The 72,089-nt window shown below is 37.1% G+C and overlaps 4 protein-coding genes across 4 annotated transcripts in view; all 4 read right to left on the bottom strand.

Moving 5' to 3' along the window:
• Positions 1-11,113, bottom strand: part of wdr90 (WD repeat domain 90) — a gene marked incomplete at its 3' end in the record, with an annotated part of 31,806 nt that extends 20,693 nt beyond the window's left edge. The window contains exons 1-23 of the mRNA XM_079260583.1: positions 10,980-11,113; positions 10,735-10,826; positions 10,297-10,473; positions 9,504-9,642; positions 9,215-9,385; positions 8,420-8,546; positions 7,997-8,064; positions 7,179-7,291; positions 6,807-7,037; positions 6,571-6,633; positions 6,418-6,486; positions 5,986-6,096; positions 5,719-5,864; positions 5,541-5,598; positions 5,296-5,414; positions 4,449-4,610; positions 4,061-4,191; positions 3,645-3,761; positions 1,932-2,167; positions 971-1,107; positions 693-823; positions 468-598; positions 146-307 (exon numbers count right to left, since the gene is read on the bottom strand). Coding sequence (XP_079116709.1) covers positions 146-307; positions 468-598; positions 693-823; positions 971-1,107; positions 1,932-2,167; positions 3,645-3,761; positions 4,061-4,191; positions 4,449-4,610; positions 5,296-5,414; positions 5,541-5,598; positions 5,719-5,864; positions 5,986-6,096; positions 6,418-6,486; positions 6,571-6,633; positions 6,807-7,037; positions 7,179-7,291; positions 7,997-8,064; positions 8,420-8,546; positions 9,215-9,385; positions 9,504-9,642; positions 10,297-10,473; positions 10,735-10,826; positions 10,980-10,992 — 2,904 coding nt within the window. The 5' untranslated portion in view covers positions 10,993-11,113. The remainder of the gene's footprint in view (positions 1-145; positions 308-467; positions 599-692; positions 824-970; positions 1,108-1,931; positions 2,168-3,644; positions 3,762-4,060; positions 4,192-4,448; positions 4,611-5,295; positions 5,415-5,540; positions 5,599-5,718; positions 5,865-5,985; positions 6,097-6,417; positions 6,487-6,570; positions 6,634-6,806; positions 7,038-7,178; positions 7,292-7,996; positions 8,065-8,419; positions 8,547-9,214; positions 9,386-9,503; positions 9,643-10,296; positions 10,474-10,734; positions 10,827-10,979) is intronic.
• Positions 11,114-12,026: 913 nt separating this feature from the next.
• LOC306771417 (glucagon receptor-like) lies at positions 12,027-18,406 on the bottom strand (the record flags this gene model as incomplete). The annotated part of the gene is made up of 12 exons (XM_079260582.1): positions 12,027-12,098; positions 12,523-12,564; positions 12,694-12,832; positions 12,955-13,046; positions 13,152-13,221; positions 13,307-13,367; positions 13,647-13,806; positions 13,935-14,091; positions 14,287-14,393; positions 17,079-17,200; positions 17,833-17,943; positions 18,259-18,406. The coding sequence occupies 12 exons, from the start codon at positions 18,404-18,406 to the stop codon at positions 12,027-12,029; spliced, it is 1,281 nt and encodes a 426-aa protein (XP_079116708.1).
• An 18,599-nt stretch (positions 18,407-37,005) lies between these two features.
• Positions 37,006-47,629, bottom strand: nlrc3 (NLR family, CARD domain containing 3; the record flags this gene model as incomplete). The annotated part of the gene is made up of 18 exons (XM_079261345.1): positions 47,503-47,629; positions 46,040-46,303; positions 44,060-45,806; positions 43,886-43,972; positions 43,522-43,605; positions 43,199-43,282; positions 43,022-43,105; positions 42,824-42,907; positions 41,139-41,222; positions 40,875-40,958; positions 40,673-40,756; positions 40,169-40,252; positions 39,471-39,554; positions 39,104-39,187; positions 38,848-38,931; positions 37,629-37,712; positions 37,329-37,412; positions 37,006-37,096 (listed from the first exon to the last, which is right to left on the bottom strand). The coding sequence occupies exons 1-18, from the start codon at positions 47,624-47,626 to the stop codon at positions 37,006-37,008; spliced, it is 3,405 nt and encodes a 1,134-aa protein (XP_079117471.1). The 5' UTR covers positions 47,627-47,629.
• A 3,189-nt stretch (positions 47,630-50,818) lies between these two features.
• LOC306771416 (uncharacterized protein) lies at positions 50,819-68,883 on the bottom strand (the record flags this gene model as incomplete). The annotated part of the gene is made up of 12 exons (XM_079260581.1): positions 50,819-51,999; positions 52,146-52,238; positions 54,086-54,179; positions 57,236-57,400; positions 57,875-57,970; positions 59,149-59,309; positions 60,942-61,137; positions 61,287-61,560; positions 61,826-62,391; positions 67,144-67,283; positions 68,021-68,201; positions 68,340-68,883. 11 exons carry the CDS (start codon positions 68,881-68,883, stop codon positions 52,175-52,177), a joined length of 2,481 nt encoding a protein of 826 aa, XP_079116707.1. The 3' UTR covers positions 50,819-51,999; positions 52,146-52,174.
• Positions 68,884-72,089: the final 3,206 nt, after the last annotated feature.

Genomic DNA, 72,089 nt, shown 5'->3' with positions numbered 1-72,089 from the left:
TGCTAGTCCCAAACACAAACACAGGGATGGACAGAAACTACATGATTTTACACTGATACCTAATAGGGATGCACACACTTGAACCACGAAAACAAATTAATTCTGAAATTAAAGATGTCACATAGTCACGTGTCGAAGCGGTTACCTGTCGCAGCAGACGACCCGTCTTTGTGCTGAGCCAGAGGATTTTGTTTGCAGATGTGGCAACCAGCAAGTGCTCAGTGAAGGCCGGAGAGAAGCAGACTTTGAGAGCAGAATCCAGTCGGGGGCTCTCTAAATCCAAAATACTCACATCTACATGCAGCAACTATGTAGAGGAGTCAAAGCTTAATTTGAACAGTCAGACATAAGAACCTGGAGCAATATGCTCAAAGTTACATTGATATGATAAAGATATTAACTGCCCACAATGGGACAATGAGAAAAAAAATACAACCCCTACTGAAAAGTCACAACAGGTGAAATACCTCATCCAGAGACTGTGCATCAGCAATGGTGACAATGTATTCAGAAGGACCAACAAAAGCCAGAAAGCGACTGTCACTGCTCACTGCCAGAGCATCAGGAGCACGCTCAGTCCCTCGGGCCACTACGTTACCTACAAAATTGTGTACAGTTAATAAAAATACATTTAGCTGTACATGACTGCCTCAGAAATTGACTTCAAGTGTATTTACGTTAAATTTACATACATGCAACTCTGACAACAGCGTGATCTTCTTCTGATGCGTTATAAAGTACCAGGGAGCCCTGAGAGTCTGCGCTGTACATGAACTCTCCATCTGAAGAGAAGGCAAGACCAACCACCTCGCCTCTATGCTGCCTAGGATAAAAACAAGAAAGGGAAATAAAAACCAAAACAAAAAACCCAAAGAAACAAGGAACAGTTTTTGTTCAATTAAATGCTATTTCTTCAGCCAATATGCTTTGTTCACGTGTCCACAGTGTTTTCGGTTGTGCTGGTACGTACTTATGTTCAGCCAGCAGCTTGGAACTGGAAATGTCGAAGACTCTGACAATACCGGAGCTGAAGCCACAAGAGAAGGTCTGTTCATGGGGATGGAAGGCCACAGAGGAGGGACTGTCCTCAGACGCGAAATCATACAGCTAAAAACATGGGAAAATAAAGTAAATAAGACTAAATAACCCAACCAGTGATAACTGGGAAATTGTTTGCTTCATCAGTTCAGACAAACTTATTAGCAAGTCACACTGCAGTTTCACATTACTAAATAACTCAATACAACACAGCAGCTTTCTATTTATTCGAGTCTTAACTAATTTATCAACAAGTGAAAACATCCATTATTGGAATGACTTGAAAGAAACTATTAACATTTAATTAGAAAGATGAAATATCAAAATCTTTACACTGCTGCAATGCTTTATAATTAGTTTATTATATATCAGTGTTATACCTTGCACATACAGTATGTGAGAACCCAAGTAGTGTCTACAAAAATGCTGTAAGAGTATATGTGTAAGGCTTTGTCCTAACATCCATGTAGGCAGCAAAATACTGTGATCACAAAATTAATTTATCGTGAGAAACTGCAGAATTCCACTTGTGATTAAAACCAGACGACCATGGCTCGAATGCAGATCTCAGTGTGGACTACGTGAATTCCAGGAAAAGAACAACATACCTTTTGTTAACAGTTTATGTGTGTATCTGCAACTAAGTGTAATGAAGGCCTGACAGATCAAACACGAAGCCTGGTAATTATTATTGTTAGACAACCTTAACAACCTGTACAACTTATCCAAAGCAGAGGTCTGACAGAAAGCAATAACCATCTGAACGTGGCTTTACTTTTACAAAGGAAGGTCGTCTGACACCTCAACAAACTAAAAACCATTTTCAAATTAATTAATCAAAAGATAGGTTTCTTTTGATTATGGCTTAAGTAATAGATATAACCCTGACTGACCTGATTTAATGAATCCATATTCCAAATGCGCACTGTTCCATCAGAGGAGGCTGTTGTGAGATACCGACGAATGCCATCCACACTGAAGCCAAGCACAGTGTCTGTATGTGACCTCATCAGTGTGTTGTATCCACGGCTGCTTACATCAAGGAAACCAAGATTGCCAGTAGAGGTAGCTGCCAGGACATGAAGGCTGTCAAATGATATTGACACCATGCTCACAGGTCCTTCGTGCTCTGGAATACAAATACATGCTTGTTATCTCTCTGTGTGGATGTGAGACTGCTCATACACCAGTGATGGAAAAAAAAAAAAGATTCTCAGATCAGTATCTTGTTATATATTAATAAACATGGCTATAGATGTCACTTCGCCATTTGCTGGTTCACAGAAAAGATGTTACAGCAGCTATCTGGTAAACCCATTGTTTACATTATTGCCAACTTAACAACTCTGTTGTCAGATTTATTGGGTTTTCAGACTCCCTCTAGCAACTAACAAAAATAAAAAGTGACAAATCTTGCAACTTTTTCTGGTGTTATTGGGGAGTGACGTGAAAGCACGTATTGTTTCTTCTTCTCAATGAGCAGCGAGCACTGTTGCAGGCCCTTCCCCAATACAAAAGCACACGCACAAGCTTTGCTCATTGTGAAGGATGAGCTGATACTTTACAAATTACCGTTGGAATTTAACAAAAACAAAATTGCTTCTGTCGTGAACTGATTTTATTGATGTTTTTCCCCATTCATCCATTTTCTTAACTGCTTAGTTGTAGGGAAGCTGGAGTCTATCCCAGCAATCATCAGGCAAGAGGCAGGGTATAACCTGGACAGGTTGCCATCCCATCACAGTGTTTTTAAATGATCTTATCTAGAGCTCCTAGATCATCTTAACTGTTTTATTTTATTATTTACTGCATCCGTCATAAGTACAGTAACTAGTGCTTCAAGTTTTCTTTAGTTTTGCATCCCCCTGTAAAGTTACAAAAATAGTATTGAGCAACCGATATTGTATAGTTATTTATTCCTTTCATCCAAAAACCTCACAATAATTAGGAATAACATTGTGTACAAAAGCAGCTCCTGCCGTTTGTGCTTAATTGCCAATCTAACAAATACATACAATTTCATATAAAGTTTCATACCATTTTAAATGATCTGAAAGTTTATTTAAAAAAAAAAAAAAAAAAAGCGTATAAAAAAATAGCGTACAAGTATTAATAACTGCTCACCATGTATGATAAATTTCTGACATCTGAAACTTGCGACTTTTTTTTTTTTTTTTTTTAACTGTATAAATTATTCTTTATTTCCATTCATTCCTGCTGTCTTTTTGGCAACGGATTGTCTGGCAAAGTGAATTTTTATTTCTGTTATTTTCACAATGGAAAGCAAACAGACTGAATTATTCAAAATCATGTATCTTCTTAAACAAAAGTGGAGCAACATAATAAATAAACGCTAAAAGAAAAGGTTGTTTTCGGTTTTGCACAAATGTTTTTAACACTTTATACAAAAGGCTTTACTTCAATGGATAATAGTTTATTTACTTTTATACTCAGTTTACTATAACATGCAAGATGATAAACATCCCACTTCAAATAAGAAAATGACAGTGAACACACTGATGGCCTAAGGATTAAAGCACTGCCTGCGGAGTGTGATTTGTTAGTCTACTGCAGGTAAATGTTATTCCACCCCTCACTGTGCCTACCAGCCTCAAGTAGGATGGCAGAAAAATCAAGGGGCCAGAGCCGTAGGAAGCCATCTTCAGAGCCGGTGGCGCAGAACGAAGAAGAAACGCTGATACTGTTGACGGCAATTCCTGGACCTGAGGAATACACAGATACATAACTGTATTATATTTCAATTCCTACATAGAATGTATCAGTAGAGTCCATTAAAGGCAGTGTCATTGCCTTTTGGGAACAGTTATGATATCATAAAGATGTAAATCCATATAGTTAAGGGTTAAGATTTGGCTTTAAGTTAGTGGTCAACTATGGCTAAGGTAAATTCAATTCATTTAAAGCCACATTTAACTTAGGACCAAAATGCCCCTAAATGACATCCCCAATTTCTAATCAAAAGTGCAGAATAATCAACACATTCCATCCAAGACTGGCCTACCTGTGTTAAAAGTCCATTTTTCCCGGCGCTCTGCATGCTGTGGCTGCGCTGGCAACAGCCTCCTCACATTCTTGATCGCAACTCTGCTGTACTCAATCTCAAAAATATGGCCAGTTCGACTGCTGGCAAATCTATGGGACAGTCACAGAGGAAAAGCAGTAGTTCAATACTTTCAATGGACTCATTTCAGTACCTGTGCTGGTTTCAGTGATTGTTTTCATGTTTTTTTTTTGTTGTTTTTTTTTAATGGGACACATTGCACACTAATGAAGAAAAAAGTACAAAATGTAAATGTGTGAAGAGTTAACATTACTGCTTACATAAAATAAAACAAAGTACAAAGTGATTGTAGTATTCATTGTATAAAGTGAATGGTGGATTTGCTCACAGTGTTCGATCGTCAATATGCTTTTCTGAGAAATTTCCCTCTTCAAAGGTCACATCGGTGAAATCCATTGAGTGGTATTCACCCAGGTTGACTGGACAGGACCGCAGCGTCCCATTTCGTACTCGCCAAAGACGTATATTGTCCCGACCACATGATACCATCCTAAAGTCAGTAAAGTCACAGATTAACCTAATCTCAAAAAGTCTATTAACTACTGATTAAGCAGCATGATGCTAAAACCTTGTCACCTGCTTCTTATACTGGTTTGAAACAAAAATGCCTGACAGAGAGGGTGAGTGAATGGACTAAAACATTTACTGATGCATATTTATGATTAATAGAATTCTTTCATTTCTTTCTCAATATGAAGTGGAAAATCTCACACCATATTAAGGAATCCTCATTCCTCAGTACCTTATTATAGCTCAGACTGCCTTGCTGTGACCAAGCTGCCAAGGGAAATACCCAAGAATCATATTATGTTAATGTAGCATTCACAAGTTATCATCGCATAAATAATGACATTCCTCACTTTAAAGAGGAAAAATACTTTCAGCTTTAAGTTGCTACTAGTATGAAGTGTTACTTTTCAGTTGATAAGAGAGTAAACCCCAAACCAGTTAACATCAGGCCAGTGCATCCCAATAATAACACAGTGAATGAAGATCTTTTATTTCAATCTTGCATCACTACATTAAAAAAAACAACACAACTTGTAAGGAATGTACAAAACTGCTTCCACATTAGCACACAGGTAGAGCAGCGGAACAACATATATGGTAAAAAAAAAAAAAAGTTTTTATTGTCTCTGTGTGTGTGTGTGTGTGTGTGTGTAGGGGAGGGGTACCTTGTATCATCAAAGAAGGCAACCTTCATGGTGTTAATGTCCACATCTGTGTGGGACTTGGCTAAGACGGTCACCTCTCCACCTTCACTAATATTGCGAGTGTTCCACACCACCACCATCTACAAAATTATGACAGAACCATCAGCTGCGAAACCTTTTCCTAATAAAGCTGGACAGCACAGCACATAATAATATAGTCAGCCATTGATTCTTCATGCAGGAAACCATAAATAAGAGGAGCTTACGGTTTTATTGTGGCTATCTTTACCCACTCCACAGAGAATACTGCCTCCATAAGAGAAGCTTAAAATTGCAAAGTTGGAGGAAAAAAGTAATAAAAAGAATATATTGAGTTAGTGTGAGCAATGAAATGCTTATTCTAAGCTTGGACTTCTAGAAAAATGTGTGCATGATGCTAGTTACCTGAGACAGGACAATGAGTGAGCATGAGTCCTGAACATTGTAAGACAGTTTCCTCTGTTGTAGTTCCAGACACGAACTACACTGTTGTTGCCACTTTGTGCTGAAGCTAGCTGCGTTGTGTTACCATTAAAAGCCAGTGCAGAAACCTACAGACAAGAAACAAGGACCGGTGTTGCAAAAATGAACTGAATCATTGCAAAACTTCTTTAGGATGTGGAAAGCATCACCTGTGTTTCCACAACTCACTGTGAGATGCATCAGAACTACCTTATCTGTGTGTCCGATGAAGAATCTTTGCTGATTTGAGGATATATGCATGGAGACAATAATCGCATGACATGGATAAACCACCGCATCACCTGATTTGGTCCAAAGCGCCTGCAGCATAAAAAATGTAGGGTTAAACCTTTCATCTATTAATTCTTAAAAAAAAAACAAAAAAAAAAACAAAGAGTGCTGCAATTTTTTCCACATACAATATTTTACAATATTCTAAAATATTATCAGACATGTATACTAGAGGTTTTTTTTAAAGTCCTGTTCTCATTTTTATTCATTTATTTTGATCTATTCCACAGAAATGTATAAAATCTGTTTTTCATATTTCTACATAGTGGCAAGATGAATTTGTGAAAATGAAAATATATTAAAAGTTATTTCAAGCAATTTCAATAAGGATTTCATTAAAACTTAACGTACATATTTTGTAGTTGCTCCTCCAAAGCCAATGATTCGACTGAGCCTGAGGATTGGGTCTGGAAGCAGCTTCTAATAAAGACAAGGTAATCATTACAATAAGCTTTACAAATACATCTTGAAAGCTTTCTATTTTATTGCATTTTCATTTCTCACCCGATGTTTGGCTTCCAAAGGGGATGGCAGGGTGTCAGGGTGTGAAACAGGAGTCCACACCAGCTAAAACAATAAATAGTCCACATTTATTTTAGTATTTTTATAGAGTTAAATAAAACTATTGAAGAGCCACTTAGTAGTGAAGGGCCAAGACAAAAAAAGACAGTGAGAAAAGATGTGGCTTCAAACTGATTTTCTTGTGCTTTTACTATTCATTAAAAGGTAGGAAGTGTCACCTCTTCATCATTTTCCTCTCCATGTGTGCTGGATTTATCGTCAGGATGCAAATACACATGGATCCCACGATAATCAGTGCCACAGGGTGGCTTGATAGTGAGCTGCTGTGAACTGGAGCGTGGGGACTCCCGCAGTTGGCAGTCATTACCACAAAGCCAATCCTTCTGTTGAGTTGAGACAACACCCAGGTCAGGTATACTTGATACCATGGGGGCAGGTTTCCTCGGGAGCTGAAAAGGGAAGGGGAAAATTAATTAATAAATGGTGTATACTCCTCCATACTATATCTCAATACAAAACAATAATCACACAACAATTCACACTGACTAATAATAAGGGATGGATATGACAGGTCTAATGATATGGCTTACTAATTTTGGGGTGGTGATCTGCTGGATAAGGGAAACACGGTCATGAACTGGTTTGCTGAGGTTGACGCAGCAAGACTCTTTTGTAACTGGGCTTCTTTGGTTTGAAGCATTTTCTGTAAAAAGAGATGTAGAAATGAGTCTATAATACATAACAACTAAGATTTCTTTTGAATTATGAATTAAATTAGAATAAATTTATCCCAGAGAAAAATTTAAATGTTGTAGTAGCTTTTTATTTATTTTCTATTAAACACAAATAATACTAATTAATTAGATTAAGAAGATAGTGACTTGTTTCTTTTACTAAGGCCATGAAAAGGTTTGGTTTCTATGTATGCAGATCAAAGATTCAGTTCTTCAAGACTTGCAAACAAAAGCTTGCCTTATATTTAGAAATTCTCAGCCAGGCAAAGAAACAGTAAAAAGGTTCTGCTAATAAATTTAGCAGGTAAAAACAGGTAAAAATGAAGTTATTTGAATAGAAGGCTGTGAATTTTGTTTGTGGAAAAAAACAGATGTAGAATTCTCAAAATTCTTTTTATGACAAGGCATCAAGATGGAAAATCTTTACTTCACCAACAAACCAGGCAACTTTGCATCATGACAAAAGGTTCTGTTGGAAAATACTGAGCACTCTAGCAGTAGCTTCACCTCTGACAGTACTGTATTGGCCAATAAAGCATTGATCAAAAACATAGTTTAGGTAAAGAAAATGTTAACAGATAATATCAAAATTTTAGTGTGCAAGCCAGAGTCCAGCTTGAGGGGGGAAAAAACCATGAATGTAAACGAGGTGCTTTGTATTTTTCACAACTTACCTATCTGTGAATGTGGATTGTCTTTTTGAATGGAGTCAAAGGGTAACTTTGTGCCATCTGATGGAAACCTAAAAAACATGAGGGGATTTGTAGAAATGAACTAAAATACATAGTTCATTTTCAGTCAATATCAGTGCTGTAGACCTTATTTCATTAATGTGAAATATATATATAAGACACTCATTGACATTTGAACATTTGATCTCAAAGTTGCATTTTCTTGTTCATTTCATTCTCAACAATGCACTTATCTTTAATGACAGCAAATCTGGCAAAAAAGAAATTCAGTTCCAATATTAATGCAGATTAATTTGCATCTAAACCTGATATTTTTTATTCTCTCAAAGAAAGTGGCTGTTTGGAGTGGATCTTTTCCTTCAAAATTAACACAGCCCTTTCTGTTCTGTGGTGTGGTAACTGTACTTTATATGATCATAGAGGTCATGCCAGGAGCCTCCCTTAGGCACAGGAAACGACATCTCTCTGGGAATGGGACCAGTTCCCTGAGAAGAGGCCAGACCCATTTGCTTAGCCTCACTGAAGGAAAGTCCTGTTGAAAGGAGAAAAGAAACATATACAACATATTATGGAAAACACTGACCTGAAAAGCTAAAAATATCTTAATTTTAAGAACAAAGTACGAAACATCACTAAGTAGGAAGTAGTGATCTATTGAAAAATAGTACAGAAAGAAGTCAGAGCACAAAACCTATTCGAACATAATAATGAGAAACAGGGACACAAAAATAAGGAATGCACAAAGGCATTCACCCAAAAAACATGGAAAATATGTTTGTTTTGGTGAAAAATATATTTTTATTCAAGGGCAATATCTGAATCTAGAGTTGAGCGGGTTTAGATGAGTTTTGACACTGAGAAATGTCTTTCAGGTTTCAATAATAGAGCCTTTGTTTTGTTTTTTTTACAGTGGCACTGAAAAGACTATTTTCTATTGTCTTTCAGACAATTGTCTTTCTTCCATAAATTTGGACCCTGATAAAAAAAACACTGCTTTTGATCAAACTTGCTTTTAATCCACTATTGATGACTGAATTAGTCATTAAGGATCACTATTCATTTGACTTGCTTGATTAATTCAAACTATACGGGACATCCATAAATTAGAAATAAAATAAAAAAATGATTGTGCTGATAAGCTGAAAGACAAGCATACACCATTTGTTAGAAAATCTCACTTTAGCAGTTGTGGTTTCTCACCAGGATCTAGCAGCAGATCACTTGTAAACGTGTTTTTTACTGCCATATTGGCACATAGCTTGATGCTCTTCAGGTGCATGTAGTGGCGACTAAGGTAGACAGAAAGTGTGTACTTCAGATCCATCATCAAACAGATCCAACGCACTGCAATAGGAGCTGGACCCACCAAACCTGCATTGCATAAACAGAAACACTCCCAGCACTGACACAAGACAACCAATATTTTCCAAGTTATATAGAGAAGAAACATGTAAACATGTGTATTGTGGAACATGTGCTTGTGTTTTACCATGCCTCGCAGATCTTGATGTGCTTTCATAAACCGAATCTTTTGCGGCTCCACACAAGAAAGGAAACTGAAGCCATGTAGGAGTGAACTTGAACTCTTTGAACATGTTGGAAAAAGAGATACGGACCATCTGGCCCTCCTACATATAAGAACACAGAAAAAGAGGAGGAAAATGGTGGTATTAGATTTCTGATGTTTAGTGTCTGGTAAGAAAAAAAATCTCTTTTACAATCAAGACACTCAGATAGCAAAAATGTTTCAACCAAGTTGATCAAATATGAGTATGGTTGCCAAAACACAACCTTATGGGCAATTGACATTAAGAAGGCTTCAGATATTAGGACCACTTCTGGCCTATTAAATACTTGTGGTGATCTACGTCCAGGTCAGCAACTGACATCTGGCCCACACAACACTTACCAGTGCTGTAATTGAGCCATGAATGTCAAGTAGCCCAAACTGGGCCCAAACATATCTGCTATCTGGGAGATGTTTTCCCTAAAACTGTATAAAAACTGTGTTTCACAGTGATAGAACTTATTAAATCACTGTGTGGCAAATTTACTGTAATCCTGCTTAATTTTAGACAAAAATTTTACACAAATCACAGCAATATGAGCAACTAGCCTGACACTTCCATACATTACCAAGATGTGCTTTAGGATATTGGTGAATTAAAGTGCTAACAAGGAGACCGAAAGACCATTGAAGGGCTTATAACATGTAATACAGAAATTATATATACTTTTTTTTTTTTTTTTTTAAATTGCACAGGAATCCTCATGTCTCATACTTCCACAATAACATCAAGATGGACCACAAAGTATTTTGCAGGAGTTGGCTTGAAGAGAAGGTAGAAGAAGCGGCCAGTCAGCCCCAGTGACTGTTTGGTGTTTTTGGGGATTAGGATGTAGCTGCTGGCAGGAATCGAACCCTTGATGCGAAAGACTTGACATTTCAGAGTTTTGTCCTGGGACAAAAAGTCAGATTGTTCAGAATACTTGTATAAAACAATACTATATTCTTATTCAGTCATTAAATAGATAAACACACAATGTATGAATAAAACGTATTATTACTGACATTATATTGAGCACGTGTCCTGCTGCAATTTGAATGATACATACTTCAGAACGACATTCAAAGCCCTAAAATGTTAAGTTTTTTTCAAGCCCAGGTTTGGGCGTCAATTTAACTTTAAACATATTATATGTAAAGTTTAAGAAGTTACCATATACACTGACACATCCCCCTCTTTTGCAGACCTCTTCCATTCCTCAACTCTGATGTGCTTGAATATGTTAACGTAAGGATGCTGCCAGCCTGCATGACCAAAACAGTGTTAAGAAACTGGATAGGCTTGTCATTAATAGGCTAAACGGCTTCAGGTCACGTTATTTTATAATGGTTTGAGTCTCTGGACACAACATAACTCTAACAAGCAGCTTTCATACAAAACTTGAAAGATCATTTTACCTTTGGAAGCCATCTGGAGATATTGCTATAAATAATCCACCTGTTGATATTTGTGTTTTTTAGCTAGCAAGGTAACAGTTAAATAAAAATGCGAGAAAGACAGTCTCTCCTCCGTTTTCCATAGTGAAACTCAATGAAACAGTTTTCTACTTTAAGATGAGTCAAAGGGTTTACGAGCTTTCCCAGTTCTTCGGATACCGTGTTCACATTAGAATTAACTTTCTTGCACTCAATATCTTCCCGCTTCAATCTCCGCCGTTGCCAATAACGCCGAGATCTGATGACGTCATGACGTAAGAAACGTAGTACTCCTGGGTAATGAAGTTTATAGAGCAAAAAAAGAACACAGCAAACTTAAAAAAAAACAAAAAACAAACAAACCCAAAAAAACTGATCATTCCATAGCCATGTTGCATACAGTTTTGTCACTTTTACATGAGCAACCTAATTATTGATTGTTCAAGTTAAAGTTTGGTTCTTTATTTGAACTCTCTATTTGAGAGTTTTTACAACTTATTTAAAAACATGGTATAGCTTAGAAATCATCCAATAAATGACTGACTTAGGCCATGGTTGAGCCATGTAATGATTTTGTTTATATCACACATTAAGATACTAAAACAAACAAACAAAGAAAAAAAACATCTTAATGCAATTCACAACAAACCAATAAGAACCTGTAATTTAGACAAAAACTTATCTCCTATACAGCATTTAGTCAGAGTCTGTGTTTACAACATTTGGGAGTAGTTCTACAGGGTCTTTTAGATGAATGAGGAAGGACACCTGCATTGCCACAGAAGATTGTCCAGCCTCATGTTGATCCCTTTGTTGTAGGTTGCCATCTTTATTTCCTGCAAATGAGGAATGCAATAAGCAAGCATCTGCTTGCAGAGAAATTGGCCTGACTAGTTGTCTGAAAATTTGTGAATTATCAGGGATGGGTGAATCCTCCGGTATTGCCCTGCTGGCTGACGCAGAGGATCTGTTGCGTTCTGGGACTGTGGCAATGGAGAAAGTGTCTCCTCTTGATTCAAGCACAGCTAGTCACTGTCCACAGCACACAATCTCAGTCTCTGTCCTCCAGCTGCGCATCTTCCTCTTCATCTCCGTCTGCACCTGCACCCAGAGTGGAGGTAAGTCATACAAGATCTAATATGCAGTTTCATTTAACTGTTTAACAGTAGTTTGTTTTTTGTATTTAATGCTTGAATACAATCTGATAAGTCACCCATCATGATGATGACAAGATTATTATTACTATTAAAAAAAACGTACCTCCCATCAGCAAACATTTTTTTGCATGATTATATCTTTATACATTAATACTTGAACAAAGATAACTGTTTTTGTTTCTTTACATTTGAAACTATTATTTGATCAGTCCCACCTACAAATCTTTATATGGCCTATTATGTTTAATATAGTATACTGAGTGTATCTTATTAACCTGTTTATGTTTTTCCATGATTATGATAAGCATATAAGTTATCAGCCTCTGCTTTCCTAAAAATAAATGTTATCATAAGTTTAGATTACAAACCTCTTTATTGGCATAGCAGTATAGTACAGCAACCAGGAAACCCTGTAGAAAAAAAACATTTTGTTTAATAAAAGTGAACTAAAAAAAATAGAATTAAATGTGTAAATTGTGATACTGTTTTAGATAGTGTCAACAATAACAGCAGTTGCTCCTCAAGCTAATTGTACCTACCTGAAATGAACTGATAAAGAGAGTGAAGAACACTTTCACATAGCGAAAAATGCCACTTGTCTGCTCATCTGTAGCAAAGATGAAAATCACCTCATGAATACCAAACAGAGGAATGAGCGTGAGAGTGGCCTTGGCAAGCCTACAAGGACAGATAAAACTGAACAGTAATTTGTCACATTGGCATAAACATTGTTTCATGTTGATCACTGATTATGGGAAATCTTGGAATTTAAACACTGAAAGAAATGTAGACTTACAAACCTAAGTTTGTAATCTGGGTATCGACTCTGATTGTTGGCTCGCAATTTGGAAAATATGACCCCAATTATCTTGATGAAAATCAGAAAGTTGATCTGTGGATCAGAGTGATTTAAATAATTATTGAATATTCTACATCTATATTTGTATTTTACTGCAACATATGAGTAAAACTTTCTCTATTTGCATTCATTTCTTACTATTGAAGCAAAAAGAATTGGGAAACGAATGATCCACCAGTAGTTCATGTTCTCATTGACAGCCCAACACCTGAAAAGAAAAGACAGTTTTTTTTGTGTCTGCTGCACAGTTGGCTACACATGAGGGTACTACACACATAGACATGCTTACTCACTCTTTGTTTTCTTTCAATATCTTCACCACCATCCAAGGAACCACAAATAAAAGAGGGGTTCCTGAAGTGTGAGCATAAAAGAAAATGCAGATTATAACTTCAGTTGCTTCCAAAGGCTAACTTAAGAAATAAACTAAATAGTTTTTGCAGAAATGTTTCCATGGCATTCATTCAAGAAAATTCTGCAGTCAATTGAGCCTAATTTAATGTGCTTTGTTTTTTAAGATGTGATGGAGGCAAGATTGTAAGTGGCAACTTCTAATACATTTAAATGATAGTAAAACCCCCTCCGATTGTGATTAATAAGTCAGCTAAAAGCTCCTTTCATGATGGAACTTACCCCAACCCAGACAGAGGTAAGGCAGGTATTTGTTGTTATCAATGAACACAGAGGAAATAAGTACAGAGTATAAATAAACAGCCTCTCCAAAGAACCAATAGTGATTGGCCAGGACACAGTACTGCATCACCACCTGTGCTATCCTGCAGCCAATAGCAGCCTAAAAGAAATGAAAACAGAAAGCATAGGAAATCCACAGAAAAGTATTTTAGTTAATACTGAGCCATTTTGTAGAACTTGATGCCAAATAAAAACACTGAACCATTGTTGGAAAATGTCAAGACCTACCTGGTGACTGAGCATCTCAGTCACATCAGTCTGTTTCATGATTTCTCTTCCCCAGTGGCGATCCAGCATTGTGTCTTTCACAATGACAGCCACAGCTCGCAAGATGAAAGACAAGAAAAGGTTGGCATGGAGGTAGTTTCTAGTACAATGCAGTTTCCTGTTAAGAGAATAACAACAAAATCCTAATTTTGTGAGGCAGCTGTGCAGAGGACTTTGTAATTTGGGTACAGCACAGTATCTTATCTGAATGTTTGCTTTTAAAACCATATTGTGACAATGGTGAAAGTTAAAGGGATAGGTAAAAGAAAAACTATTAAAAAAAAAGGTACTTTACATATGTGGGACAGCTTACCTGAAGCTCAGAAGAATAGTAAGAGCCATTGCGAGTGTGGACAGGGACAAAGAATATCCAACAGTGTACAACATCCTAAAGCTCACCAGCAACTGTTTGATCCATAGCTACAAAGTAAAATCCAAACTTTTTGTTAGTAAGTTCTTATAAAAATTACAGCTGACATAATAGACAAATAAAAATAATGATATAGAAATTGTTCAATTTAGCCAAAAATATTTTGTAAACATATATCGACACAATTTGTTGATCATTGAATACAAATGTGCAGTCAAAGTCTTTTCATATGTACTTTATGTTTACTTTTGTTTCTCTTAGAGGTATGTTTCATGCTTGAATAAATGATATGTCTTTAAAGTGGATCAGCTTTTATGGGTGAAACAGAGACAAAACTAATCACCATGCACAATCTTGCAGACAACATGATTTCCATTTGCCCTAGTTACCCTGAATTATGAGGCAACAACAAAATTGATGATGTATGGATGTACATAATAAAATGATAATAAAATGATTGTGCTGATTTGCAGTGCACATAGTAAGGAGACTGGCAATCATTTCATTCTGACATCGACGACAAAACATCTTTAAATCCAAGGCAGAAAACCATACAATAAAGCGTTTTTTTCTTTCCTTCTTTCTTTTCAGAAAGTATTAAATTGTTTCTCCAAAAAGCCTTGAAAGATATGTTAGTAGAACACTTCCTTCTTCAGGATTACACAAACCTGTGATTTTTATATATATATATATATATATATATATATATATATATATATATATATATATATATATATATATATATATATATATATATATATATATACATATATATATATACATATATATATATATATATATATATATATATATATATATATATATATATATATATATATATATATATATATATATATAAAATACAAGAAATAAAATGAAAAAAGATCACAAAATATAAGAAAAAGTCTGTTTAAACTACCATAATGTTTTAAGGAGCTTTTTAAAGCATTCCCAGAACACACATATCAGAAATGAAATGGAAGAGGTATATAAGTACAAGTAGAAAGTAGAAATCCTGTTTGGGAGATTTTTCCAACCAGTCACTAAAACAGGTGAATTTAATTAGCTCAGCTCCACTGCAAGGTAGATGAGGCTTTTAGTGAAAACAGCGGTTCTGAATGCATCGGTAGATCCAAAAACATCATAGGACTTCAACTTTATTTTTAATTCTACTTCTACTTTGTACACCTCTGCAACCAGCAAACCCTGATTAGAAGATCTCAGACTCTTGCTGTTCTGGTTAGTCTAAATGGGAGGAAATAAAGGCATTTAGGATTGTTTCCATCCCAAATGGCACAACAGCTTGTCTTAACTTGTCTTAATATTACTCCGCTGATAAAACCACTGGCGACTCAGGGTGTACCCTGCCTCTCACCCAGTGACTACTGGTATAGACTCCAGAGACCCGTAGTTGGACTAAGTGGTCAAAAAAATGGATGGGTGGTAAAAGCAGGACTGAAGTAAATTGCTTATATTTTGGTCCACACTCAAACCCTGACTCAAAGAGACGCAAAGATTACCTACAGTGGGTTTTACTGCAGAAGATTAAAAAAAAATGAAACAAGTCTCTATATTACACTTGGAGCAACAGCAGTTGTTCATGCAGTTGTTGATGGACTTTTTGCAGCTTAGAAGTATAGATAATTTGGAGGAGTCTGTTTAAAATAAACATATCATATATATGATCTGCTTAACACTGATCAGCTACATCTTCAAAATTTCTTGTCAAACCCAGAATAGCAGTGGGTAGAACAGGACCTTGATTTTACCCAAAGACATGTGTTCAGAGGATAATGTCAAACTACCAAAGCACTTTCAAGAGCTTTTCCTGATATTCTGACCCACTGGCTAAATTCTTATTTATCAACAAATGATATCACATGCAGAGCTGAGATCGAGTAACACCAGAGCAGAACAGCATCAATATGCATCCAAAGGTCATTATTATTTCTAAGTAGAGCTGTATTATTGATTGTAAATGAAGGAAACCAGACTGATATGTGCTAAAGACATTAATGCAACAATTAATGTTGATGGTGGTAAATAGAATTTTAGGTTCACGTAGACAATGAAATAATATCAGAAATACACTTTGCTCTGATATTCTTAATCATGCTAGTTGATTTAGTTAACAGTTCTTTAAATGGTCATAATGAACTTGTCAATCTGTCGATTGTCATAAATTTTCAGATTTACAAATGCATACTTCAAAGCATGAATACTATCATTAATCTGAGAGAGGAATTTACTGTGGAAATTGGTCAATTTCATTGGAAAACAACGGAATCTAGTCAGGAGGACGGTGATCACAGAAAGACAAGTGTCTGATGAAACACTGATAGTGCTCTTATGATAAGCAGCTGAGAACTTTCCTGCTAACTAATTGTTGAAGAATTGAGTGTTGATAATGCAGAAAGAGGCCAAAATCTCTAGCCATGATGACAATTAAAAACAAAAATATCTTCAGTGAAAAAGTTGTCTTGTCTTAAATCAAGACATAAATAAGATCTAACAGTTTAACAGAACATCTAACATAAAGTTTGACTTGGTGAAAATAGAAACATTGTTTTTGAGAATGCACCACAATTTTCTGTCTTTGACTGTCGATTTTGTCACATACTGCACCTTTACAGTCATAGCAGTGCATGCAGTAGTAATCACTTCAGTTTATTTTCTGTTTTTTGTTTTCATGATGATGTGGGTTTGAAAAAAAAATTTTAAATGTTGCTGCATACCTCCTGAGATGTCACTTCTTTTTCCTCTTCACACTGGCTCATGTCCCTCCACACCTCCCCATTTTCACCTCTCTCCCAGAGTCCATCATGTCCACATCGCCTACGCACGACGCCCTTAGATACTGGTAGAGAACAAAAAACATCTGTTTTCTTGTCGTTACACACATACTGTCAATTAGCATAACACGTTGAAACATGCAGAGGGCAGGTATATACATTAGCCTGCATACCTAGGTTATTCCTGTAGCTGAATTATTTTTATTTAAATTTGACCATTATTTCACCAGGCAAGTCAGACAAAGTCAAGTCAAGACAAAATTTTTCATTCGAATGATGGTCAGTTGGTGTCATTTTTGGAAGCATTTATTTATTCACTGCTCTCCAAAGTGCTTGAACAGCATGTTAGTAAATATAACATTACAGCCTTGTGCCCTTCTGTCCTAAAATCAAAGCTGAGTCAAATTTTATGAAATCTCCAACAAACTCTGGCTTTCTTTCTTTTTATGTGAGCTGTACCTGCCTGCACACACTGCACACTTTACTCTTGCATTAAGTCTCAGAAATGAGGATGAAAATAATAAGGGAAAGTGAAGCCAGCGTGAATATTTAGTTCAGTATGAACTATTATCTATCCACAACAGTACTATACTTTTTAAAAAAATCTATCCTGTCCAGTAATGCTATTTTTTAAATCTATACTAGAAAGGTTATAAAAAAAAAAAAGGAATGTGATTTACTCTATTGTTGATGATACCTTTGTCATACCAGGGTAGGAAGAAAGGGCATGAGATGTTGACCATAATGCCAGCAAGAGTATCTGGCCAGCAGGCGTATCTGTCGAATGTCCTGTTACAGAACAAGCCTCCTGGAATGGCACAGAAAAAGACACTGGAACAACATCTCCAGCAGGATCATGTTTTTTTTTTTACCTTGTTAACATGGCACCAAATGTTGGAAACCTGCAGCTGCTCATTTCTTAGCAGGTGAAGCATCTAAGGAGTTATATTTTTAAAATTATTGACAGGAAAATGACTTCATATGACATAACTGTTTAAAAAGAAGGCAACGAGAAGAAACCTGCAGTCATTACCAGTAGAGTACTTCAATTCTTTCATTTGACCATGACCATGTTTTCTTTTTCAAGATAAATCAATCTCAAATGAATTAAACTCGGCTGTACCTTGAGGCAGTGGCTCATTTTTTATCATTCTAACACAGTCTTCTTTATACTGGACCCACTTCCGATAAGTCTCCTCTAAAACTTTGCCGCTGACCGTCTCAAACTGTAAAATATATGCATAAAAACATGCCACAGGAAAAGGTAACATAACAGCAATTGCAAAATGATACAATTGAACAGATTTAGTATTTTTTAGAAGATTACATTATGCTGCAGTGTGTATTTTATTCTAACTAACCTTTAGTAACTCAACACACAGCAGGCAGAACAGAGCTGTGCTGTGCATCCTGTCCATGACTGCAAAATGGTCTTCAAAAGCCTCAAAGAGAAGAAAATAAAATCATTACTTTCATAAATATTGAACAGATATTTGTCAGGTAAAGAATGAAATTATCATATTTTGAATTGGAGGGGAGACCACACTCACTGATTGTTGATGCTGTTATTTATGAATCAGAAAAAAACATATTTTTCCATGGCTTTAAAAAGAAAAAAAAAGTGTCACAGTATCCAAAAGACTCAGCTGGAGTAGATTGTTAATAGAATTTCCTGTCGGTCCATCACAATGAAGTATATGAATCATATACTTAATGCACTACTCATCATGACTTGATGCATCAACTAATGCAGAACATATCATGAATTCCTGTTGCTCACCATGAGCTACAGAAAATCTCAGTGTGGATGTATGTCTTTACTTCACCCGTAACAGCAGTTCATTTCTACATTCATCAATGTGCTAAAACATTTGTAATTTTCTGTCAGAATATATGTTTGTTTCAGATTTATTTAAAAGAAGGACTCACCCCCTAAAATCTCTATTCGTCCCCAAACACCAAAGGCGATGCAATGTTTTGTCTCTCCGCTTAATCGGGTCGCTTTACTTGCACACTTTAATAAATGTTTTCTATTGCACAACTGAAAGAGCCTATTGTTCCATGAAATGTCAGTTTTTTACCTTTTCCCCACAATGACGTCTTATGAGATAATGAACTCTCACAACCACTGGTGATGGTCCTTGACTTTTTTCTTTTCTTTCTTTTAAAATTAAAAAATCTATGTATTTTTAATTCAAAGTAGTGTGTTCTCTTCACTACTTGCAAGTACTGCATAAAGCTTCAACCCTTTTTCAACCTTTTCTGAGCCAAGGTACATTATTTTCATTGAAAAGATCACTAGAGACACCACAAAATGTTGAAAAATTAAACTCAGTGGCCTATATTAACAATGAGAAATTGTTCATGACAAAATATCTTAAATAAGATAATTTCTAATGGCACACTTGACAATCTCTTGAAGGCATGCTAGTGTACCACAGCACAGTGATTGAAGGACACTGCTTTACACTGGTATATTGCTATAATGTTACTGCTGGGCTAGGCGCAAGTCTTGGCTGAGAATTAACCATCATGTATAAATAGCATTGTATGTGTGTGTGAAGTATAGAATTTTATATTGTGAGTATAGGTGAGTTTTATATCGGTTTTATAACGTATTATTGAATTTTAATGTAGTATAGAAAGGCCCAACCAGGGACAAGAGCTGAGAATTAGCTTTTGCTAAAAATCTATTTGCATGCATCAGCTACAAATTTGAGTAACTATATGTACAAATGCAATGTCCCTGTCAAATAAATAAAATAAATATACAAATAAAATACACATAATACATGCTTCTATTTTTGGTGGCTATGCCAAACATGTTACTAAACATTACTGTCCTGATTAGAGTCGCTGCCTGATTAGAGTCACTGCCACAAATAAAGGTTAAACAAAGAATCTGGGATTTTTTCAGACATGAATGCAAATGAACCAATTTTGCAGAATAAATATATTCAAATAAAATAATCTTTTAACAAAAACAAAAGAAAAGAAACAAGTCAGCATATTTTATTTTAATTACTTTGAAGGACTGAATTTATTTCCTCCATTAAAATAAGCCCCCGACAGTGCTTAGTTCGCTACAATCTAATGTGTTTCACTCTAAATCTATCATTTAGTAAATTAACGCCCTGCTGTAACAGTAAACACTTCAACGTGAAGTCTGAGACAATGAATTCTTTATGAAACTGTTTTCTAAGGTGATGAATAAGGTGACAAATCAAGTGATTTTCTCACCTTCATCCAACTTTTAGCAACTAGCAAAAAAAAAAATGCAGGTTTTAAGTTACATAACATTTAACTGAACCATGGAGAAACGCTGAACGGCTGCTCCTGTACCTGTTGCTATCCTACATGCTGAAAATGGTTTCACTGCATTAAAAAATTGACAAAGAACTCCAATACAATTAGCAAAAATAATAAAAATCCTATTTTACCAGTTGGTAGGTTTCTAAGTTTTACAGCCACTTAACTTATAGATCAAATCAAATTAAATCAAAATTTATTTATATAGCACGTTTTGCACAGATGCATTTCAAAGTGCTTGAAAACCTTAAAAACTTTAAAATGTTATTAAAAGGTTAGAGTAAACAAATTGATAATGTGGATAAAGGTGTACCTGAAGATTTGCATCATAGATAATTAAATAAATAGGTTGATATCCAATTATTAGTAAGCGTATTTTTGTAAATGAATAGTTTACATGATAGGATGTAATATGAATGGACATTACATGCATGCATTTACTTATGTAAAAATGGATGTAAACAGATGATTTTGAAGATGCAAATACCTTGTATTCCAGGATTGAACTAAAATGTTGATGTGCTGTTTAACTTTTTACAAGTTTTTGTTTTGATATTATACTTGTGCCGGACCCCAGGAAGAATAGCTGTAGGATCCTTAATAAACTAAACTAAACATAAAAAAAAAAAAAAAAAAAAAAAAAAAAATCATACTTATGCACACACACACACACACACACACACACACACACACACACACACACACACACACACACACACACACACACACACAACTCAAACACACAACCCGACCCTTCCTGTAACCCTCTTATCTGTGACCCTTTTTCTGATTCCTCCCCACTTCTTTTGGTTAAAGCAGTACATGCATTTCTTAACAATGATGTTCCAGACCACTTAGCCCAATTTTCATACTCCCATATCCCAGTTAGATTGCTGGTTACTGTATGTATTTTTCTCTACTTTGTTTATTTATTCACATTATTTTTACAAACGGTCATGCTTCCAAATCAAATGACATAAATGAGAAACTTGCTTTGTTTCACTGCTTAGGTGAAATAGTGCTGAACTCTCCCAACATCCTAAAGGTTTTAAAACTTCATCTATTGACATTCAGTTGGGCTCCATACGTTAATTATTTCCTTTGATTAAACTGAAATCTTGAAGCAGGGGATACTCACTTTCTGTTCACACATATTAAAATCCTACAGAACGCGAGATGAAATTGAGATGTCATTAATCACAGTAAGTCTTATTTTTCTATAAACCAAATTTCTAAATAATCAGAATGATTTGCATAATAATCGTGAACACAACAAAATAACTTAGTGTGAATGTTGCTATATGCTCCAATAATTTATGTATTTATTGATTTTAAATCTAATTTTGATGCACCTATCAAATTAGAAGTTGTTACAGCTGTGGGTCTGATGCTGATACGGTTATTTCCTATTAATGTGGCACATGAGCACTGTGCCGCTCAGAACTCAGACATTAAGAAAAATATAGTGTGAGACACAGATATAGAGATATACAGAGATATAGTGTGCTAGAGACACAGAATGGAAACACAATTGACAATTCTTTTTCTTGTGTCTTCGTGTGTCCAAATACCCTACCCAGCATCTGTCTGGTTGAGGCAAATGATGTTACAGCGCATGCTCTCATCAGTGTGAGACCTGCAGGCGAGGTCTGCTGTGGAATCACATCAATTAGCAAACTGAGCTGAAGGGGGTGTCATGTCCCCCACATCTATGGGGGTTTCACCCGAGCTCAGTGCAGCCACAATGTGTTAGCAACCAGAAGCACTGATCTGAATTTTTATTTTTATTTTATGTCATTTATTTTTATAATTGCAGCCTGTTACAGATTGATGACTGACTGGGTTTGCTTTAAAGGAACAGGGCTATTTTTATTAGCTTATATGTAATTGTGAATATTCATTTTTCGAACTAAATAAACTCAATTTTCAACTAAATCAGCAAACATAAGATGTGAAACAGTCTGTACAAACACATTAGAACTACATTTGAAGGAGGGCACTTTTTCTGCTTATTTGCACGAATAACAATCTTTTTTTGTCTTTTCTTATCTTGGTAAATAAATCTGACTTTACTAAGATAAACTGTTAGACTGCATGTTCAGTCAGCACATTTGATTCGGGTTTCTTAAAATAATAATTCAATTACAAAAAAGGGTTAAAACAGAAAATTTTGTGTATATATATATATATATATATAAACAAGGTAATAATTATTTTATAAAATAATCAGTTGGTAATTTCAGATTATTAGCCAACAAAGCAAACTAACTAACTAACTAGTTGACTAAATGTACACCCATATTGACGTTAAAGCTACAGAACTGCGGAGTTTAGATGAGGAATATGGCACTATGCTACTGAAGCAACAGATAGGCTTTTGACAGCTGTTGCTGGGGATATAATGCAAGGCAAACTATGATGCAATGACTTTAACAGCTTGGGGGGAAAAAAGCAGACGACACTGCAGGACAGAACAAGGATAATCTGGTCGATTAAAAACATGGGGAAAAGCGTGTGAAAACCAAAGAGCAAAGTTAAAAATCCCTAAAATTTCTCAAACTAACTTGATTTCTTTCATGAAATTATTATTAACCACACCGCCAATTCAAACAAAACATTTAAGCTATAACAGCTACAGCTTTTTAAAAAATTATTATATATATATATATATATATATATATATATATATATATATATATAAACCTTGGCGGCAAAAGCCTAACTGGCAATAAAATGGTCTTGAACTTAGTTCTTACACACATGCAGCTCATATATACGATCATTTCGTAAATGGAGTTCTTTTAATCAACTAGATAGCTGAAAATAAATAACATAAAGCATTTTGTTACTTACAGCTAATCGGTCGTTGAGAAATGAGGAGATGCTTTCTGAAATCCGATGCGGAACGATTCAGAGACAACACCTGAACCTGCAGAGAGCAACTGGTCTGTGCGTGATGCTGCCTCTGTTGCCACCGAGCGGCTCTGCTCATTGTTCTGCCTTCATTTCCTCACTAAGTACAAGTAACCCCACAAGTCAGATGGAAACCTTTTTTTTTTTTTTTTTTGCCTTGACTGAAACCAAATGAGCGTTTAACAAAATGATTTTAAAACCTTACACGATCACAAATAGTTCATGCTTACGTCTGCGTTAAAAAGACGCAGATGTAAGTAAATCTAGGAACAGCCAAATTTCAATATATTATGTTTTATTAATTAATAGTTATGGCAAAATTCAGTCTTTAAAGGGGGATGTTTGGAGGATCTGTAGACATAAAAAAGACAAAAAGATCTGGAAAATGAGAGTGAAGAAAAAGGAGAGAAAGAATCCAAACCTAAATCATAGTTTAAAAGCCACGCAATCAAGCAAATATATTTATCTGTTGTTTATTAAAAGTTTGATAAATTCTGCTGTGGGCTCTCTTGTGATGCTAAAACAATAAATCGGAAATAAAACTCTTTCCAGATTATATTTTTAAGGAATAAGATGCTACTATGTGTATTTATTTACTATGGGGTTTAATAACATGCTGCATTGAAAATATGAGTACTACACTTGCTGTCTTTTACTCAAAAGTTAGTGCCTGGTGATACTGTCTTTCTTTCAGGAATAATTTCTTCTTTTTTTCTTTAAAGGTGCATAGTGCAAGTTTTTCCCACACATTTGTGGGACATTCATAAGAAATGATTGTACTAATTCAAACACCGGCCTTTCTTTGCATAGCTGCAGGAGGCATTCATTGCACACTTAAACACACTTCTAAGTTAGTCCTTAGTGCGGTGTCTTACAGTTGCACCTATTGGTCTTGCTTGGCTCTGTTCACTATATCCTCAGCTGGATAAAAACCTCAACCTGCAACCACATGATGAGTGCACTGTCACCATACCTTTTTTGGGGGGAAATTAAACAATAGTTTGAAGAGCCAGTCCCAGCATAGAAACTCAATAGTTTAAAACACTTCAATCAATAAGGGATGGCAGCAACATGTATTTTAGCAGTCTACATAAAGGCCATCTTTAAAAACATAAAGAAAAAAAAAGGAAAAATGATCTCTGTGTGTATTTATTGTGTCTGTCTCATGTATGTTTATCCCTTTGTCTTCCCATCAGATTACTGTTAGTAAAATGAAATTTTATTTTTCTGTACTCCTTTCAAAGTCACCAGACTTGGCGAATAAAATCTAATTTCAATAATATTACCTAGACATGGGGGCTGTAGGCCTGCTGCAGCTTTGTTTTGTGTGAGTTTAGGTTCTAGGAATTCAAACAATTACAAAGTAAAATAAAATGGAAAAACCTTGACATTTTTTCACTTTAGGTAACCATTTGTCAGTCTCAGGGTATCTCTAAAAATATGTTATTTGGTCTGCAGTTTTTAGAAATTAGATGATGATGACTTTTTAATGAACGTTGGTTTTCTTGATGTCGCATAACTTGAAGCTAAATGTTTTACCTTAAATGATGACTATTGGTAATGAATTATAAGTTGTATAATTGGCATTTGGTCCAGCAAGATTTTCCAGAGACAGTCACACACAGTCCAGTGGACTGCTATGCTTCTTAAAATGAAAACCTATGTATTAATAATAACACAATCAGTGGTGGAATTTCCAGAAATTTGACTAAAGAAAACAACTGTTGTAACCAAAATAATGAGTTACAGACAGCCTTCAGTGTTGATTATATCACTATTCCATGAAGCCTGACTAAACCTATCCATTTGACAGTTTATAAAAATGTCTTAAAGACATAAGACCAAGATAATGCTGAATTTTCTCCATTTTAATCCACACAAGACTAAGGTTGCTGTCTTTGTACCTGAAAAATGGTCTAGTATAATTACTTTTGATGGCATCAACTTGACTTCCATTACTACAATGAGGAACCTTGGGATTGGTTTTTTAATGCAATTTGTCCTTTGGGTGCCAGTTAGAGGACCACCTTTTTCTATGTAGGTAATATTGCTAAAATAATTAACAGGCTATCAGACAGAGAAGTCATTTACATAAACAAACTGGGACCTTTCTCATAACTTAAACCAGCTGTGTCTCGTTACTGATTACATGTTCAATCTTTTTACTGAAAAACAGCAATAAATAGAAGGAATGCAACACTTGAGTTAATGTACACTGCTCAAAAAAATAAAGGGAACACTAAAGTAACACGTCACAGATCTGAATGAATGAATTATTTTTATTAAATATTTTGTTCTTTCCATTGTTGAATGTGCTGACAACAAAATCACACAAAATTATCAATGAAAATCAAAGGTATCAACCCATGGAGGGCTGGATTTGGAGCTGTCCTCAAAATTAAAGTGGAAAAACACACTACAGGCTGATCCAACTTTGATGTAATGTCCTTTAAAGAAGTCAAAATGAGGCTCAGTAGTGTGTGTGGCCTCCGCGTGCCTGTATGACCTCCCTACAACGCCTGGGCATGCTCCTGATGAGGCGGTGGATGTTCTCCTGAGGGATCTCGTCCCAGACCTGGACTAAAACATCCGCCAACTCCTGGACAGTCTGTGGTGCAACTTGGCGCCAGTGGATGGAGCGAGACATAATGTCCCAGATGTGCTCAACTGGATTCAGGTCTGGGGAACAGGTGGGCCCGTCCATAACATCAATGCCTTCATATTGCAGCAACTGCTGACACACTCCAGCCACATGAGCATTGTCTTACATTAGGAGGAACCCAGGGCCAACCGCACCAGCATATGGTCCCACAAGGGGTCTGAGAATCTCATCTCAGTACCTCATGGCAGTCAGGCAACCTCTGGCGAGCACATGGAGGGCTGTGCGGCCCTCCAAAGAAATGCCACCCCACACCATTACTGACCCACTGCCAAACCGGTCATGCTGGAGGATGTTGCAGGCAGCAGAACGTTCTCCATGGCGTCTCCAGACTCTGTCATGTCTGTCACATGTGCTCAGTGTGAACCTGCTTTCATCTATGAACAGCACAGGGCACCAGTGGTGAATTTGCCAATCTTGGTGTTCTCTGGCAAATGCCAAACGTCCTGCATGGTGTTGGGCTGTAAGCACAACACCATGCACCATGCACAACTTTTAGCATAGCGAAAACTATGATGAGAACCTGGCTTGCTGATCAGCAACAAGCAGACATTTTCATGGAGTGGCTTTCCTTTCTTTATCGCCTTTCTAGATCGATATGCACACCCAAAAAATGTGATCATGTTTTAAATGCCGACTGTTCTGTGGTAGAGAAGAACATTGTGTTTTCTTTGCATGGCTACCAGATGAAAAACAATTCAGGGCTGCATGACTCGTGCTGACTGAATGATGAGACAAGATTAGGCAACTATTGATAATACTAGTTTTTCATTTAATGAATTACACATCCTAATCCATCTGCAGAGCCAAACAACTTTATTATTAGTGAAAATTTCCCTCTTCAGCTACCATATAATGTTGCTGAATCTGACTCTGTAATTGTTTCATGTGTGCTAAACCAGAATTACTTGTGTGTAAATATGATAAAGATACTGAAAATTGTAAAAAGTGTTACAAAAGAAACAACTCTGTTTCAGAGAAATTAAAAAGAATTATTTTCAGCCTTCATCACATAGAGCACAGGTCCCGGTGGCTCCATTATGATGAGCTTCAAAAGCACATGGGATCTCTCTTAAGCATTAAGAGGCACAAATGCATTAATGCGCTGCCTAATATTACTTTCAATCATGTCACAAGAGAGCTCAGTACATTTGTGATGTTAGCATTTTTCCTTGATATTTAGTAGTCTGGGGAATACACTCTATCAGGAGATTCCTGTCTTTCTGCTGTGTACAAAACAAGCTTTTAATTGTGTTTAAGATTCTGGATGAAACAAATGGAAAATAACAAGCAGTAGACTTAATAAAAAGCATAGATTTTCTTTTTTTTTGCTTTTGCATAGATTCCACGTTTAGAGTAGCTAATCAATGTACATGAATATTTATTTTATTCCTTAAATTTGCCACGAGAGAGAGACTACAAATGATAAAACACTTGAGTGAGATCAAATAAAGTGAAACATATTGTATTTTGCCTCCGTTGTCATGGTCTTCAAGCATGTTTCTACAGCTACTGATCTTGTGCAAGAATAACTAGGTAATTATCATGCCTACTTAACTCTTTGTGCGAGTATCTGAACTCACAACATTTTCTTAAATCACCGTATCAGTTACATTAAAGCACTCTCCCAACATGAAGCTCCAGACATCATGTGGAGTTCATGTAACATCACTGCTGCTGACACAAAGCCATGTCAAATTAACATTTGCATTTTATGTAAATCCGGAAAGCAATTTATTTAAATGATTTGTTCTGCAGTATGAAGTCAAAGGAAGCAGTCCATTTCTCTACTTTGCAAAGTAATTTAGTCATCTTGCGTTTTTCTTTGTAAATGTTGACATTTCCTTTTATTAGCTAAAATGTTGCAAAATAAAAGAAACTTTGAAGGGAGTTTTTCCACTGTGTGTAGAGACTCAAGCCTTGTTATGGATCTAGAACATTTTACGTGGGGAAACAAAGGACTGGTAAGAAAGTCCAGCCGGGACCTTCTCATTGTAGAATGTAAAAATCAATTATGTTTCAATTGAGTCATAAAAAGATTCATGAAAGCATTTAAAAACTGTTTACTGTTTTTTTTTTTACCTTCTAAGAAAAAAAGACCCAATATTTAGGTTAAAATGAAAAAGAAAATCAAAGCAATTAAATTATAGTACAGGAGGAATGTCATCCAGTTCTCTGGGGAGAGCTGTGTTGTGCAGCAAAACCTCTTTCAAACATCTGAATCAGGTGCTTCTGCACGCTGTTTCTTGGTACAACAGACAATTAACAACAATGTCATTTTCTTAATTGAAGACAGGGGCTAAGCTCTTGGGAGATGCCTTGTAAAGTTGCTTCTTTCAGCAAGTGTCAAAAGGATGATGATGAGTTGTAACAGTGTATTTTTTATTTTAGACACAGAGCTGAAATGGGGAAGCTACCATGACCCTGGCGGCCATGCTGAGTTCTTCTGGATAAAATGGTATTCATGCTAAATGAATGGAACGGCTATGTACCATAATTAATTCTTCCATGTCTGTTCACATATCCATTTTGTGTACCTGCATCATCTTAAGTGAGGTCACTCACACAAAGAAAAATAACTTTTTCCGTTTTTTCACGTTTTCAGCAGGAGGGAATTATGCATGCATGGAGCAACCAAAGCTTCAGCCAAGATTCAACCAGGAACCTGCCTGCTGTGAGGCAACTAACCACCAAGCAGTCTGTCTCAGAAGAAGAGTTAATTACACCTGCTGCTGCTCTGTAGATTATTCTCATGTGGAAAACAGCAGAAGAAACCACGAGAGAGTTTAAAGATCAGAGTGAAATCTGACATGTTGGGAATGTAGAAAAGGATGAAACTCTTCATTAACTTGTTATATATTCAGCTTTTATCTGCGTTGTCTATACATTAACTGTTGCCATGAAAAAGGATGAACTACTCTGTTCTGTGCACCAAAACAATCTTGTGCATAGCTGCTCATGTCATCTGTCTGAAACCTGTGGCTTTGTTACACTCAGATCTACAAGTGGAAGGAGTTGCTTCTTCTATGTGGATCTGCTTGATTTTCTTATCATTACATTTAATCCATCTTCTCTGTATCTGGATGTCCATGCCCTCTCCATTGGACAAGTTAACATCATTTTAGGTACTTAAATCACCTAAATATAGTAACAGAGCCCTACACACCTGACAGTCAGACTTCCTGTTATTTCCCCCAGACTCTACTCCTCGGCAGATGTCTCTGTCCTCTCTGTCTCTGTCCTGTCTCAGTTTGAATACAGGTGACAGAAGTGATGAAGTGGAAATTATTTGTATGTTTTCAATGATGATAAAAGCTAGAGAACAAACTAACCAACAACAGAAATCAACATTATTATAAGATTGTAACCAGTGGTGTAGTGGTCTCTCACGATGTGGGTATACGCTCAATTTTTCAGTTTTTTTTTTAAAAACAGAAAAAAAAGTACCCCAGAAAAAAGTTTTTTTTCAGAAAAAGTGACATCTAAGACTACTCTATTTAATTCACCCCTAAAATCCATCAGTATATTTGCTCATTATCACATAATTCTGGCTCTTTGGTTCCAGAGAAGAAGGGTTATGAACTGGCTAAACCAGTAGCCTACTGGCACACAGACTAGTGAGAGGCAGGGCAATAGCTCTTTATTATGTCTATAGTTAACGCAGCTGATGGCTAGCTACACCAGTGTAGCACAGGTGACCTTAGCCCAGCTGCTGGACCACGTAGGTACAGTATCTGTGGAGGAATGTTTGTAATTGTAAAAGCAGCATCACAGGGGGGTTAAAAGTGGGTATACTCAATGCTGATTGAAAAGGAAGTAGGTATACTCCGTATACCTGCGTATACCATGGACTACACCACTGATTGTAACTAAACAGGGTTAGCAAGTGTTTTATTTATAAAATAAAGAACGCCTATTTGATCAGTAATACATCTTTGCTGTAATTAGAAGTTTTGGAGGCCCAGTCACTCCACTATGCTGGGTTGCAGACAGTCTCCCACGTTTATGTTTTTGAGGGGTCAAAGTTTGTCATTATTATTTTTCTGTGAACCCAGCTTTGCCACCAGTTTTCAATGACATGAGAGGCTTTGGGACATGCAAAAGATTTGTTCATGCAAAAAGGGCAAGGAAAAAGGAAAGCAGATCTAATGAAAGTTTGGGTGAGAACTTGAACCTACCTCTCTCTCACTGGCTGCTGGCACTGAGAGCTCTAAGTGTGGCTGAAACCTCTCTAATTTCAGCAAACCATGCATTTGTGGTTGAATAGGCGAAGTACACGCTACTTTTATTAAAGCCCACTAAAAATGTCAATGACAGCAGTAACGTCAAGAGACTTCTTACAGCAGAACAAACAGACCCCAGCATAGTGAGTGAGTGGAGATAGAGGAACACATTTTCTTTAGTTCAGCCTCACATTCATAAAGAGATCCTGCTATCAATTCATGCTTTTCTTTTATTTCTCTCTCTCTCTTTCTTTCTTTCTGTCTTTCAACGAGTTCACCTTTCTCCATGTCTGGTTCATGTCTCTCTGAGGCTGCACTGATGGTTTAGTGAGTTCAGACTGATTTTCAATTTCAATTTTTACGCTTCACACGAAAGGACTGTCATGTTTTTGCCACCCTGATCTCCTGGCGCTCATCATTGGTAACTCGATCCACCTGCTGGCTTCCTAATTGCCTCTGCTACCTCATTCAGTTCACCTGGTTTCCTTTTCTCTCACTGCCTACTTAAGCTCCCTCCAATCCCTCATTTTCTGCCAGATAATAATCAGACCTATGTCTAGTTTTGTTCCAGCGGTCTACGGATTGATCCGCAGTTGCTGACCTTCTGCTTTATGCCCCTGGATTACCCTCCTTGCCCTCGACGGACACCGCAACTTTTCGGATCTTCTGGTTACCAACCCTGCCTGTCTTTGGATCTCTGAGCCTTGTCGTTGCCTGGACGAGTATTTTGCCATCCTGTTTACCTCCCAGCTGTTGCCTGGTTTCTTCTGCAGACCATTCCCCCGGACTGATCTTCTGTTCATACTCCTCCACCAATAAACTGGTCATTTGTCCAGAACTCCGTGTGTGGCTGTATTAAGGATCCTCAGGGTAACTCATTACAAGGACCTGAAAATTTTGCTTTTTTTTTTTTCAGAATAGATTTGTCAAATTGCAGTTTTTTGCTCTGAGATCAAGAGTGAAGCATGTGAAATACTTCAGAAAATAGAAATGTCTCTGAGTCATTTTTGCTATTGTTGAATTGTAGTCTTGTCTGTGCATTTCACATAAAAGAAGTTACAATACGTACATGTTCAGAGGCTAAAGCTAACCTCGAACGTGAAAGCAGTGAAAGCATCAGATGAAGAAAAGTATTTTGACATGATTAATGTACATGATGTTCAAAAGCAACTAGTCTCAGATGTTTACAGTCTCACAAGCTTTTTATACTGGTTTTTACTGTTTCATATTTTTCATTTTTACTTTTTACTTGTATTTTATTGCTGTCTTATTAGGTTTTAATCATAACTTTTCTTTTTCTTTTTTCTTTTTTTATCATACTTGTAACAATTTTATCTGTATTTTCTGTTTTGTGAAGCACTTTGGTCAGCAGGGGCTGTTTTAAATGTGCTATACAAATTAATTTGACTTTGACTTTGACTTCATGGCTGCTAGCATGAAAATGTCAGATGAAAAAAAGCAAGGCTACTGAATTCCAGAGCAATTTTTAGGCATAACTGGAAATTAAAATTCAGCGCATAAAACATTGCATCATGTAGCTTAATTTGGATGGGTCTCAAATATATTCATATGAAGGTGGTTGCTCTCCTGCTATGTTTGCATTTCTATGAATGATCTCCCACTAATCTAAAACAGCAACAAAGACTAGAATTATACAAATAATCTTTTAAAAATATAAATGTCAATAAACTGCTTTTCTTGACAGATCTAGCTATCTGTCTGTGGAGAAAAAGAAATAGTTACTTTCAGCACTAGTTACAGGCAGTTACAACTAGTTGTTCCTACTTTTGGTGCATTTTCAGATTTTCTTTTTCTTTTGAATGAAACAATTATGAACTAGAAAAACACTCTTCTTGCAGAAGAGCAACTGTGAATGCCCTTTTAAGCTGAATGACTGATACACGATTGCATAATAATTTAGAGAAGCAGCACAACTATCCAACTTGATTTATTACGGCAATGCATCAAGATTCGAACCCCGAATATCTGAACAAGAGAATCTTAGAATCTTTCTTTAACCATTACAACAGAACAGCTTGGAGCTGCAGTTTACAGAAATGTCAAAATCTTTTACCATTGGAATTGGAAAGTTTTTTTTTCTTTTCAAAGGTTCCTGCAGTGTGGAATCAGCAAAAGCACTTAAGATTTAAATGGGGGGAAGTGCACCCATTATGAGAAGAATGATCATCTGACAAGATTTATCAACATCCAGTTTCTGGGTTTGAACCCACGACCTTCTGAATGTAAGGCAATTAGGTTCAAGCTGGGCTTTTCTCAGCATGAGCTTCAACATTAGGAGAAGAAGCACAACTTTCACCCATATTTAAATAAGATGCAACAGCTGTTCTTCACAAGTTGGCAGAAAATTCTTTATCACTGGGATAGCAATGCCAGTTGAGGACTTTAATGTTTGACTCTCTAGCTCTGGTGGTGTAGTGGTAAAATGAATCACCTTTCATTCAGAGAGTTGTGGGTTCAAACCCATATTATGGATTTTCATAAATCGTGTCAGATGGTTGTACTTCTAATGCTTATGCTGGCAACAACAAACTAATAAATCTTGTGTGCTACTTCACCAATTTAAATCTTGAGCTCTTTTGTCGATTTCACACTGCAAGAACTTTTAAAAAAAATACATTCCTATTCCAATGGTTAAACGTTTTGATGGTTCTGCCACAGTGCAGTGGAGAGCTGTGCTGGTGCAGTGGTTAAAGAAATGGGTTCTTGTGGGTATGTGGGAAAAGCATTTTTCTAGTTATTTATCATATTTTATAATATAATCAAATTATTGTAAAATATATTTTCATCATAATATTATTAGTCATATGGTGTCAATGTGTTTATATTGCCACTGACAATCTTGTTCTATTTTTTAAAGGGAAAAAAAGTATTTACAAAAACATGTCTAAAGTGATTCATTTTCACATCAATGTAATTTTAAGGCTCAGCTTGACCCTGCATTATGTGTATAGACAATTGGTTTATGGGTGACATTATGAACATGTAAATTCCCTTTGGAAGCCAAAGCACTCTACTTACCAGACTCAATTTGTATTTTAAAATACTGTTTTCAGAGGTTTGATTTTGGTTTAAATATCTGGACCAAGTCTTGTATAAATTATTTTTCTCTTCTGCTAAAAGGCAGAGACAGATCTATTTAATCTCTTCTGGTTACAAATAGGAAAATACAGAAAATAAATCCCCGAATTTTTTCTGTTTTCCTCTTGACTGTCAGGGACTGAAAGTAGGGCAGTTGTAAGTTTGACATACATAATAAGATAAATTGGTGAAAGGGTAAATACAAAATATGAAATGAAATAAACTAAAAAAGACTGAAACAAAAATGTTAAAAAAAATCTGTTATATGCTAAGCTAAAAGGTAAATCTCAGGTCTCTTCTCAAAAGCATCAATCTCTGGACGAGGGCTTCTTAAATGGTGGAACGAGGCCCTGTCGTAAGTTCCAGTTTAAATGTTTTTATTAAACAGTCAAACAGGCCTAAAAACATGTTGCCTTGTAATTCACCCAAACGGATGAACTAACAACTCTGTTATGTTTTGACACAGCTATTTGTTGTGTTCGAATTTAGGTGTCAAATTAGGAGGGTTAAAGGGGAACAGTCATTTGTAATTATGATAATTTAAAATGACCAGTCCACCAATAACCTTTTTCAAAGGAGGAGTGGTAACCTATAGTTAAATAAGTAGGCTTGGGTCTGGAGAACCCGGGTCCGAGTCCCAGGAGTGTCACAGAGGGAAACCACTGAGGCTCTTGTCCAAGGCCCTTATTTGTGTCTCCTGCCCATTTCTTTGTTTACGTGTCTCTTCTGTCTGTTTACCTGTATTTGTTATGTATTTCTTTTGGTTGGTTGTATTTTTGACCCATGTAATTACTTTGATTGTATTGTGTAACTTTTATCAATACCACTGTCTTGGGGTACAAAACCATTAGCGAAAGTGATTTTCCTTTCACATAATGCTTTTTTTTCTTTTCTGTTTATGTAATATTTAATTGACCAAGCAAGACAGATAAAAAATCCTTATTACATCTGAGGCCTGGCAAAAGGCAAAGCTTTTTGAGGGAGAAGTATAAAGAAAGGGTATAAAATAAACAATGAAATGCACAATGCTGCACCTTATCAAACCACAGAGGAGCAAAGGAACATGACCAAGTGTATGAATGTCTGCCAAAATTGCCCAGCTGCAGAGCCAGCAACATAATCAGGACAATTATTGATGATTCCGTTATCAGGATTAACACCAGGTTCACCTGTGACATGGATTTCAGCTTAAACCCCAAACTGCAGCCACCACTGTGGGAAAAACTGACAATGAAGCTGTCAGTTTTGATTTCTTACTGTTCATAGTTTTGTTTCAGCCTTAAGACGTAAAATTACTAGTTCAAACATTATGTTGTGATACAGTAATATTTGATGTAATTTACCAATATTGTCTCAAGAATTTTCTTAAAATTGTTACTGAGATGGAGTGATGGCCCATTTTATGAACTTTCCAGATGAGTCCGATAGGTCTTATTAATCAGGTGGCCAGGAAATAACTTTGATTTATTAATAAAAATAGTCATTGCAACTAAAAGACACTGTTGTTGAAGATATTATTCAATCAATACTGCACTGAGCAGGTGGTTCTGGAAGTCTTGTGTGATTTGAAAATCTTTGAAGCAGTGATATTCCTCTGGTTGAGGGAGCAAATCTGGTGCATGCAGATTTTTGCACCTATTGTGATTGGAAGGCTAACTATATAATTAAATCCATTGGCTTAATTTTCCCTTACAGGAATTTACATTTATATTATATATTATATTTATAACATTTGGACAGTATCTTCAATATCTTGCTATTTATGTTAAGTACAAATTGCTTTGTACTTTATCCAAAGTTGTTATGAAACTGACAAAACGTTATCTATCCATCCATCCATCTTTTACCGATTTTCTGGGGTAAGGTCACGGGGGCAGCAGCCTAAGCAGGGAAGCCCAGACTTCCCTCTCCCTAGCCACTTTGCGGGGGGGAAATCTCAAGGCATTCCCAGGCCAGCCGAGAGATATAATCCCTCCAGGATGTCCTCGGTCTCATCTGTGGTCTCCTCCCGGAGGGACGTGCCTGAAATACCTCACCACGGAGGCATCCAGGGGGCATCCAGTCGATCTATGTCCCTACCCTCACCTACGGTCATGAGCTGTGGGTCGTGACTGAAAGAACGAGATCTCGTTTACAGATAAAACGTTACTGTGGTTATATTGTTGTATTTTCATGACTAGAGCAGCAAAAAGCAGCACAACTGCTGATTCTGTTCTAATGTATTGACTCTCAGATGTTCATAAGAGTACTTAAGAGTGTTAAGAGTCATAAGAGTGTTTGTTGGATATATTATTAGCTCTGGACAAATCCAAGATACGAAGATTTTGGTGAATGTCACAATTTCTGTAAAATGTTTGTAGGTAGTATTAAAGAACAAATTTATTTGTAAGAAGGGTGTAGGTAAAGGAGGCCAATTATAATGTACTCCGGGCTCATCTCAAAATTCAACAAACGAATATTTGAGGGTGTCTGAGGATAAAATTAATAGAAAAAAAAAACAATAACAAACATTATCAACAACACATACAGCATAATTTCTGTGTTTTGTAGCAGTAAAAGATTTTTAGATCTGGTTCAATAGCAGGAGCATTTTTGCTCTCATCTATGTGAGAATGTTGTTTCCTTTCTAATTTACAGCTTTGATTAGGTGAAAGTAAACATATACCTGCTGCTGAGGTTTCTCAGATCCCACTCTGGCCTAAAAGCAATGAGGAAATTTTAGCACGTCAGTTTTCCAAACCCAAGATTATCTCACTTCGAAAGTTGTGAAGAGTTTCAGAAATAACCCGGATATTGAAATTGCTACAAATAATTATTTTCTAATGACACCCATGTTTTTCTACAGACATGTAAAAATCATTGCCACACCACAATCAATGCCACTTGCACATTTTATATATACACTGGTGTAAGATTAAATAATTTGCTGCTACACAAAGCAAAGGGGCATAAAGATGTTATATTTTACTCGTGATAGTGAAGTAATTTTCAAAGTCATGCATTTTCTCATTGTAATTGTTGGAGTGCTAAACCAAACTCAAAATCCCACCTAAAAGGTTGCATGAATGCAAAGCTACATGACTGAAGTGTTTGTGGACATTGTTTTGTTCAAAATCACACAATCATTAGCTGTTTGGCTTCTGGGGGAAACAGAATAGACAAGTAATGCAAATAAGCCATAAATACTGAACTAGTTAATTCAATATGATGCTGTATGTTCATAAAGTTTACCATTTCAATGTATGTTTGTGATTGCTGAAACAACAAACTGAATAAAAAGTTGCATTTTTTTTCCAACTTAATTCATATATCAGATTTAATGGTGCAAACAGAGCATATATACAGAGTGACATTTACCTTCAGACAGATAATAAAGAATAAAGTTCTTCTGTGGCTTATTGAGAGAGATGAATATATTACAGATATAGACATAATATGACACGATAATATGGTGCAATTTAGATATAATGAACCCGATAAATGGCTTACATTCACAATAAATATTGCAATACTTACATAAAAATACAGAAAACATAAATTACCATTTTTGAGACTTTTATTCAGCTAGAGTTTGACTGAATTGCATAGCTTATGCATGTCTATGGTAACAAGGTTGTTTGTGCACTTTGAGTTTGACCTTCCTCCATACAAGCTTCTTTTTCCTCAGCTACATGTCAACAACACAGTTGGGAGCACTGGCTCTTATTGCATCAGATATTACTTTTGCTCCAGACTCTCCAATGCCATTTCCCTGCAAACTACAGAAACCGTTTTAATCACAAGAGACACATACAATATATAAATGTATATGTATGTATATAAATGTATATGTATGTATATATATATATATATATATATATATATATATATATATGTGTGTGTGTGTGTGTGTGTGTGTGTGTGTGTGTGTGTGTGTGTGTGTGTGTGTGTGTGTGCGCGTGTGTATGTATATCTGTGTGTGTGTACTGGACATAGAAAAGAAAAACTTACTTGATGTATGCAAGTTGGTGGTTTCCTTTTAAAGCTGTTGCAATGAATATGGCTCCATCCATACCCAGAGAGTTCTCCTGCAGACTGATGATTCACAAAGTCAATATTTTTATTTGTTCACACGTCCAAATATGTCATCATAGAGCTTAATTACAAAACAGTAAACAGTATGAATGTTTACTTTAGTTTCTATGATTAGTTTGATAATTAAAGTCATGAGTTTAAATTAGGAAAATACATACTGATGAAAGTTTTATTTTATTTCACATGCATTGTGATAAACCTGAAACCAGGGCTTACTTCAGTGACTTGAGGCTTCTGTTGAATTTCAAGGCATTGGCCAAGGCCTTTGCACCCTCCATCCCTACGGAGTTACCCCGTAGACTGAAAGACATTGCATAAAACATGCTGAAGACCTGACATACAATAGGACAGACAGATTGTCATCAAAGAATATTTTTCTTTGACTTCATTACATGTCAACTCCCTTTAGGTTTACTCCTGAAGTGAAATCTTATCACTGTTCCTTTGCATTGAGAAATTGAAAAGCTTTACGATAAGCTGAGGTGAGTGCACTGCATGACCAAAAAGACTGACAAGGTTCTGAAGTAGGTTCTGTTAACCTCTACAAGCTTTCAGAAGAAAACTTCTTTTTCATTCTTCAACTGGTTTGTTTAAACATAAACAAACCAAATGATTAATGCTCTTTTCTTTGTTTTATATCTGTAAAAAACTAAAAAAAAAAAAAAATATGAGAAGAATCCCTGTTAGCTGAGCTTGGATAATAACACTGAAAAAAATAGAAGAGGAAATATATGTTCGGTTAACTATTTTTTCCCCCTTAAGACGACCAATAGGTGTTTTATTATACATTGTTTGAAGCCTAAATAGTTACCTTTACAAAGACGTACCGTTAGCAAGGAATATTCTGTGAAATGACCATCATAGCTAAACTATTGGTAGTGCCTCCACAAAATGTCCAAAAAACTTCTTCAATAGTATTGGTGTGGTCACGTGACATTTGGCATGCTGAAGCTTAAAGTGACCCAGTGCTCCAACACATTTACTTGTATTGTTGAATCTGCTGGTGGATGTTCATTTCTCCCTAGTGATAGGAAACTGGAGTACCAACTTATGATGAAGCCTTCATTTGGTTTTTTTTTTACTGTTTTTATGGAGGAACCCAACTCTGGTCCTCAACAGTTGTAGTCCTGCAAGTGTTGGGAGTTTCCCCGCTGCAACACACCTGACTCAATTCAATGAGTAATCAGCAGACTTGTGCAGAGTTTGATGTCAACTTCTGCACAAGTCTGCATATGAAGTCTGATAATAATAATAATAATATCAATGTGATGGACAGGCGACCAGTTGCAGTTTGTGGAGAGACTCGCGTTAACCAGTTGTGGCAGAAAAACGTCCATGAGACTGCAGCTCGAGGACTAAAATCTATCTATCTATCTATCTATCTATCTATCTATCTATCTGTCAATCAAATAAACAATAAAGAGCTTGGACTTACTCTAATGTTTGCAGAGTTTGATTGGTCATCAGAGCTTCTGCCATTGCAACAGCGCCACTTTTACCTGCTGAGACGCCCTGGAGACTAAAGAAAAACACACATTTACATGAGGTTGAGGACAGAAAGCAACAAACCATTGCTCACATTGAGGTTCATTGATTCACAGTTTATGTGCTTAGATGCACAAGTAATTACTTTCCATTAGTTGCAAATGAATGAACAACAAAGCTATGAATGAAACAACTGTAATGCCAACCATAATGTATGCAGAGATGTGTTGACTTTCAGAGCTTCAGAGAGAAAAATGACACCTTCATTACCGATTGCATTTTCTTGTAGGCTGAAGCAAAAGGTGGAGAAACAAACACAGACATTGAAAGTAATTGTAAACTCTCGTACTGCAATTAAATGTAACTGCTTGGCTGCAGATGAAAACATGACCAACTGGTGAGAACCTGCAGCTAGTTGTTTACTCACACTAACACTGGCACTAATGCCTTCAGCAGAATCCAGTTTGAAAAAGAGCAGATCAATAAAATTGCTGTAAACTTGAAATGTGTGGCATAAAAGTGGGTGAAAGAAGGGCTGATAATGGGGTCATGAGAATGATTTACTGGTCTTACTCCAAGAGTTGGATTGTGTCATTGGAGAGAAGAGCATGAGCCAGAGCCTTTGTTGCTGTGGACTTGATGAAATTCCACTGAAGACTGTAGAAAAAGAGAAAAAAAAGAGTTCCATGGGGTAATTTATGGTTTATTTAATCTTTATTTGATTTTTCAGTTTTTAACCATTATAATTTCCTGCTCTATTATATCTCTGGTAAGATCTTTTTTTCCAATACAATCAAGTGAAGAGGAAAATACAGTCCTGTAAATTATAAGCTTCTACATATCAGAATGTAAAAATGAGTCATCTTGTTCGTTCCAGGCCTTTAGGTAAACACAACCTCAGACAAACAACAACATGTGATATGTTACATATATGTATATTATCTATCTATCTATCTATCTATCTATCTATCTATCTGTCTATCTATCTATCTATCTATCTGTCTATCTATCTATCTCTCTAGACAGACAGACACACAGACAGACGGATAGATGGATGGATAGATATAAACTAAACAATAGTAGTAAACATATGTATGTATGTATGTTGAACCACAAAGGTAAAGTCAGTATTATTTTTAAATTTTTATTTATCTTTTCTATTTTGACAATCTTAACATTGACAGTTTCTATTTTAAATGATAGATTTCAGCAAAAGAATCTGCCTGTTTACTTAGGATTTGCATGCTGCTTGTAAAGCACACCTTACTTACTGCAAAGAGGTGAGGCCTTGATTAAACTTGATTGCTCCAGCTATTGCTTGAACCCCTTCATCATGTAACAGGTTAGCTGTGAGGCTAGGACACACAGGTACACACACGTCACATATGATAAACATAATGAGCAGTGACACGTAATTAAAAGAGACAGAACTCTCTAAATTAAAGTTCAGTATGTATCATAGCGATAGTCAGGCACATTATTATTTACATTATGCTTTCTGTCATTCTGATTATGTCTGCTTTCACACATTGTCCTGAAGGATTAAACTGATTTTAATTGGGAAAAGGGGATTTTTATCATACCACCAGAGCTGTGTAGAGTAAGGTTCTAAATGTTATAGAAAATGTCACAAATCCAACAAAATTAGTTGTTTTTCCACAACATTATGACATAATGAGGTCCGGAAAGTACTATTAACTGAGCGGTTAGATTTTTTAAAAATTGAATTATGAAAGCTTTCTGTACACATCACTGCCATTAATAAGGTGACTCACTCAAGGTCCTGCAGAGAGTTATTCTCCTGGAGGGCGTGGGCCATATTCTTTGCTCCCTCCACTCCAATTGAGTTTTCTCTTAGACTGAATAGAATGAAAAATGCATGAAAATAAAAACATGACTGGTTTCACAGGGAACTGTAAAAGTAGCACAACCATAACCTTCAACAATGTAGAAAGAAGCACGAAATGTTATTCTTACTTCAAGGAGACAAGGCCTCGGTTGATCCTCAGGGCTTTAGTCAGGGCTGTCATTCCTCTGTTGCTGATTGAGTTACTCTGAAGTCTGTCAATAGAAAAACAAGGAAGTAAAAAAGGAACATGTAATCTATGTCTTTTGAAAGACAATTTGCATTTTTTTCGCACTTTATATCAGCAGAAGTTTTATTCTGCAACAGCAAAACACTTTAACAGTATACATTTATATAGAAAGTACTTTAAAGATCTTTTAGTAGAAAGTACTGACTGGAGAAAGAGCAAAGTGTGGTTGACCGTCAGCGCTTCTGCCAAAGCAATTGTTCCTTTGTCCCCAAGCTGGTTACTACAAAGACTGTAAAAGGAAAAGAGAAACTTAATGGAAACATTAAGTTAAAAATGAACCTTAAGTTAAAACACACACACACTACATAATCAAAATAAAACCACGGTGCAAAGGTATACAAACCATTAAAGCCCATGCTTTTAAAAAATATATCTAGTTTAAAATTAAGAAACTGACTAATTTTTCCTTTTTACTCAAGGCTTATTTTAAATTTGATACCAGTAACACTGAAAAGAAAGTACTTTGAGGTTCTACTTATACAGTCAGTAAACTAAAGCTATGTCAGGGCCACTGTACTGTATTATCTCTTCAGTGTATGGTAATGGAGACCAGGGTGTTTTCCCTTTTATGCTTCATGTAGAATTTGACTTGTTTAAACCAATATATGTACTCACTACTTATTTTATTTGATGAACCTTGCTAGTTCCAGGTTGAACCCCTCTATTCCCCTTCTGATCTGCTTTAACCCCTTAATGCCCAAAATTATTAATAATTATATAAAACAAGTTAACTAGGGGAAAAATCTGGGGTAGAAAGCCCCAAAGACTGAAATAAAAGAAATACAATTAAATATCATTGTATTTCTTTTATTCATCAAATAATTGATGAATTATAATTAATAAATAGAGATAAATAACAATTACTATAACAAGAAATACATAAATGAGAGTGGCATTTCCTGTGACAAAATAAGAGATGTAACTTGCAACAACAAGGTGTTAATAATTTGTGGAATGGATTCGACAAGGTGATGGAAACATTCATCAGGGATTTTGCCCCATATCTCCTGTTCCACAACATCACAAAGGTGCTCTGTTGGATTGAATCTCTAGTGTCTGTGGAGTACAGATAACCTATTGTAATGTTTTAAAAAAACAAAACAAAACAAAATAAAAAAAACAACCCAACAACAACACTTTAACTGTTTAACTGAGCTATGTGAAATGGTGTTCTGCTTGAAGAAGCCATAAGGAGAACCGTTCTCTGTTGTCAAAGGGATGTATGTGGCCAGGAGTCACAATATCCAAATAGACTGTGGTGTTGAGAAAATGCTTATTTGGTACTTTGGGGGCCCATGGTATACCAAGAATATATCCCCCCACACCATTACCCCACCATTAACAGCAGTCAAAACTGTTGAAACACAGCATTATGAATCCACTGCAGACTCTTTTATCTGACAGTCAGCATTTTTTCTATTTTTTTTTTACCATCCAAATGTGGTGCCCAACTAATGTAGCTCCTTAGCTGACAAGAGTGCCATCTTCTGCTGCTGTAACCCTTCTGAAATACTCAAGCTCATCTGGCACCAAAAACATGCTATATTCAAAGTCACTTACATGCCCTTTTTTCCTTATTGAATGGGGTTTGACTTCAGTTAGAAATCTTGATGAAATAATTAAGCTTTTTTTTTTTTTTAATACTTATTAAAGTTAAACAATCAGCTTTCTATTAATATATGTGACAATACTGAGCAACTGCACTATACATCTGAACTTAAATATTAACGAAATGTCCATATTTCTAAATCTATCAGCTGGATAGGCAACAAAAAATGTAGTATGATATTCCTAAGATGGGTAAAGAAAATTAATATATGAATGAATTACATCAACTTTGTAAGAGTCCGATTTGCCTTCAGTGCATCCGCGATTCTTTTGGCTCCCCTTGCTCCAACCGTATTCTTCCGTACACTGAAACATTGCATATATAAAATGAAAATGTACTTAATATTTTGCATCACAAACATGAACATGCATTATGTTAATCTCTGGAACAAAAATAATTTAATATGAGACTAAACCTACTTCAGGGACACCAGTTTGCGGTTGCACTGCAGAACTTCTGCGAGAGCCTGAGCACCATCCTCCTCAATGGCATTGTTCTGGAAGCTAACGAATATTGAGATGGCAACTTGTGTTGTTACAACAGCTTTAATTGAGTTTTTGGGTTTGTAAAAATAAATAAACAGAAAATCTACTCACTTGATTGATATCAGAGCTTGGTTCATTTTCAGAGCTTCTGCCAGGAACTTTGCACCTTTGGATCCAATATTGTTGTTTCGGAGGCTGAATTACAAAAAGGAGCTTATACATTTAAAACAGTAATTTAAACACCTTGAAGTGAGTTTTACAGTAGCATGCAAGATTGGAATAACATGGGAAGCACACGGCTCCCTTCCTATAAAATTAATGCATTCTATTCTACTGTTCTCCAGTCATTTAGCAGATGCTTTTCTCCAAAGCGACTTACATCTGAGAATGAGAACAACACAGCAAAAAATCAAATGGTAAAAAACTGATCTCACTTGAGAGATGTTAGCGTGCGATTCACCAAGAGGGCTCGACTTAGGGCTTTGGCACCCTTGTTGCTGATCAAATTGTCCGCCAAGCTAAAGGGGTAAACAAAAGAAGCAGTAGTCAGACATGACGAAATATCCAGAGTAATTATACACGAACTTTCTGTTCCTACAGTACAATTACATAATAGCCGATGTCAATTTACAACCCAGTAATCAGCAATCAAGACACTTCATACTGTCATTATCCCAGCAATCAAACAACTTGCTTGATCTAATGAGATCTAATGATATCATTAGAATAATTAGATTGAACAATTTGACTAAGCGGTTAAGAAAACTGATGAATTCTAAACATTACATGCAATCTCACCTTATTTTCTGGATGTGGCAGTCTTTTGCACTCAGGAGACTTCCCAGCAGTTCCATGACATCATCTTTGAAGTGATTATTTTCCAACCTGTGTAAAATATGACACACATGTTATAGCCTTCAACCTTTCTCTGGAGCTTTAGTTTGTTGGGAAACATTGCAATGAAGAACTGACCTGAGATGGCTACAATACAACAGCTGAGGGAGCAAACTTTTTACTGTTGTGTAGTTCAGAGAGCCTGTTAGGTTGGTCCGTTCACTGCACTCTGGAGACACGTGCAGTAGGAAGCCCAGCACGATGCATTGACTCCGTGTTAACTTTTCACCCAAGCTGCCATGCTGTAAGTCCTCCTCCACACTTCGCAACATCTCTGTATGTTGCAGTTCTTGTAAACAATAAGCCAGGTTGACTGCTCGCAGGGACACCACAGCACCTCCACTGGCCAAGAGGTCATGCAAAAACCCTGCTGCCCACACCCTGTGACTGCCATCATCCTTCCCAAGGGCCAAGAGCCCAGCGAGAGGTTTAAGTGCAGTTGGGCACAGTAGGCCTGTCAGGAAGCGAATAAACACATCCAAATGACCGTTTTCAGCTTGCTGTGAATGCTGAAAGGCGCTTTTGAAGTGGTTTTGGAAGCCAATCTTTGGCCAGGACATGGTGCTTTCCGAGAACAAATCAAAGATTGCCCTTTTCGAGGAAACATGGTAGAAAGTAGCGGCAAGAAATTCCTGCAGGGTCAAATGTGTGAATCGGTATGTTATGTGTATAACAGACTCCAACCTTATAAGAACTCCAGCACCAAGACTGCTTTGAGTTAACAGTAGATCTATCCCGTAGGCCCTGAGGTCCTGTTCACTGAAGGTGTACTTGTGTTTCAGGAGACCGTAGAATGCAAGTCGTCCGAGGTTCCCCAGCAGTTTACGATTGCTCCCATGAAGCTGCTCTGCTTTTACTGGCTCTCTGCCTCTTGGTTCGCCTACTTCTGCTTTCATGGAACAAAAATGGGCATAAATCTCAGTACAGGTCCTTGGAAGGGTCTCCTGTGTTTCATTTTGCATGACATACAGCAAAGTATCAGCCACCATCCAGCAAACGCATGGTATGTAGCACATAACCATCAAGATCTTGTTGGACTCTAGATGTGCCCATATTTTGCTGCCAAAATCTTTCTCAGAAAAGTGATGATTCAGGAAGATTTTTATGTCTGAGGGGCTAAATCCAGGGATCTCAGTCACTCTGTCAACCAGTCCTCCAGGGATAAGTGAAGCAACTCCAGGCCTGGAAGTCACCCACACTGTTATGTCAGGGAGCAGATTCCCTCGGATTATATTGGTAATCAAGTCATCAATGGATACTTCTTTCTTTGGGTCATTACAAGGAGCTGCATCAGAGAAATTTAGAGTGCAGCGGAATTCATCCAAACCATCAAGTATGAGAAGTGTCCGGCAGGCGCTACTCATGACCAAACTGGGATCTTTTAGATGTGGAAAAGTCATTTTCACCAGCTTCTCGGCAGATAACTTTTCCAGTGAATTCAGCTCGCAACAGGCGAAAGGCAAGACAAAGTGCACATCTGTGCAGACGGTCCCTTGGCTCCATTGCTTGATGAAGTGTCTTACCCACGTGGTCTTTCCGATGCCAGCTACCCCAACTGTGAGGGAGACTCTGGGAGGCAAACTAACCCGTGTCAGGGGTTCAAACAACTTAGCTAGTTCCAGCTGCCTGAGATGATTTCTCTTCCGTCCCTGAGTGACTCCCACCTGCATCAGGTCATGTTCCTTTTGTTGAAGGTCAGAAAGTCCATCGACGAGGAGTAAGGTTCTTGAGGAGATGTTCAGTTTAGGGCAGCTGACAGAATCTCTGTCTCTGTACTGTTCATATCGCCGCAATAGCACCTCTTTGTGATTCTTCACCATGCTTTCTACAGAAAAACAAAATCAACAGTGGTTATATAAATACAGTGTGCAGGAGCTTTGTAATGTGTTACTCTTGCATACTGAGTTAAAAGAACACTAAATTCCTCTCTCCGTGATTGCTATGTGGTTGCTTTGCCACAGAAGTCACTGGATGCCTAGAATAGCTGGTGAGAGCATTGTCCAATTACCAATGAAACAAGTCACCAACAGAACGCAAATCCTTCTTCCAGTCACTTACCATGATTTATGATGAGCTGGGCAACCGGAGAATCTGAGCTTTCTATAAACCCCTGAACAGCATCAGGACCTTGATAATCCTTGCCAGTGACTATAGTGGTAAGCATGTTGATCTGGTCCTGTAATGGGCCTGCTTCCTTGATGTGAATCACCTCAGTTGCATTCAGCACATCCACTTCTCTGAGGTGAGTCAGCATCTTCTCCAGGAAGGAGGGGGTAATAAAACTTTGTAGCTGGTTTTGGTGTTTCTGGATCCAACCTACATCTAAACCAACAGATTAAACAAGTTAAATAAAATAACAATACTGATGTAAAAAACTTAACACTTAATGCCTCACAAGTAGAAAAAATGTATTTTTTTTCATCTGTCAATCACAGATTCTTGCAATAAGAAACAGTTATCAAGAAAAATATGTCCAGAAAGAAAAGTACATGGTAAACATTTTTATAATATCATGTGATCATTGTTATCTTTAAGCATTTCACACAGTGTTGTTGCAGCATTTACCTCGAAACCTGCTGTGCTTAACAGTGCTTAACTTAACAGCACTTTGGTTTCCTTTAAAATTGATTTCTTTTGCTGCACAACAGCCCCAACATGATGCAGTACCAGTTGCCACTGACAGAAATTATATATACATATATATATATATATATACATATATATATATATACATATATATATATATATATATATATATATATACACACACACACACACACACAACAACACGGGTTGCCCCAAAGTATTTTTAAAACAGTCAAATCTAAATTTGTACTTTTGTCAAGCAAGTCTTTTCCATTGCTCCATGTAAACAACCCTGCTTTTGTGCCGTTGCTGCCCAGTGACATACTACTGCAGTCTTAATTTTACAAAAACAGATTAACAGAAGAAGCCCTTTGAAATAGCTGTCCTTTCTCTGAGAGACAGAAACAAAATGGCTTCATTTTCTTATTTTTATTGTTCTTAATTAGCTATCATGGTTTAAATGTATAAAGTTATGAATGTGGACACCCTGACTTTTACATAAGCTACTTAAATTTCTTTTTGTAAATAGGAAAAATGGACAAAAAGAACAAAGCAGCAAACAAAAGAAAAAGCTGTTGGGGTTTATTATATATTTTTAGAACAACCGGCCATTTTAATACTAGCTAGCAGGAAGAATGTGTATATTTCTTCTCACTATATAATACATTTACATTCTTCATAAAAATGTGACTGAAATGAAGTGGGCAACTGACAATAATAAGAAACTCCCTCAGTATGTCTCCTTGTCTGAAATTTTTCCCACTTTGTTTGCATTACCATTAATGACATTTGCCCTATCTCATTGTCACAATGAAATGTTATTTCCTTCATTAACAATCATTAATATTCCAATACACCACTCTTTCTGTTGTAACTTGAAGGGGAGCATCAAGGACTATGGGAAACAGACACAATGAGGACACTGAGGTTCTTACCCTCTGCCTGTGGTTGAGAAGAGGCAGAGCAGGATGCAGACTGCAGATCCACATAGCAGTCAGCCTGCCATGTGATGTGCTTGCTTCGGTCCAGGATAGAATCGTAATGTTGCCTCCTCTCCATGAGAAAGTTTGATCATTTAAGCCCTTGATTTTCTACAAACAGAAAAAGCATTGCATATACAATATAAGTTATATGTAATATGCACGGGTGACAGGAAGCAGCTGTGTTTTCCACAAACAGCTTCCTATTTTCAGTAGAAATCGTCAAATGGTATTATTGTGTATTATTGTCTCTATAATATTATTTATGCTGCTTTCTGCATCAGTGAAAACAAACATAAAAAAAACTTTGTTCAGAAAACTTTGCCATCTATTTTAAATTCAAGAAATATGGCTGAATAAACATATGGCAAATTAACTTCCAGAACACAGATGATATTTTATTTTTTAATTTAGTAGACATGATAAGTATAGGCAACCTGCTGCACTGCTCAGTACTTTGCTTCCAGCCATCTGCTTTTGTAAGGATATCTTATATGGCTTTAAGGGCCTTGTTTTGCACAAATATCAGGAAGTGCTAGTTTAACTTGATGAACTGTACAAAGTAACACAAAGCAAAGTAAGTATAGTTTGACACTGGAAAGCTGATTTAGATATATGTTTTTGTTTCTTTGACAAGGGTATTTTTTCAAAATTGGATGGTTTTTACCTTTTTTGTGACATGTTTGTCACTTCAGTCTTCCTCAGAAACACTTCTGAACTTTCTAGAAATGCTCTTTGTCTGGAGAAAAAGAAACAATATATCTAAATAGTCAGAGACATAATGAACTTAATCATGCTACTATGTGGAAAACTGACGTTGGAACATTTCTTACGACTTTTTGACCAGGGTTCTTGCTCCGTCATGACAGAAAACTGTTTATCGGTTACAACAGAGAGCTTTATAGGCTATAATTTTCTCCTTTGGCCTTTATTTATCTTAACTAGTTAGATCTGTGAACAAATCTCAAATAAAAGAAGTGCTTTTATTTACACTGTTTGTTCATTCATAATGCGTCGGCTTCCCTTGTTAGGCAGATGGCAACTTTGTGCTTTGGCTTCATTTATCTCATTTCCTCACGATCTAGTTGTAAAATTAAGGAAAAGGTAAACATTTGCTGTTAGATCCAATTAACAGTCTTATATACAAGAACAACTGCATATTAAGTCGTGCTGCATAGATGAACCAACGCTATTTATAAGGACTCCAGACCTAATTAAACTATTTCACACTCATATAAGCCACACACATGAAGAGATGTCTTTAGTTGATTTTTTTTTCTTTACCAAGCTGTGACAGTTATTCTGAAAAAGCAGGCGTTGTAAGTGTCACTTTATTTTATCAGCTTTCACACACACTAAACCAGGAATCATCAACTCAGGTCCTCAAGGGCCGGTGTCCTGCATTTATTGGATGTTTCCTTGCAGTAACACACTTCAGTCAAACGAATGAATCAATAATCGACTTAGGCAGACTGAAACAAAAAGCTGTTGCAAATTTATTCTATTTGACATTGAATACCTGCAGAACACCAGCCTCCGAGGACCGGAGTTGGTCATCCCTACACTAACTCTTGATAGCCAAGACAGGTTGATGAAGTCCTTCTAACAATGTTTTAGCACTATTCTACAGGTTTCATCACATCAATCATCTTCATTCACTTTATCATTACACCACTCTGACAGTTTACTAAGCAACAAAACATTGGTCATTCCCAGTTAGTTTACATCCAAGACTGTTAAGAGAACAAATGACTTTTAAAACCTCTTACAGAATAATTACATTCACACACTGTAAGGGAGAAAAACACTATGTGAGGCTATATAATAAAGAAACCGGATTCTCTTTTGTTTCTATGGTTATGCTTTCTTAAAATAAAACACAGCTGTAGCATTTCTGTGAAATTTACAAGAAATGAAGCTTAAAAGGAGTTATCGTATGTTCACAGAACCTAGCTGTAAATAGTTCCATTTTTTATTTATTTTTTTTACTTCTTCGAGGTTTCACTGACATGAATGTGAGACTATAAACACTTTGCTGTGTGGTTAGTTACTCATCACGCAACAAGACCTCAGACATGCAAGAGGCAGCTTGTCAGCTTCCGTTGTCAAGAGTTAAAAATCAACACGACTTCATAACTTAGTTACAATACATCGCAACTGCATCTGGGTGTGCCCCAGAAAGTATAAAGAAGACTGTAGAATTCACAAATACCAGCAGCAAAAAATCATAATTTTGAGAGAGAATGGCAGGATTACAGTACAAAAATAAAATGTGAAGGCAAACTAATATGAGCAATAGAAGATTTCTTATAACTCACCATGAGATTCTTGAAGTTGTTTATTGGTGTCCAAAGATGGAAAATGCTGAAAGTACAGATACTTTTTATGGTAATTCCATCACTCTCTTGAAGTCTAAATTCTAAGTGGAAGACCCCACTAATGAGTCAAACCCTTCGGTAGGCTTGTGAACAAATGAAGCACACCTCCAAATGTAGTGAGCAGAGCACTAGTTTCATGCAGCAGCAGCACCTTCCTGTGCATCTTATCGGTCTTCCTGTGCTGTGGTTTGCAGGTTGAACAGAGCGAAGAAAGACAGAGAGGGGGGGAAAAAAAAGTATGCTGTGTACTTGTGTAGGCCATGTGACATCCTCCTCAACCAAAATGACCAAGCTGAAGTCTGCATGTTGGAGAAAGGCGTTTAACTGTGAAGTCAGTGTCAAACCACAGACGTGTGCTAAGATGACAGATACCAAAGTTCACTAAAGATTAATTTAAATAGTACACCTAAATATTCACCAGCACAATAGCATAACCCCAACTGCACTTCTCCGTGCAGGAGGGGTTGAAATATTCTCATACTTCTAAACAAACTCACATCCATATTAGGCAGTGCAGTGACAAAGCAAGTGGGAAAACATTGCTAAACATCTGTGCAAGTACTTATTTCACTGTGTGCATGACAGTGAAAATTTAAGACAAGTTTTTCATTCGACTTGTGGAGATAATGCAGTCTTTCTTCCTTCCAGTGCTTCTTGCAAAATTGTCAGTGTATAAGTTCTCTGTGGCAGACAGTGAAAGTTTACTGTAAATGCTTTAAGGTGTAAAAGAATAAAACCTGCAAGTTCCTGTTTCTTTTTGTCATTTTAATACTGATGATGTAACTCAGCACATAAGGTAAAAGAGAAAAAACTGACTGTCAACAGGAAGTATCATATTAAGTTATGTTTATCCAAAAAAGACCAAACACATTGTAAAACTTTTCTGCAGTTCATTCAAGAGTCAGCACATTTGCACGTCAGAGTAGAATTGGTCACACTGAGCTTAAATTTCCTAATCATGACTTTTCTTTTTCTAACTTTTTACAATGTCTAACACAAAATCGGAAAATATACATATTAAAATACATTTCATAATCATCCCTTAAAATAAATCAAATGGAAAACTCTTCAACAGAAAACACAAAAATAGGCTTCATTTGCCAAAAATTGTCTGCTTTTACATTAAAAATATTTTTTTTAGATGAAAGCAGCAGCAGCACTGCTGTCTATCTGATTTCAGAGTCTGATTGGCATAGCGGTATGAAGAAATGTCTCATCTCAGAGTTCATCACACAAAGAAACAGTAATTCTGTGCAACTCAGATGAAAAAAAAATTAAAAAATTGGATGCACAGTCCATGTAATGAGTGAGGATCAGCTGACAGAGTATGACACAGGTGAAAGGCACACAAAATGTGAAACATAATAGCTCTGAATACAAAGCAATCTTTTACCTCCAAAAACAATCACTCATATGAGAAATTACTTCAGTGTCCCACATCCCTTTCTTCTAATTTACAGTCAGGACAATGTAAACACTTTGCTTTAAGCAAGCACACAAAAGTGGTTAAAAAGAACACAAGTTAGAGACATTCACATTTAAAGGGACAACCGAGCCCTTTGTGTGACTACAGCCTAAAATGGACAAACACAAGTTGCAGGACTCACTTTGAAGGATAAATGTGATCAAAAGAATGACCATCTTAATGGGTTTTACATTGAAACAGTGCAGTGCAAGTGGACCTTCCTGCATAACTCAAAAGCATAGCTGATTAAGGTAATCAAATTCAAAGGCTTTATCCACAGTAACATAAAAAAGTCTGCAAAAATGAGCATTAGGGACTCAAGTATTTAGAAGAACAAACAAGCAAAAAAAAAAAAAAAAGATCCCTTACATCTTCTTTTCCAGAACAGGTAGTAACCAGCACTGTTCACAGGCAGAGGCGTTCCCTTCATTCTTGGTAAAATCTTTTATCATCTGAGGAGTCCAGATTTTATGCCACTGGAGCCATAACACATGTCACAATGCATCCAACAGCACCGTCACACACATTTCCGAGTATTTTTTTCCCCATCAGTGATCTTCTGAAGACACAAAGAAGGACACTTCCGGTGGCGTTCATGCCAGAGCAGCTCTGCAATCAGCAATGTACATGTCAAACAAACCTTTGATTATCCCAGTCTCTTGCTCGCTCAACTGAATTTGCCCATGCACACACACACGCACACACACACAAACACACAAGCACACATACATAAACACACAAGCACACATACATACACATGAGCTTCCAGATGGAAACATGTTGATTACAGATCAGACAGTCCTTCTGCATGTTCACTCAGCTCCATGGTGGAGTAGTCCAGAGGACGTCTGGGAATGCAAACAACATGAAAAGAAACACACAAACATACTTTTAAAACCTTCATAATGGCAATTGCGCAATTGTGCCTCCGTTTCTAAAACATCAGCCCAGCAGGGAATTCACCATCATACTTTTAAACTCTGTTATTAATCTTTATGTTGTCCATATAGTTTCTCAAACACTGACCTCTTACCATTACACAGGTGTTACCCTTAAATTCTGCGCTTTGGTGTATAAAAACGAACCATGTCGTATATTTAGAAAGTCTAAAAAATATGACAGAAGCATGGATGTTTTAGCTTCAAATCCACCATGATGTTTGCTAATTTTGTGATAGACGTGTCATATTCATGCAATTATCCCACTGAGTAAACATGAAGGACCATAGACTTTAGGTGCAATTGTGTATTTAAAAAAAGTGTGGACAGAGTGAGAAAAAAGGGACCTTATTGATTGTTGGACTTACTTTCACTTTTATTTTACTGCAGACAGTATTAACGTAGTTATGCTATGTAAAATATATGTTATGTTCTGTTGATATCTTATTAATGGGGGGGGGGGGCAGCGCAGGTAATTCAAATCATTCTCTTCTTCAGCCATAACTCCACTAAATGCAGAAAATGGTTTTGCATTGTCTTGTTGGACAAAGGTGGGTTGCTTTGAAATTTCAGTCAGCGCATTTACATGATGTACTAATGAAACAAGTGTTAGAGCTAAAAAGGCATGGATGACTTGCTTGTGTTCATATATTGTTTCTGTTGCTTCTGATGGCAACAGGTCAAACTGTGACAAAAACAAGCCTAATGAGATTAGCTGACAACTTGCAGCCACATAAAGCATTTCTAGACTTTCTCACAAAAATAACACCCCGATTTTTTGCCACAATGTAATCTGACAAAGTCACCATTTGAGCAACTTTAAGGCAAAGTCTGCGCAGTGAATTCAGCTGTACTTAACTTTGCAATAATCTTTTGCACTGCAAACTACAAGCTGAATAACTTTATTTCCGTTGGGTGCACGTACACACGAGTTCAGTTCATTAACCAGGTCAGGCTATAACCATAACAGGACTCATTTGTGTTGAATTTATGGTGAACAGAAAAGTAAAAAAACTTTGCCAAGAGGACTGAAACAACCTAATATTATTAGGAAGCATCGATTTGGGATTTATTTGATGGTGATCCTCCTTGGTGATCCATCAAATGATCTTTACTGCAACTGTCTTTAGTTGTTGCTTGTTTGTGAGGCTATTTTTTTTCCAGCCAAAGGGTGCTTTTTGGCACGTTCATTGAGACTTCCTTTTATTGCATGTTGTAGGGTCACAGTAACATGTCACAAATATAAATACCTGCTCAATTAATGATGGATTAATGAGAAAAATTCCATGAAGTCCATGAAATAGCCTTGATGTTGACCTTTAATTACTATTGGTGCTATCAAAAAAGGTAGCACTATACTGAAGAGTTGTAATTTCTAAACCTCTCCAGTAGTTTGGGTGTGAATATCTACAAATTAAAGCAGAGAATCTGCACTTTAACCCTACATTGATCAGATAAATGTATACTGAATACGTTTTGGTAAACAGGTAAACAAAAGTTGTGTCCAAATAAGACCTGACAATAAAAATGTTCTTAGATTAATTACATTTACAATAAAACAAAATATTAATTAGAGCACCTATGTTAGATGTGTTTTACTTAGTTTTTTTTTTTTTTTATTTCAAAGCATTCCAATTTGGCATTGTAAATGATGGACATATCGACACACAATTATATTCTACTATAATGGTGCAAAGAGATTATTGGAAACCAGATCAGTTAGCATATTGACTACAAAAGAGAACATAAGTGCTCACCTCCTTCTATAGAAGAACGTGAACAGAGCAGCTCCAAGTGCGAGCAGCAGGAACACCGCCACTACCAGTCCAATCTGTAACCCCAGGGCTGAAGCTAGGAGAGGTTAAACAGACAGGATTACATTTTAGTCATTTAAACAAAACTGTGATGCAGGCACCAATTGGTGGATTCGTTCTTTGCTGCAACAATATTTTTTTGCCATCTTTTATTCATGTAACCTTTTTTTCCCCCCAAAAACAGAACATATTTTCATTACAGCCAAGCCTTCTTGGTGATAAATCTTTTACTGTTGGGAAATCTTTTGATTTTGTTTTTAAAACAGTCAATCAATCAATCATTTTCTGAACTGCTTGTTCCAATTAAGGGTCACTGGGAAACTGGAGACTACCCCAGCAATCATTGGACAGGTCGCCTGTCCATCACAGGGCCAACACAGTGAGACAAACAACTATTCACACCTCACACTCACTCAGAGTAACCAATTAACATGCATGTCTTTGGATGGTAGGGAACCCACGCATACACAGGGAAAACATGCAAACTCCACACAAAAAGGCCACCGTCCAAGCCCTCCCACCTCAGCAGAGGCTCCATCCAGCAACCCTCTTGCTGTGAGGCCAAAGTGCTAACCACCATGCCACCATGCATAGAAATAGTAGTTACGGTTGCAGGCAGGCCATTCCACCTGCTACGGTCCCAAATTCAGGAGGCAGGCCCTTCAAGGGTGAGTGTTGTCATCTTGAAGGACAGAGTTCAGTCCCAGACTGTGAAAAAAAATTAAGATTTCCTCTGGTTGCAGAATCTCATCTCAACACATCTCTGCATTGATGATGCAGATAATAAAGACAAGCTCTGTTTTTCCAGTGAGGAGATGCCAACCCACACTACTCCACTGACTCCAACAAAACCTATAACAGCAGCAAACAACATAGTATCATCTGCATCTTCTCCACATTTTGACCCATTTATCATGGTCCATGCTCACAAGTACTGCTGATCAAGTACAAATACAGCATCCATTCATAAGCATCTGGGGAACCCCTGAACAAGAGTCAACCGCACAATGAACAGGCAGAGAAAATTTGGCACGTTGTTCATGGCTGCAGCCAACACACTGCTGCTCATCCCGCAAATGCATTTTCCTTACAAATTTGGAACCCAACAGGCCTCACAACAGTTTAAGATTTATTTCCAAGGAGAGTGATAATAACACAGAACTAATCCAGCAAACTCAAATTTCTTTTCACTAGGTGTTAAGTTTATAAACTGCACATCATGAGTAGCTTTTCAACAAGAGAAATAGCTTACTGAATTATCCTATGTGGATTAACCGAACAAGCTACATATCACGTTCTGCAGCAATAAGGCTCTGTTTCAGCCAATTCCATTGTGTAAAGTGAATGCAAGCAAACTCTGGGGGATACAAAGTAGCACAATGTGCTTCTGCTCAAGAAATGAAAGGTCAGTTATATAAAAAGCATGCTCAGGCTGGGGGATTCGATCGAAGTCATGATTTGATGCAATCAGCTGGTTTCTATTACAGGCTATGTATGAATTGGCTTGAAATGACCTGTCTGTAAAGTGCCCTGTGACAACATTGTTTTGAAGTGGCGCTATACAAATAAAGTTGAATTGAACTGAAGCAGTTTTTTTTTTTTTTTTGTTAAATTATGGCAAATTAGCAATAAAATGCAAGTGGTCTTTTTTTGTGCAATAAGGAAAGGTAAAGACATGCTTTTCTTTAAAACTTACAAGTTGTCATTGTCATCTTTATACATCTTTTCAAATTTAATATTTGTCTTGACAACTTTTACGGTTTTTTGTGGTTTCAGTATATATAAAGCCAATTTGGCTAGGTGCGTGCGTCAAAACGTCTGCAAAATGCATGCTGCAAGCGTGCACATCAACGCGCACACAGTATGTTATGACATGTTTCAAGTGCACACCCCGAAGACACCCAGAGGCACGCACACGGCAAAATTGGCTCTCCATATCTGTAGTGCCAGAACTCAATATTCCATGCATCCAGAAGGATGAGCCAAAATGCTCCAAAACGCTGGCCGTACGGGCTTTCTGCAATGGCTGGCAGCCAACGAGTTAAAAGGATAAAAATAAGTAAAAAACAGAAAACCAGGCTTTTCTTTGGGCAGTTTGCATACGTCACAGACAGGCAGCAAAGCGGAGGCTTCCTTTTTATAAGCAGCAAAGTTTAGTTTCACAGCTTGTAAATTTATATTAAGTTGTTTGCAGCAATAAGCTGAAAAAGGCATTTGACAAAAGCTTTGCTGCAGAGTTGGAGATATGCAGCCTGCTGCTGCAGCTCTTCCAACAACTCATTTTGTGTATTTCTTGTCTGACATCTGAAAATGTTCAGCATAAAGCAGAATGCTGAAAGTAAAAGTACAGTGGACAGCCTCTATCATGCACAGCTGTCTTTGACTTGACCCATTTTACTTGAAAAGGCGCCAGTTTTCTTTAAGGGTTCTTTGGTCAGTATAAGGTAATGGCGGCTTGCACATCAAGCCTTGCAAGCCTAAAATCTTGAATTTTTTGCTGCTTTGAATCACTGACTGAAGCAAACACTGGCTGAACATCAGCGTGGCTTATTTGTGTCCGTTTCTTTAGAGGAACTATACCTGATTTCATTTTAATCTCATTCAGAAAAAATGCTTTTACACAATATATAATGGAGTAAAATAGGTCTTTTCAAAAAAATACTCATTGATTGTGCATATGTATGAGTCCAGGCTGCTAATACCAGGGATCTTCAATCTTGGTCCTTGAGAGCTGGTGTTCTGCAGGTTTTTCAAGTGTTCCTGCTGGACAACACCGGACACATACTCAGGCAAGCTCTGCACATGTCTGCATACACAAAGTTTTGAAGTGTGGGAGCAGGGACACTTGGAGGACACTGGTCCTCAAGGATTAGGACTGAGGATCCCTGTTCTAAACTTTCTGTGAAGGTTTTTCTCCACCAGTTGTTAAACAAGAGGTTGCAAAAAAGCTTCGATTCAGCTCTTCAGAAACTTACAGGTCCCGTCATGGAGACTCTGTCCATTTTTTTAAATATATAGTCTATGAATGATACTGAATAAGATACAACATTTTGTAAGCATTTAACAGCTCCGTTGTGCTGCTAAGCCCCTAACCTGTGCCTGTGTAGCGGTCAGTCGAGGGATGCGAACAGGCGTCTGCCTGAGCAGGAGAAGGATTCATGTGTGACGTCTTGATGATGAGGGCCTTCTGGTAGTCTGACAGTGCGTGGATGTTCCCCCACACTCGCAGCCACCCAGACATGCAAGAAAAGTTGGCTCCTTGCACGGCAAGATACAAACACACATTTCAAATAAAACATCAAGGACGTCTTGTCACTTAGCTCAAATAAAATCTGTAAAATGCCAACTGAATAAAGGCCATTTACAACAGAACAGCACAAGTTATGAAGGTTGTAGACGAACATAAAGGACCGAATATGTGAAAAGAGAAAACAATTTGTGAGATGCTTTGTAAGCAGTTTATTTCTCACTGGGAAGGTAAGTTTCTGCTGTGTTAAGTGTGGGGTTGCTATGGCATCTCCTTCCAGTCACAGGCATCTGCTACGTTACTACACTGGAATAAAACTACTACAGGAAATCAGAGCTGTTTATTGAAGATGCTAATATGAAATGTGATCTGGATTGAGATAATAATGATGCTCTCCTAGGAGCAATGCCAGAGTTTTTTTTTTTTTGTCTTCCTTTAATAAAATCAAACAAATAAATCATTAAAAATAACTGAAAGCATCTCACCTTGCAGGTACAGAGCAGAAATGCCACAGTGACACTTCTGCTCCAAGTAGTCGGCCGCCTCATATACTTTCTTTGCAGAAATTAGATCGTTGCAGTCTGAAATGAACAAAAGTGACTTAGAAACAAAAGTAGCTTTGTTGATGAGTTACAGCATTTCTCATATTTCTCAATGAACAAAATAAACATTCCTTCTATTTCAAAACAGACAAAAATACAAAAATCCTTCAAATTAATTTTGAGAAGTTTCTTTGGAGGTGAATAACTACAAAAATATAAGTACATATCTACATGAATAACTGCAAAACGTTTTAATAGAGCATTTTATACCAGCTTGCTTTACAGAGAGGTTAACACTGAAGACCAAAATCCTACTAATGTAATTAAATGTCAAGTGTTCTTCAAACTTAGCAGAGCAAGCACATTGGTGCCATTAGCAATGTAAATATTTAATCTGTCTGCAACAGGCTTAAAGGGTGGAATCCAGCTGAAAAAGACATGAAACTGACATTTGAAAGTTGAAGTTGCTCAAAGAGATGACATAATCTCTTTTTAATCTAATGATTTATTCCAGCAGCCATTAGACTATATTATTACTTAATTTAATCTATTTATAATTTCATTTCATTTATTTTTTTTAACAGTTTTTTGGTGAAAAAAGGAACTGTTGGAACACCCAGAATTTCCCCCCTTGGGGATGAATAAAGTGTTTATCCATCTATCCATCCATCCATGTATCTAATCTGTAGTTGATAATGCAGAGATTTAAAATCAATGTACTTTAGCTGGTCACCTCTCATATATGCCTACAAAGAAAGAGTGACACAGAGTGAGAAATATATTTGTAACAGCTAGGTGTCACATGAGTGAAGGGATTTAAGATTCAGTCTTTTCTAAAGTACTTACACTTAAAAACCATCATCCAGATCATTTGTTTTTGCACAGTAAATTGTTACCCTTTAAGAGGAAGAAACATGACTTCTTTTTGGTCTGTGAAGATGTATTTCACTTGACAACCGCTCAAATGACATACTTCTAAACAAGAAACTTGGATGAAAGGCAAAGAAAGGGTCAAAACAAAAATAAATATCCATTACATTTACTTTCAGTACTTACAAGTAAATACGTCCATGTAGAACTCTTATGTGAAAATAAGCAGCTTCATGCATCTGTCCTTACATTCTCCCTTAAGCTTATGTTCTTTTTATACAATAAATAAAACATTTCAAGTTCTAATGATTTTAGGTTAGTAAATGATACTCAAGAGATGATACTACCTGACTGCTCTTGCAAGCAAAAGTCAATCTGACTTGAGAAGGCTGAACTTGGACACAGGTTGGTGCTGTAAGGAGTGGGAGATGAGCTTGTCCAGGAAGAGGGGCTCCTGATGTCACAGCATGCACATCGACTCAGTGAGACAGGACCGGCTTCCACTGACCTGCACCCACAGACCATACAGCGGCACGCATCAATAAACACACAACTATTGATAGTAAAATATTCATACACTACTCACAAGTATTCATATTTGGCTTGTTGAATGATGTCAGAATGAGCTTAAAATGTACTGCAAGGTTTATAGGTGAACTTAAATGGACTTTATCTAAACTTACAAAAGCAGGAGTAAAACTAATAAATGTTTTAATACTAATTATACAAAATGCTGTTCTGTGGCAAGGTGATTAATAGCAAAAAAAACAACAACATAACAAAACAAAACATAAACAAACAAAAAAAACAGCATCTGATCCATAAATCTTACATTAAATGTTCTTATTCAGTTGCAGCTTGTGTCTAAACAGTCCTCATCATCATCCTGTTCACATTTAGACATCAGATTTTGTTTCAGTAAATTGTCTATGAATCAGACAGCCACAGCAATAAACATGAGTCAAACACTGTGTGAACATCTGCAATGTGCCTACTAAACAGCCCTGACCTGTCGGGGCATGTCAATGTGTTGCCAGGTGGGGCATCTGGATCAGTCATGTTTTTAAAAAAATTTCCCACAGATGCTTGATTACTTGAGAGCTGGGGAATTCAGAAGCAAATTTCACACCTTTAACTCCTTAAAATGTCCCTCAAACACTGTGTTCAGACCAAATGGAAAGGGAAAACTTTTGAATGGGGTGCATTATCCAGCAATCACATGCACTGTATGCACCTTCAGTGATGACAAATCTCTGTGTAGTCTGCAGCTATGCACCCTCGTATCCTGCAAGCTACCGCTCATTGTATTTTAAAAGTTTTCTACTTTTAGCTGAGGAGCAGTTTGTGGTTCTTCCATACAGACCAAGCTTCATATCACCGACACATCACTGAATATTGGGTACTCGTGTGCTCTAATTAGATCATCAGTTATACTTATTTTTTGGACACTTGGGCCACATAACCCTTTTATCCAGTTTGACCAAGACTTTCACTTGTTTTTATATTCCCGGTTCATCGACTTAAAAAAATATAACTACCGTTGTCCTCAATTTCATCCCCTTTCATCAAGGAAAAGGCTGAATTTGCAACAGTCACTCAAATAACTGGAGACTAAAAAAAAGGAATAACTAAAAAATTTGCTAAATTATAATTTAGTGATGTAAGACACTGTTTTTTCATTTAATTTAGTCGAAGAAAAAAAAAGAAAAACAAAAAATTGGTCCTGGAGAAATTACAGCACTTTTCTGATGAACAATGGGACAAATTACCTGGCAACATGTACAGAAGTCTGATTAAGAGGTACAGAAAACACCTGACTGTAGTAGAAACATGAAAGGATTGTTCAACAATAAAAATTAGTTTATGACTTTTGTGAAATTTGTCATTATTACTTTAGTCAATTTCAGCGTATTTCACAGGCAGCTCTTTTTCCTTCATTTAAGGGAGGCTATGAATAAATTTGAGGATGACTGTATGTATTTATTACCTGACACATCAAACCCATTTGGAAATGCTAAAGTAGCTAGATGCAATCTTTGCGATATATTATAGACGTAGCTTAGCGGCATATGTCAGCATCAGACTATAAACCAGGAGAGAAGCTCACTGAAAGTTCATGTGTGCCTCAGTCTGTTTTTACCTGAGAATGGGCATCACTTGACTCCCCCTAGTGGTGGACAGCGAGGAAAGCAGCTTCTGGTTTTCACTAAACAGCAGAACATCTCTGAGGCTGGAGTTGGTCAGAGCAGTGCCAGCTCTACACACACTGAACAGATCGTAGCACAGGACCACTGCTCCTCGTGCTGGCACCGTAGAGCCTTCTGGGAAAGTCTGATCTATCCATGGGAGAGATGGGGTGAAGGAGCATAGAGAGGGTACCGGAGGATGCGTGCACAATAAAAAGAAAATAGAGTCAGGCATAAGGTTTAAGTAGGAGATGGAGAATATTTTGCACAGCAGGAGTTGGGTCATCCCCTCCCCTCACCTGCTCCAGTGACATTTCCAACGATGTAAAACCCATCGCGGTTGAGCAAACCGTTCAAAGGCACTGCAATTACAGCCCCACTGTACTCCTGGTCAAACACGGAGAGTACCAAACCCTGCAGGTCTGTCTTGGGTGGCCCATACAGCTCCACAAAGGCCCTCTGCTGGCTGTGATTGGTCCAGTAGCTGCTCACTACCTCGCTGATGACGACATCCTCAGGGGCAGGAGAAGGGCGAGGGCAACTGTTTTCCCTCAGAGGAGTGGGCGGAGCCACCTACAACGACCATTACAAGTCTTTTCTAGTACAGAATTAACTGATGAGATCATTTTCAAGTTAACCAGAGGGACTTTCATGCACTTGTGAAGAGTTTTACACTGTAGCATGCAGGTAAAGCAATAAGCAGATATGTCTGTGACAGCTCAATATTACAATTACAGCTGTGATAGCATAGGTATGATTCAGATCAGAGTTCAAAATGAATTACTCATCAGAAATCATTGCTTCCTTTTCTGAACATGCCCTCTTCCCCTTTACTCACAGAAAAAGCAGACAGGTCATATGGGTACAGGCCTCTACAGCGGCTGAGCGATTCATCCCCAGGCTGAACATCTGGATCTTCCAGTAATGGCAGCTGTCCTGGAGTCAAAGCTTTACTCAGCTCCTTTGCCTCCTTATCTGATCCCCTCTGCCGGTACACCACTGCATCCAGCAGGCCTTTAGTAGGGATCCCCTTCTGGGTAGCTGATGGTGGGCCGAAAGGGCTGCGATAGAGCGCCACAGCATCTGGACCATTCTGGATGGTGTTGGGAGGCAGGCGGAGTGAAGGAGCTGGCACCAACCTGTCACTGCCCAGTAGAAAATAACCTTTGGCAGTGGTGAAGTGTCCACTCAGGCTGATTTCCCTGTAAGGTTTGTTGTTGTGTGCACTAAACAGCAGAATCCAGATGCCCTGCAGGGAGACTCTGCGACCTGATGGGTGCCAGAGCTCGATGTACTCGCCATCCTCAGCAGCACCGGGTGTATCAGTGTTCAGCTCATTGATCAGGAAGTCGCTATTTCCCCAAGGTGGGAGGTGAGGTGGCGAATCTGTACCGCCTGGAATCACTGAAGCATAATGAAAAGAATTCACTGAGTCAAGAGCTCCAACACTGTGCAATAAGAAATGTAAAATGATGAAATATTAAAACTGCAATAATTTGCAATCTCTTACAAGTTTGAGTGATATCAACTGTTTCCCAGTTTATCAGACTGAATATCAAACTTTCAATATGCAATTCATTACACAATGTAATCAAGTCTTTCATATTTTATGTATTAAAGGCCTGAAACTTAAAGCCGCATTTATCATTTGCTTGATAGATTATAATAAGAAATCAAAAAGACTGAACTGTATTCAAATAGCCCCATGTTTACGTTGCTCATTCTAACAAGTTGATCATCTTTGCTGATGACAAGAAGTGGTCTAATTACCAGAAATAATGAGAGACAATTTGGCTGCAGAACACTAAATACCAGTATTACTAGCTGACTGCAGATTTTTGGAGAAGACACACAGTGGACTGCAGTCTTTGTCATTATAGAGATGATCAGCAGCTTAAAAGGAAAACGGCCACAGAAGGAATTTGGTGTAAATAAGATGGAATGAAAGTTTATAGAAAAATGTATTTACTCCGATCAGAACATATCGTGACGTGGTTTCTGCAGTGAAAAACTCCTTCAGGGCAATGCGGTTAGAGAGCAACAACACATTTATCTTCTCTTTTTTTCCACTTGGGTGTAGTGAACATTTCTAACAGGCACCACAGAGAGCTTGTTGGATAGATGCTTGCACAATAAAGCAAGTCTAACATGTTCACGGTATCTTTAGGAGTTCTACCTTAACTAATCCCAATACAGATCTCGCTAAACAGTACTGCTATGCTGGAGTGGCTAACAGTTTGATCAATCAGCCCATGTTGTCACACTATGGATGTGTTTGCATTCAAATAAAAAAAAGACAGACTGGCAACAGATGATCTGAGAAGCAATAGAGCGGCTACAGCCGAAGGAATAAGTAAATGTAAGAGTACAGCAAACAATTTGTGATTGTTATCTCATTAAATGGGTGTTGCAAGTGCTTTCTTGTACCTAACAAGGAACAAAAACAAAAATGAAACCATTCAGTCGATTATTGTAAATTTAAAAGTTCATTCTCTGTCATTTAGACTCAACGCGTCATATATACCACTGAAGCTGTTTTGTTATTTTAACTTATTTTAAGGAGATAGACAAATGTGTGTATAAACATGAATGTACAGATACCATCTGATGCAGGTTGGTGCGTGTGCTCTATTTTAGGTTCATAACGATGAAGATCATGGAAAGTCAGTATTTGAGTTTATTTAGACTTGGAAATGGCCTCTATCTCTCTCTATCAAAGCACTAATGCCCCTTTTTTCTAAGAGAATTGATTGGCTGGGAGGCAGCGCTGTTACATCTTCTGAAGCAGGTTAGATTTTACAGCATAAAATTCCATTATGAAACAAGAAAGTTTAAAGTTAAGCAACTTTATACTAACAATCCAGAGCAGTATCTGAAATTACTTCACCAAAGCAGAAAGCATGCTAGGTCCATGCTCTTCTTTGCTGCCCTACAGGACGTAAACACAGTCAGCAGTGCACAACAAGGACGGATAGCCAGAGGCCCAAATCGTCCAGATCGTGGCATGTTTTCTATGTTTCCATCAGGAAGACTGCAGCCTGAGGGCCAACATGAAGACTCAAAAGGAGCCTCACCCCACAGGCCATCTGGGTGCTCAATGAGAACACTGCTTCAGGCTGCCCTCTACTCCATCCACAAGCACCACAAAAACAGGATAAACAGTTACATAATATTCACTTAGACCAACTCAAAGATATTCTAACAACTACAAGTAAATACTTGCCTTATCAAATATCCTCTTTCCCATTTCACTCCAACAGTTCAAAGACTTCTCAGAGATGAAAGCTGACATGAATTCAGTTTAAACTCTTCACCAGAGACAGGACAACAGACCCGTCAACATAAATGCTGGTCAGTTTTTTTTGTGCGTTTCTGAATGAAAACAGTATATTTTGTCTTTTCTTTTATCAAAAAGCTTTTTGTAAAGGCATCATATCCAAGCCAAATGAGAGCAAGACTGTTTTTAATTGAGATCTGCATAATACCAAAGAGGCTTAGTTAACAATCAGCAACCATTAAGACTTCTTACAACTCATACAAATAAGATTCAAACTTATTTTCCTCATTAGAAAAAGGTAAAAACCCTCCTACATTGTTTATTTATCATGTTTTCTGAAGCTTTCAGTGAAATTATATAAATTTCATAAGGATCACATTTTTTAAGTATAGGATAGATTTTGAGCCAGGAAATATCAGAATTGGAATAAGAAACAAATGATTAAGTTTTGGAAGTGATCCAGATCACCATCTGGATCCAGGAAGTTTTTAACAGATTCTGTAAATTCAGATTTGAATTTATTTATAAAGCTCTTTTCATGTTACAAAACAACACAAAGTGCTTTTCATAGTTGAAAAAACAGTGCATATTACTCCAATTCTTCCTTTCCTCTCTATTTTACCCAAACAATAGCAGTAAATCCTTATATTCTGCCTCTTAACACAAATATAGAAATACTAATCAAATAAAACATAATAAAGATGTATTTTAGTTCAAATATTTTCTTTTCTTGTATATCCCTTTATAGGGCACTCAATGAAATACTTTGGATTAAGAAATTTAACCTTAAAGTGTCCTTCTGGTATGTAACAAGAGCTCAATTCTTTTGTTACATTTTTAAAAAATGATTTGTTTCATTCTGAAAATGAAAGAAAATGAAGTGATAAAAAATAGCCACTTGCCCTATTCTGGTAAAAGAAAGTATCATGAGAGTGTATGGAATGAAATGATTTTTTTAAAAAAACAAACAAACAGAAAAAACCCGATAAGTTTAAAAAACAATCGAGATATGTCTTATGATGAAAAGGAAAAACAACTATAAGAAGTAAAAAATAACAGCATTGATCAAAATGATAGAAATATATGCATTACTTGATAAATTATCAGTTATATTATCTATAAGATAAATATTTTTGTGGAAAAATAAAGATAGAAAATAGAAAATTGAATAGTGTAAAATACTTTATTTCTATTATGTATTATATATGATATTACTGTAATAACTATAATTATGAATGATGATTAACTGTGTAGATGAAAAGCACCAATAATTATAATGATACTAAAAAATAAACAAAGATGACTGAATAAAAAAAGATGAAATGTTATAATGAACCACTACATGAGCCACCCAATCACGGGTCCCCACCACAGCAATAGGACTGCAGTGCAGGACCCCCCTCTAGCCCTCATCACAGGGTGATCGCTGCAACAGCAAAGACTGGGCAGGCAGAGTCCTGTGTAGTGGGTCCCCAAGAGGAAAACTGGAATTAAAAATATTAAGTTAAAAAAATCAAATAAATCAAAATAAAATCAAATATTTTGTTAAAAGCCAATGTAAAAAGGTAGGTTTGAGCTTTTTTTTTTTACTATTTGGAGATGGGGATAATTTTGCCATTAGAGCTTCTAAAACAAATAAAGCTCAGAATCGTGGAAGTCACGAGATGATAATGTAAAATGTTTAATACACTAACAGCTTCTCACAAAAAAAAATCCAAATTTCTTCTATAACTTCAAGACTATTGTAGCCATTTCCTTCAGCTTAATGTCTAAAGGTGTCAAGTATTCTGAATAAGATGTGGCACCTATGCTGACAATGGATATAGATAATGCTCTTACCTTTAAGTATACACAAGAGTGTTTGTTGTAGGGTGATAAATGCATAGGCTGTTGGGCTTTTTGGACTTTTTTCTCAGATTAGTGACCCCAGAGGTCTGAACTCTCTCAGGGCTTCTTGTTCACTTCCATATGACAAATGATAAAGTTCCTTTATTTCAATATAAGCATAAGGACAACCGACTTCTTTCACACATAGTTCTTCATCTTTCATTTCTGTGAAAAGAAATGCTTTAAAAGGGACGGGATCTGCCCCCAGCTTTCACTTCTCAACTGTGCAACACTTGTTTCAGTCACTACACTTTTACTTTGTTGGTTTGATGGTGGAAATCTGTTACTTCTGATGTAAGCATATTTTTGGAGAACAGCAATTAGAAGTGTCTCTGAGTAATACTTTCCCAGGATGATGCAAACTGATTTGTTACTTTATTTTATGTTTTACTGAGTTTCTTCATTTTTTGCACCATTATATTTCTTATCATTGACATGGAAAGAGCCGATAATGGACAAACATTCATTCTTCTTTTTCTTTTCTTTAATGTCTAAATTAAATCTGTCAAATGGAAAGCCAGTCAGTCATAATGGAGTTTAAAAGTACTGAAATACAAAAAATAAATACAAAACTTGCCCAAGAAAAGAGCAAACGGGCCAAAAATAAAAATGTAAATGTAAACAAGACAGCAGCCCAAACTTAAAGCAATAATATGTAGTTTCAGAAGGATTGTGAGGATGATATTGTTTTGAGTTTGATAATGGATGAACTTATATTGATTTATTCAGAGGGTCATGATTTCAGGACCATAATATGTTTTCATTCAATTCTGTGTTAGTTTAGACGTCAAAAGCAGACTTGCTACATGTTCTATGATACTCAAACGGTTACAGATAGAAACTTTTTAATTCACATACAATTTACTGTATCTAGACGAAGCAACAGCAGAACAGTTCAGGAAAGAATATATACATTTGAGGTGCCCTCCACGCAGGGGCAACGGAAAGATTTAAATGGATTTGTTATGCATGAATGACATTCAAAGACTTACCAAAGCTGTGAGGGCAGATCTTTGGCCAGGGGCATTGGTTCGGCTGCCCAGGAGTTTGGGGGGCCTCCCAGAAGATGCCAGGATCTCTGCTCCAAGTAGCGACACCACAGCGGCTGAGATAGAAGCCTCCTTCTCTTAAACTGATGACATGATGAAATCATTAGGAAACAATGGCAATGAAGGGATTTAATTAGTCTTTATATTGTTTTTGTTTTTTTTATCATGATCTTATTTTTAATTATATTTCACATTTCACATTGTTTTATTGTGAGATAAATTTTATGTCCTCTAATCTTTTGTGTAATCTTAGTTTTCAACACTGGTCGGTGCCTGCTGTTTTTAGAGTGCTTCATAAATAAAGTTATGGCTTCCACCATACAGTGATAGGCTAGATAATATATTAGATTCAGCGAGTGCAGGATGGTGCATTTATATTTTACATAGTGAACAAAGAAAAGAGACAAAAAGAAGCTAATTTAGGCAATGATTGATCATAGATTGCCACTATAAGCATATTAGTGTCTGGAAGGTTGATTTAAAGCAACTTCAATGAAGAACAGTCAATATAGGAAATAAAACTGTCGTCATTTGTATGAAAAAGTGTTAAAAAAAAAAAAAAAAAAAAAAGTTGTAGTCAAATTTAAATAGACTTACTTCCAGGTCCTGTGAGCTTCAGCTCTTGCAAATAAGAGACCAATTATGACCACATCTAAACCATGTGAACCAAAGAGGAACTGAAGTGACAAGCTCTCCCCTCCCCCCCATTAAGTAAAATGCACTTAACACGTCCCACGCATCAGAAATAAAAACTATGTCAACCTAAACAAACATGAACCTTATAAATACATGCTTCTATTAGGGTTTGTTAAAGACTCGCCTGTTACTCAGCTGGTATGGCTGCCTGCCGGGGATAAGAGTTTCTGTAAGGTTGGCACTTGGCTTTCTTCCAGGTCCAGCAAACACAAATGCATCTAGAGGCTGAATCTGGCTTAGTGGACTGCCCACTGAGAAGTCCGTAGCTCTGCCACTGTAAATGGCAACAGCACCAGACTCATCTCCTGAGAGAAAAGTTGCAATAGGAACACAACATTTACTGTTAAGTTCAATGATCAAAGTAAAGAAACTAAAAGAAAATCTAAATATAATTCAACATTTAGTTTTAAATGCAGGTAAATGACACAGTTGAGAGCACTGACCTTTCATGAATTTTTTGTCTATGGTCACAGAGATCAATCCGTTTCTGGAGGTGTCCACATCCACACTGACACTGACCTTGTCCGTTTTCCCATCCAGTACAACCAAGGCTAGAGAACCTACAGCTGGAGCCTCGGTCAGCTCCACAAACCCATCCACCTGGCCACCTCCCAGCTTCAGCTCAGTAATCACAGGAGCGGTTGGGGCAGCAGCAGGCGGGGTACAGTTGTTTCGCTGTCCCGGCGAGGGCGAGGACACCTGAAAGCCCCACTGATCTTCAGAGAGCAAGCACCTCTCAATTGACTCATCCCCCTCAAGTGCAGCCTCGTCTTCTATAAAAACTGGCTCCCCAGGGGTCAGGATTTCAGCCAGGAACTCTGCACCTCCAGTGCGACGGGTCATGTAGACAACAGCATCCACCAGCCCGACCGCAGTGACGTTCATCTTCTCACTGTAGCGAGCAGCAGATGAATGATAGAGGACAATAGCATCTGGGCCATTCTGGACAGTATTTGGTGGCAGGAGGATGGCTGGTTTGGGCAACATATCCACTGAACCCACCAGGAAGAACCCTCTATCGTCTGTCGTGTGGCCTTTGAGGTCTAACACCTTGTAGGCTATATTTCCATTACCGTTATAGAACACAAGGGTGTAGCCATCCAGCGGGGCCCGTTTTCCACTGGTGTGATACAACTCCACAAACTCGGTGGTGTCCAGTCTTGGGTTGTCAGCATTTATCTCACTGATGATGAGGCAGGGTTCGCCACCAACTACCGTCACCAAGCAGAGATAGACCGCAGTGGCCAAACTGACCAACATCTTTTGCTGCTTCTTCAAAAGACCCAACAGGAGATCTCCTGCAGAAATAAATAACAATAATAAACACTGGTTGTGTTCTTCTGTAAATGAAAATAACTGGGTGAGACAACTCAAATAGTGCTCTCTTTTTAATCATGCTGTGTAAGACTGTAGAAAAAGGCTTCTCACAGTGATCTAATTTTATCTATAATGCTTGTAGTTCAGATTTATGAGGAAAAACCTCATAATAGGATGAATGAGTCCTCTATGGGTCTATTTTTTGTTCATGGTGGCAATGGGAATGCACGTCCTCTGCATGAGTCATGACATGTTGCGAAACACACAGGCTAACAGATGGAAACTGAAGGAAATCATGACAAGCTTCAGATGTAAAAACTAAAGGCAATTTGGACAAACCGAATCAAATCAACTGGCGCTGTCTGGTTTTGTATATGTAGTTTAGCATAAGTGGATGCAACTGAGAAAAAAAAACCAAAAACCAAAGGTAGTTTCAAAATCTCTAGAAATCCTCCAAGCAGTAATGTTAAGTATGAGATGCATGTAAAAGTAGTCTGCACAACATTCAGTCTTATCAGGAGTAACTCCAGTTCTGCTCCGGAATTATCTCCGTCTTCCACAGTTATTCCAGTCACGGTCGGGCTGCTATGCATGCATCTTTCCGTCGGAAAATAAATAAATAAATAAATAAAAGCTGTCAATCTGCTTTCTTGCACCACACTTAAGGTCCCAAAAGGCGACGCGACTTACCGCGTTTTCTCCGTTCCGGTCGGTCAGATATCTCCTGCTGGACTGTCCAAACTTTTCAGCTGAATGTTAAATCGTCAGCAGCTTGAAATATTACTGCTAAAGTTTGCTTTCTGTCCTTCGCCGCTCCCGTCATTCACAAAGCAGCACTTTCTCTCTCCCCCCCTCGTACTGTGGGCGGTCACTGAGGGGGATGATGCCTTCAAGAAGAGATCCTTTTTTTTTTCCCTCCTTCCTTCTGCGACTCAGTTCCTAATTCCGTCATTCGCAGCTCCAGACAAACCAAAGCAGCGAGATAAACGCGATTTCTCAAGTTAATCAGCTATATTTGACCAATCCTGTTAAATTGTGCCGATTTTTTTGCACTGCAAAATGATATTGGCGAGTTCATCTGAAGTCGCCTTCAAAGACCTGAAGGGGGCCCCTGACCCCACTTTGTGAAGCAGACAAGAGCGGGTTTCAGTAACACTGTAATCCTGATGGAAGCCCCGCCTAGTTTTACACTACAGTCTCCCCACTGGACCCATATGGTGTTCATTTTTAGATGGACGTACTTATTGTTCGGTCCTTTTTTTTTTTTTTTTTTTTTTTCCTTTTTTCTTTTCTCAAATTATTGCAATAAATTTGTAAGGTTTCAAGTCAATGGATAAGCCCTGAAGGTTGTTGTGATATCTGAATGTCCAACTAGGTGCCTTTCCAAGAACAAATCCTAACAAATATTTGGTGTAACCTGATCTGATCTATACTTTGGTAAACACGAGGTGTATGACAAGCCATAGAGGTGCCTATGTGCAAGTGAATGCAACATTTACTGTAAATGTTGGTTTACAGTGATATTACTATATTCTAATTTTAGACATAAGCTTTCTTTTCGTGTCAGACATTTTTCTGTCAGTTCATGTTTCTGTCAAAACATGTAAAATGTAAAACTAATCTATCAGACATATCCATCACATCTAGGATCTGCTCTTTTTCAGCAGAGAGCATCAGACATGAGTTATCTGGTGATACATATCAAGATCCCTACAGAAGATTTTTTTTATTTAAATAGTCCAACCCTTCTGAAAACAATCTGGGAGGATATTAGAAGATGGACTGTTCCACCTATTTAACTACAGGGCAGCGTGGAAGTTATAAAAATTAATATCTTACCTTGATTCTTGTTTGTTATTTCTTTCATGCCTTTGAACTTCCCTCCCCATTGTTATAAAGAAATTAATAGATTACTCACTGGTTTCTTGTGGAGGGATAAGACACAAAGAATAAGTAAGAAATAGAGGTGTTCTACGTGTTTAATCATTTTTTTTTTTTTTTTATCTTATAATGTTAGTTTCCCTTTGGCATGGGTAAACATACATCAATTATAGTGAAGTTTGTAGCTGGAGGTGGTCTGAAAAAACAATTTTATTTGATTGTAGCAAATTTTCTCCTCATCAGCTTTAACTTTTCATCCTAAAATTAAGTATAAATTGGTATTTGTAATCTTGTCAGATAGCCTATTTCCTACAAAATATCAATAGGAGATAAATGCAGCAACAATGTAATGCTTCCGGTATAATACAATCCAATCCAATGCAAGATTATACATAAAGCATGTGAAATGTGTAAGATCTTCACACCTATTTTAATGTTAGACATACATAACTGGAGTAAATGTAAAATTGAGTGTTTAAATTGTGATTTTATTTTTTAAAGAAAAAAAACTCTCCAAGTATTCATGACCCCATGTGACAAAGTATTTGCCCCCTGAACGTAGTAACTGGCTGTGCCACCTGCAGCAGAAAAAACTGCAATCAAGCATCTGCAATAATGGGCAATGACTCTTTCACATCACTGTGGAGGAATTTTGGTTTATTCTTCAGAACTGTTTGAATTCAGCCACATTGGAGGGTTTTTGAGCACTAACTGCCCATTTAAAGTCATACCACAGCATAGAGGTAGATGCTAGTGTGTTTTTGAGTCATTGTTATATTGCATAATCAAATGCGCTTGAGATCACGAACTGATGGCCTACAAGATTTTCTGGTAAATGTCTTTGAGATCATCGAGATGTTTCTTGGCAACTGTGAGATGAGCCTTTGGGATCTTATTGGTCTGTAGTGGTTTTGGCCTTCGAACTTGTGAATGCATTTCTGCCCAGTCTTTTTTAAAATTTTTTATTGTTGAATCATGAACACTGACCTTAACTG

Source organism: Telmatherina bonti, assembly GCF_933228915.1.
Source record: "Telmatherina bonti genome assembly, chromosome: 21".
Classification (NCBI taxonomy): domain Eukaryota; kingdom Metazoa; phylum Chordata; class Actinopteri; order Atheriniformes; family Telmatherinidae; genus Telmatherina; species Telmatherina bonti.
This window is presented reverse-complemented; position numbering and strand designations above follow the sequence as displayed.